Source organism: Ranitomeya imitator, chromosome 6 (assembly GCF_032444005.1).
Source record: "Ranitomeya imitator isolate aRanImi1 chromosome 6, aRanImi1.pri, whole genome shotgun sequence".
NCBI classification, from domain to species: domain Eukaryota; kingdom Metazoa; phylum Chordata; class Amphibia; order Anura; family Dendrobatidae; genus Ranitomeya; species Ranitomeya imitator.
The window spans coordinates 235,349,719-235,421,807 of NC_091287.1; positions in this window are offsets into that span (position 1 = coordinate 235,349,719).

Sequence of the window (72,089 nt, forward strand, 5' to 3'; positions counted from 1 at the left end):
CTATTCAATAAGATTGGTCAGTGTGCGGTATGTGTGCTATGTTATTCTAGCGTCTGAATCATATGTTCGTCTGATCGAGCCTTCATGGAAACATACCAAAATAATAGTACGTGAACAAAAGGTAAGGTAGGAAACTTTAATGTCATCATCATTTTATTTTATATTTATTTATCTTTATAAACCACTAGATGTATGACCAAGTTATAAACAACAAACTAAAATATAAGAAAAATCATCTTCTAGACAGACATATTTTATACAGTTGTGCACAACTCATTGTATTATTTAAAGACTTATCATAGAGTAGACCTACAATGGAAGCTCCTAGTGCTCCCCGATGTTGAGACATGAAGAATAATTTATTGATAATACAATGGACTGTAGACCATATTTTACAAAAGTTATAAATAAGCCTACAAAAGGCTAAAAAGCTGTTAATTTTAAGTGACTTTTTACACACAGAAAACTGTCACCCTTAACATTTTCCATATAAATTATTGACCACAATTTTGTGATAGAACTCATAGTCGATCGGCTAGCAAGTGAATCAGAGCCTCTGTAACTGCATTATACTATATTTGACCATCCTCATCCTTTAAATTTTCTAATCTTCAGTCTAGATACAGTATTTATGTGTAATGTAGCTGGCATCACAGGTATAATATAGGTTATACTTTATTCAAATGTCAAGAGTGAGTTGTTCTTCCTGTCTTCTCATTCCTAGGTGTCCACACACCTTAGAAAAGCTCCATCACACACATGAACACTTGGCGGAGAGTTAATGTGTTCTCTATAAGGAGAGCAGAGTAAGGGTGCGTGCACACTGAAACATTATTGTCAATGAGCTTTTTTTGCTACATTTTCATTGTAAAGAGGCTGTTGATAACCAATGAATGAGCAAAATGCTCATTAATTGGGTGAAATTTTTTTTTGTGCAGCATGAAAGATCATCATTCTCGGCAGCACATTGTCCTGTGTAAACAGGACTCGTAATGCCATGAATGACAGTTAACTGTCTATTACAGATTATTTAAAGTGGTCTATCTGTGTAAAGAGGGTATTAAATAACCACAAATCAGTATGTATTCACCGATCAGCAGTCGCTCTGTGCCTCCGGTTGGCCCATGTAAATTGACCATATTCAGTGGCTAATCCGTCTGCAGAACAAAAAGATCAAGCAATTAACAGACTGCCTGACCTTAAAGGGACACTGTCACCTGAATTTGGAGGGAACAATCTTTAGCCATGGAGGCGGGGTTTTTGTGTTTTTGATTCACCCTTTCCTTACCCGCTGGCTGCATGCTGGCTGCAATATTGGATTGAAGTTCATTCTCTGTCCTCCATAGTACACACCTGCGCAAGGCAAGATTGTCTTGTGCAGGCGTGTACTATGGAGGACACAGAATGAACTTCAATCCAATATTGCAGCCAGCATGCAGCCAGCGGGTAAGGAAAGGGTGAATCAAACACCCAAAAACCCCACCTCCATGGCTAAAGATTGTTCCCTCCAAATTCAGGTGACAGTGTCCCTTTAATCTGCCTCAACCTCATCACTGAAAGGAGAACCAGGAATTTCCCATGCATATTACCTAGTCAGAGGGTTTGTATGTCTCTATCTAATGTGCATGGGGGCCTCAAGTCTGTGAGCAAGTACTCTCTCTTCCTCTTTCACTTACTTTCATTGTTAAATTTTAGTTGTTGGTGGTGGTGATGGCGAACTCAGTCGAGGGGTTCAAGAGAGGCCTGGATGTCTTCCTGGAGCAGAACAATATTGTATCATACAATTATTAGGTTCTGTAGAAGGACGTAGATCTGGGGATTTATTATGATGGAATATAGGCTGAACTGGATGGACAAATGTCTTTTTTCGGCCTTACTAACTATGTTACTATGTTACTATGTAGTTCTCTGTTAAAACTGTGTTGGCAAAAATCTGATTAAAAATACAGTCTACTGCCAATAAACCCACTATATATGCCTTTTTCTATCTTTAACTGATATATTTACTATCATTTTATTTAAAAAACAATCTAATATATTAGTCTAATTTCAATCTTATTTGCAAATATACCATGCACTATGCATAACATCTATTTTGGTCTACAAAGTTTCAAAGGCATACAAATTTTAATATACACAATCAATTTTTAGGGCCATTGACCTAATTTCTCCAGGGACCTTCTGAAATTATTGATTTATTTATTGATTAAATAAGTGAGTGATGTAATATACAGATAACACCATTATGGTAAATGTGAGCACAAATGACATAATTTGCATCATTATGTAATTGACTTGACCTGAAGATGTTTTCTGTCTCATCAGATAGTTATTGTTTAATATTAGCAATGATATATTCCCATTATATTAGTAGAATACAAGTATTGCATATAGAGACTGTTATATTGTGGATAACTAGGACAATTTACTGGTCAGTGCTGCTAATTATCATAAAATAGTACCGCAATTGTTCCAATATGCTTTCCATGAAAGTCAACATGAAGAAAAAACGGGAAAACATTCATAATGGTAGGAATAACTTTGTAGACAAGGATAGCTGAAGTTAAGCGCATTGGATTTTCAAGTTGAGAATCAGCACTCTTTGAGTAACAGCTCCTGTTTTCTGTAATGAGCTAGGCAGACACTGAATGTGGATAGCAGGGATGAAATTTCAAGAATTTGAAAGGAACTTACATTAATCATTACATTAAGACACGTTAAAGAAAAAATGCTAGCTATTCAATAGGGATGAAACTTTTTTATTTTAGGACCAAAGAAGAAAGCCAGAAATTGACTACTCTCCATTTTTTACCATAAACTGAAGTGTATTATTATAAACAGCTATATTTTCTTGGTTAGTAGCCAAATAATGGACAATATATTTATATTTATCAGATTTTCACAGTGGAGGCAAAAAATCCTGCATGTTTTTCTCCTTCAAAAAAGGGAAAACATTCCAGAGTGGGTCACTTGGCTTTGTCAGCTGCGATATCTCCTACTGTTGTAGGTATGCCTCCAGTTATTCAACCTCCATGGTTGTACCGATCCTTTATGAAAGAGGAAAAAAGTAAAACACAGCAGAGCAGTGATCAAACCATGGTGCTGTATGTAAGGACTAGAGAGGAACAGATTAGGCATAAGTAGAATTCAACTATTTATGCAGATTTTCCAGCGAATTTCAAAGTTAATGTTCCTTATTATGCCATGATGTCTCATCACACACAAGAACATAATAAATGTAAGATGCAAAAAAATAAAAAAGCTGCATACTCACCTTAAAACTTATCTCTCTGGCCCGCCGTTTCTCACCATCACCTTTAGGTCCTCGTTGCATCTTCTGAATCATGCCACTGGTTTTGAAATCCTCAGGAATTCCAGCAATGATGAGGCTTAGTAGGGTTCTTCTCAAGCACGTGGAAGGTCACAATGGTATGTGCCATGACTGTGCATGCATGAGCAAAACCGGCAGGGATCAGAAAATGCCAAGAGAATCAGACAGGTGACCACAAGGGGCGGAGGAGCTGGAGAGGTGAGTGGTAAGATGAGTTAAAGGAATTATTTCATTTCAATAATGTTTTATTCTTTAGGGTTCCGGAAAATGGCAGCCAACAGAAGCGAATTCCAAAAAAATCCATATTTTGCCAAATGCAAATTTTTATAAAATTTGAGTAGAATTATTTTTTCTGAAAATGTTTCACTCATGTCTAGTAAGGATAGCACAATATGGAAACAAGTTGTCTAATGAGCTAAAATGGCACAAAAATCAGAGCTATCAAAAGCACTGTATTTTGCAAGTCTACTGTATTTATGAGAAGGTTCCTTCCACCTCTGATCACATCCCTCCAGTGATTAATAGGCTGCTGTGTATACAGGAACCAGCACTCAATTATTGTCCTAAGGAGCGGGATTTGTTAGGAGTGTTCTTCTCATGAATACAGTGGACTCATAAGTTGGGTCCAGTGTAATCGTTGATTGTTTTCATTTGCCACATGGCACATTATATTTGTCTGCTGTTTTGGCAAAAAGAATTGCGGACCTGGCTTCATATTATGCTACACTTTCTTATGGCAGTATAGTATAATGACAGATCTACTTTAAGCTGGCATACTTCTCTCCCCAGCATACCATACCTATAACACACACAACTATTTGATTAAGGAGTAAGTCTTCTTCAGAAACTTCTGATATGGTTGATGAAGAAACCTGTGAAAATCCAATATGCTTATACTTAATTTTCACCAGCATGCACTGTCAGATGACAGTTCCGAGTCCCATATATATATATCAGATCAAATAAAGGGAGCATGTCACTTGATTCATGCTGCCCAAACGACGGGCAGCATGAATCAGAGTCTGGTTGTGTGACTGGAGCCAGGTATGTTTTACTCTAAAACGCTCTGAAATTTCAGAGAAAACATAGTTAGAAGAGATTGTCAGAGTGAGAATATAAGTCTGATGTGGTTCCCACTGGATTCACCCCACCACGCACCAGGTGGTTGACAGATCTCTCCCTATGTACAATCATAGGAGAGATATGTCAGTCAACTGGAGTGAGCCGGCTCTTCAAACTACGTTTTTTTGTTGTGCAGCCAGGCTCCAATACATGCTGTCCATGGTATCCTGCCCATGAATCGAGTGACAGGTTCTCTTTAAACTCACAGACAACGTCAGGATCCACTGACAGTGATCAAAGGTTTATGGGCTGCTTGAATATAGTTTTAGCAGAAACACAGCAACACTTTTGTAGCCGTTAATTTATCACTTTTGTCACTAGACAGCATGCCAATTGACATTCTCAGATTGACTAACGGCATGTTTAACTTCAGTTCAGGAAATAACAAATTATCTCTACAGCATAGAAAAATTCGTAGTTTTATTGACCCTTGTGAAGATGAAATAATTAGCAGACTATGATAAATGTAGTGTGATAACTGATTGCAAGGCATCACAGCTTGTAAAGATCTAATTTTACTTTGCAAATTGATTTTAAAACCAAATGACCCATTTTTATTTAATGACAGTTGAAAAGTGGTATTTAAAAACACTCAATTAACAGCGGCTTTAGCATTGTTCAATATAATGCACAGTACAGGAAACACGCTGCTCATTTCAATGAGGTTGATTTTCAAGCTTCATCCCCTAGAGAAAATAAAGTGAGAAGCCGTCTATTCGAGGTTTCCTTCCAATTTTAGATCCACAGAACTTTGTGCTCATTACTATGTGATATAAAAGGAACAAAGGATGAACGTTCAACAATCAGCCACACAATCCGAACTTCTTCTAACTCTGTTTACAATGAATTGTGCTTGATTAAAAACAAATATTGAAATAATTAAAAAATAATTCCCCGCGCATTGCTTAAGTGACTGTAGCTTACCAGCCTTGACTCAAGACCCATTTTTACATGGTTTTTGCTGAAACCAAAGAAGCAATTTCACCCTCGTTCAGAACATTATGCAAATCTGGTCATTAGTATGTACTGTCAAGCATTGTGCTACTGGACTGATTTGCTTAAATTGTTTAGGCTCTATCCAAATTACAAAACTGATTTGAAAATCTTCATGTACAATGGCTGATTGTATACAACTCATGGAACAGAACAATAAATATTGAAAGATGTTTAATTAATTGACATAGCTGATTGAGTAATTGAAGCTGCATAATTCTTTCACTTTACAGACACCTAATAAAAATAAAAATATTTTTGTTACTAGAAGAAATAGTCTAACATCTTTTTTTGAAGGAACTGGATTCATATAGTCTTGCTTCCACTGATAACTAGTGAAGCTACTGTTTGACACAAGTACGACTTTGAGTTGGGTTTTCTACACAGCAGATGTAGAACTATATGTTAAACTTGCAAGACTACTACAATTTTTTTCAAAAATGTTCATATCCAAAAGAAATCCCTTGAAGTATGCATAGCATACAGTTTATTCTCAACACATTTTAAAGTTGAGCTGACTTCTTCATTAGTATCCATTGGTGTGGGTATCATATCCCTGGTATTACTCACACCCCAATGGCCATTTTTTAACAATTGCCTTGGTGCCAGTTTTTAGAATGTTTTATCTATTTAAATTGACATCACACTGTCGCTCCTTCTATTGTGTTGTCTCCTAAGGAATTAGTCAGCTTGACTTCAAAATGTGTTGAGAATAAACCGCATATTATCTATGCTTCATAGTATTTCATAAGTCTTTATTTACTCCAGCAGTAAAGCACTATTCTGACGCCATGTAAAACAGACGGATTGTTGCCTCTGTTAGTAACTACATGCCTTTTTTATTTTTTTTAAAGACTCAGATATTCCCTTTAAGAGTTTTTGTATAATGCCCTCTGTGCACTTTCTGTCCATCTTTTAGCTTCTCTTTGATCCCAAAGATAATAGATTCTCTTTACTAATAGACTTTACACAAATTTTTAAATGTGAAAATAAAAAAAAGTTTCTAAATAATAAGTAATAATACAATGCTGTAAACTAACGTGAGGTTCTACAATGCTGAAAATAGAAAGCTTTAACCACAGGAGATGTTGTAAATATCTAGTAGAGGCATTTATGATGTGCTGCCAATAACATGATATTCTATGGGCAGAGAAAGATCGTTTAAGTGATCATTCTGTGTGCATAGAACGTTTGTCGGCCTGTCTAATAATCATTTAGTGGTTTGTGTCAGCTCATCCAAAGGAATCATTAAGGTGGGGGGTTTCTTTTCATTTCCTCATTTCAAAATTAATGACTGTTTTATTTTTCATTCAACATAGCCGAGTGAGAATTTCTATGATAACCCATCAGTAGAACACAATCTCGTTGAAGGGGAATCGTGGACTGAAAGACGGAGCCTCATCTCTCAGTTAAACTCTTTAATACCACAGAGGCTAATGACTGTAGCAAGATTAAATAGGCAGGATCAGAGTTTGCTCTGATCCTGGCTTTTGCATAAGGGTGCTAGCTGTATTTTTCTGCTGTCACCTGCTGCTGATAGCATGGGCTACAATTACAGTGCTTTGTATTAACTATAATTCACCAGCCATGCAAGTCTCAGTGCAGTTCTTATAACAGTAGTTTTTGCTCTTTGTACTATTTAATTTCAGATAAATGTTCTGCACTTCCACGGTTCTCTATAGCCACCAGGCTGCTTTGTTTCCTCGACCTTGACATTCCCATTGCTTTAAACATGCATTGTGTCAATCACATGTTATTTTTGCAGCAACCAAAGAATGGTCCGATTCAATAAGGGGCAATGAATAAAACCAGGTCCTCACAGATCATGAATGATGCCATATAGATACAGTAACTTGGAAAGTATTCACCATTCTTGTCATTTTTCATGTTTTGCTACCTCACAACATGAAATGTCAGTTTTTTTAGGGTTAGTATCAGTTCATGTAAAAAAAAACATGCCCACAACTGTGAACATTTGGTTTTCTTTTTACTTTTAGTACTTTGTTGAGCCTCCTTTTGCTGCAATTACAGCTGTAAGTCACTTTGGATAAGTCTCTATGAGCTTTCCACATCTTGCCACTGGGATTTTTGCCCATTCCTTAAGGTAAAACTACTCTAGCTCCTTTAAATTAGATTGTTTCCTCTGGTGAACAGCAATCTTTAAGTCTGATCACAGATTCTCCATTGGATTAAGGTCTCAGCTTTGACTAGGCCACTCCAAAATATTTGCACATTTCCCCTTAATCCACTCAAGATTTGCTTTAGCAGTATGCTTTGGATCATTGTCTTGTTGGAAGGTAAACCTCCTTCCCAGTCTCAAGTCACTGACAGACTGAAACAGGTTTTGATCAAGAATATCCCTGTATTTTTGCACCATCCATTTTATCCTCCACTCAGATGATTTTCTGTGTCCCTGCTGCCAAAAAAATCCCAACACCATGTTGCACTGCTGATGGTGTTGTTGGGGTGATGAGCTGTGTAGGTTTGGCACAAGACATAGCGTTTACCTTGGTGGCCAAAAAAGTTCAATTTTGGCCCTTTCTGACCACAGCATCTTCCTCCATATATTTGGGGAGTCTCCCACATGTGTTTTGGCAAACTCACTTTTGGCCTTCCAATTTTTTGTGAGTAAGTAAAGCCTTTTTTTCTGCCCACGTTTCCATGATGTCCACCTCTATGGAGTGTATGGCTTATTGTGGTCATATGAATAGATATACTACAGTCTCTGCTTAGGAACTCTGCATCTGTTTCTAGGTTTCCTTTGTTTTCTGTGCTTCCTCCCAGATTAATGCCCTCCTGAGAGTTTTGGTGGGTGACCCTTTCCTGACAGGTTTGTTGTGGTACCGTGTTCTTTCCATTTGATGATGATGGATTTAATGGTGCTCTTTGTGATCATCAAGGATTAGGATTTTTTATAGCCCAACTCTGACTTGTATTTCTCAACAACTTTGTCCCTGACTTGTTTGGAGATCTCTTTGGTCTTCATGGTGTTGTTTGGTTAGTGGTGTCTCGTGCTTAATGGTGTTGCAGCCTCTGTGGTCTTTCAGAAAAGTTGTATGTATACTGAAAGACAATGTCACGCTTAGATTGCACACAAGTTGACTTCCTTTCACTTAGCATGTGAGTTATGAAGGTAATTGCTTGCACTAGAAATTTTTAGGGCCTTCATAACAAAAGTGGTGAATACATATGTCAATTTTTTGTTATTTGATACCGCAAATTTAATTTATGCCTTTTTCTTCATACTTTACTTCACTAACTTAGAATATTTAGTGCTGATGCATTGTATACAAATTAGATTACAAAAATATTTAAATACAGGTAATGTTACAAAGAAGTAAAAACCAAGGAAGGAGGTGAATACTTTCACAAGCCAAGGTATATTTAACTTGCCAAATATTTTGCAACTAACTATAACCTGAAGCAGTTACACTTGTCAGGTTAGGATCTGCTCACATAGCCAGTTGTCATATATTTGTAATGGTTCTATTACAATGGTTCTATTAGTTTCCATTTTGCATCATTTTGCTTTCCATTTGTAATGGATCCCTTTTTACTAGAGGTGTCTCTAAATACCTCTTAAGCTCTAGGCATGCACAGTGCATTAAAAATGGATATTTTCATGGTTGAAATAAAAGATAATAATAATATAAAAAATGACCCTGTTGCTACTGTTTTTTTGTACAGAAAAAAAATGTGCAGACTACATTTTTTTTATTTACCTAAAAACGGATTGCAACTGGATTGCAGTCAAATGGAAGATGTTTTTGGATTTTTCTGTCCTATTTAGAAGAATGGATCTAGTGGATCATTTTGCTTCAGTTTTTGGCATCACAAGATAGATTAAAAAGTGGAAATAACTTTTGGACATGTGAGCATAGCCTTGCAATTATATTTACTTGTACACAGCTTGAAAGCAGATGCTCGGGAGAAGTATTTCTGGGGACTGTCCCTTTTTCTCACTCCAAGGCTGCCCTTACTGGTTTAAAGGGTCCAGTAAGCAGAAGCAAGTAGGTGGGGCCCGGAAAGCCAATCAGGGGCCGGTAGCTGAAGTCAGCATGCACATAGCCAGTGTATGACATCACAAACGGATGATAAAGAGGGCAAAGCTGGACCACGGCCAGGTAAGGAGAATTTGTTTTTGTACTGAAAGCAGACATATAGGCCAAGGATGTGAAATCATATGGGTTCAGGATAGAGACACATGGGACCAGGATGGAAGAACATATGGGTGCACGATGAGAGATCAAATGGGGCCAGGATGGGAGATCATATGGGGCCAGGTTGGGAGAACATATGGGTGCAGGATGAAAGAACATATGGCAGTTGGATGAGACATTTGGGGGTACGATGATAGAACAAATGGGACGAGGATGGGAGATCATTTGGGTCCAGGATGGGAGATCATATGGGGTCAGGATGGAGAAATATGCGGGTAGGATGGAGACACATCAAGCCAGAATGGGAGAATATATGGGGACAGGATGTGAGAACATATGGGACCAGGTTGGGAGAAGCTATGGGGGCAGGATAGAGACACATGGGTCCAGGATGGGATAACATACAGTATGGGGCAGGATGAGACACATGGGGCCAGGATGGATGAAGATATTAGAGGAAGGGTATAGGATGAGGGACATTATTACTGTAGGAGCTAATCAAGGTATATTATTGCTGCTTTAATATATTTTATTTTTGAGGATACTGTTTTCAAAGGGGGTCCTGTAACTGAGCACGGTGACACTTTGTCACTTTTTTTCTTCATGTGGTGTATTGGTGAACAATTGGGGAATGTGCTCTGAAAGCGGTGCAATAGATAACTGTGTGTTATTTTCTGCAGAGACGAGTCCTGGTTGGAAGAAGTGATGGTTGTGTGCACTAGATGAAGAAGAAAAGTGAAGATAAATATCTTTAACTAGAGACATCCCTGGTGAGTCAGTGTGTTTTTTGTACACTTATACTATACACTGTATACTATGTACAGAGCTCCTGTGTAAAATGTCACTGTTGATCCCTATACTACTTGTGCACTGGCACTATATACAATGGGAAAAAAAGTCTTTGATACACTGCTGATTTTGCAAGATTTCACACCTACAAAGAATAGAGAAGTCTGTAATTTTTATCGCAGTTATACATCAACTGTAAGAGACAGAAACAAAAAATAAATAAAAAATCAGAAAATCACATTGTATGATTTTTAAATAATTAAATTGCATTTTATTGCATGAAATAAGTATTTGATCACCTACCAACCCACAAGAATTCTGGCTCTCACAGACTTGTTTCTTTTTCTTTAAGAAGCCCTCCTACTCTGAACTCATTACCTGTATCAGCTGCACCTGTTTGAACTTGTTATCTGTATAATAGACACCTGTCCACACACTCAATTAATCACACTCCAGTCTCTCCACCGTGGCCAAGAACAAAAAGCTATCTGAGGACACCAGGGACAAAATTGTGGACCTGCACAAGTCTGGGATGGGCTATAGGACAATTGGCAAGCAGCTTTGTGAGAAGGCAACAACTGTCTGCACAATGATTAGAAAATGGATGAAACACAAGATGACTGTCAACCTTCCTCAGTCTGGGGCTCCATGCAAGATCTTGCCTTGTGCAGAACTACATAGGAGGGCCTGGTCAATGACCTGAAGTTAGCTGAGGCTACAGTTTTAAACATTACCGTTAGTAACACACTACATTATCATGGTTTAAATTCCGGCAGGGCACACAAGGTTCCCCTGATCACTCCAGCACATGCCCAGGCCCGTTTCAAATTTGTCAGTGACCATCTGGATGATCCAGAGGAGGCATGAGAGAATGTCATCTGGTCAGATGAGAGCAAAATAGAACCTTTTAATATCAATACTACTTACCGTGTTTGGATGAAGAAGACGGATGAGTACAACCCGAAGAATATTGTCCCAACTGTTGAGCTATGGGGGAGAAGCAACATACTTTGAGGGTGCTTTTCTGCAAAGGCTACAGGACAACTGCACCGGTATTGATGGGAGGATGGATGGGGTCATATATTGCAAGATTATGACTGACAACCTCCTTCCCCTAGTAAGAGCACTGAAGATGGGTCATGGCTGGGTCTTTCAGCATGACAATAACTCAAAACACACAGCCAGGAAAACTAATGAGTGGCTCCATAAGAAGCATTTCAAGGTCGTGGAGACGTCTAGCTCTCAGACCTGAACCCAATAGAAAATCTTTGAAGGGAGCTGAAACTCAGTGTTGCCCAGCGACAGTCCCAAAACCTGAAAGATGTGGAGAAGATCTGTGTGGAGGAGTGGGTCAAAATCCCTGCTGCAGTGTATGCAAACATGGTCAAGAACTACAGGAAACATATGACCTCTGTAATTGCAAACAAAGGTTTATGTACCAAATATTAAGTTCTGTTTTTCTATTGTATCAAATATTTATTTTATTCTATAAAAAGCTAATAAATTATTTCAAAATCATACAATGTGTTTTTCTGGATTTTTTTCAAGATTCTGTCTCTGATAGTTAAAGTGTACCTATGATAAAAATGACAGAAAGCAGATGCAAAACTTGCAATATTGACAGTGTATCAAATACTTATTTTTCTCAATCCTGTGTTTAAAGGGACTCTGTCACCTGAATTTGGAGGGAACAATCTTCAGCCATAGGGGCGGGGTTTTCGGGTGTTTGATTTACCCTTTCCTTACCCGCCAGCTGCATGCTGGCTGCAATATTGGATTGAAGTTCATTCTCTGTCCTCCATAGTACACGCCTGCACAAAGCAAAATTGCCTTGTGCAGGCATGTACTACGGAGGACAGAGATTGAACTTCACTCCAATATTGCAGCCAGCATGCAGCCGGCGGGTAAGGAAAGGGTGAATCAAACACCTGAAAACCCCGCCCCTATGGCTGAAGATTGTTCCCTCCAAATTCAGGTGACAGAGTCCCTTTAATACCACTGGTGATAACTGTATTACTTGTACCCTATATACAGAGCTCCTGTGTATAAGGTCACCAGTGATGACTGTATTACCTGTGCACTTACACTATGTACAGAGCTCCTGGGTATATAGTCACTGATGAGTCATTGTATTACCTGTACACTTTACACTATACACTGTATAATATGACCAGAGCTCCTGTGTACAATGGCACCTATGATAATATTAGTGTTGTGTTTTCTTTTATTAATGATCAGTATTGTAGTATTCCGTCACTATGTGGTGGTAATATATGAACTGGTCATGGTGTGATAGTATTTGTTCCTTGTATGTGGTATTATTCAGTCACTATGTGGTGGTATTCTGTGGTCTGGTCATGGTGTGGTGATATTTATCCTTTGTGTTAGGGTTGGCAGAACGCACCAAGTATATATAAGTAATAATAGGTGCGTTCGCAACCCGAGGTCCACCGTGCAGAAGAGTAACCTGCTGCTAGAATTGGCAGCTCTATATGGTGGTATAAGTGAACTCTGTTACTTCACAGAATCGCATAGATAGGAAAATGCTGTGCCCTGTTAACCTCACGGAGGATCACAGCTACCTAACTCAGCAGAGAGCAACCAGTGATCACGCAGTCAGCAAAGCACACAAACACCTCCTCTCCGGTGGAGCCGGAATTCTAGTGGCAATATGCCAGCCCTGAATTCAAACACACAAAACTCCCCACCGGAGGTGCCGATATTCTAGGGGCTTATTTCAGCCAAGCCCTGACCTCATGCAGACTGTTGTGAATTCTGTTGTCAAGCTCCCTCCTGTGGTCATGAATGGTACTTCAGCTGGTTCTGTCCATGGGCTTCCTCTGTTGGTTGTGAGTGGGGCTGCGGCTTCTGAGTTTCCTTCCACAGGTGACGTTATTAATTCGTTAGCTGGCTGCTCTATTTAACTCCACTTAGATCATTGCTCCATGCCACCTGTCAATGTTCCAGTATTGGTCTAGTTCTCTCCTGGATCATTCTTGTGACCTGTCTTCCCAGCAGAAGCTAAGTTCCTGCTTGTTTTTCTTTGTTTGCTATTTTTCTGTCCAGCTTGCTATTTTGATTTTTGTCTTGCTTGCTGGAAGCTCTGGGACGCAGAGGGAGCGCCTCCGCACCGTGAGTCGGTGCGGAGGGTCTTTTGCGCCCTCTGCGTGGTCTTTTTGTAGTTTTTTGTGCTGACCGCAAAGTTACCTTTCCTATCCTCAGTCTGTTCAGTAAGTCGGGCCTCACTTTGCAAAATCTATTTAATCTCTGTGTTTGTATTTTCATCTTTACTCACAGTCATTATATGTAGGGGGCTGCCTTTTCCTTAGGGGAATTTCTCTGAGGCAAGGTAGGCTTTATTTTTTTATCTTCAGGGCTAGCTAGTTCCTTAGGCTGTGCCGAGTTGCATAGGGAGCGTTGGGAGCAATCCACGGCTATTTCTAGTGTGTGTGATAGGATTAGGGATTGCGGTCAGCAGAGTTCCCACGTCTCAGAGCTCGTCCTATATTATTTGTAACTATCAGGTCATTCCGTGTGCTCTTAACCACCAGGTCCATTATTGTCCTTACCACCAGGTCATAACAGTACAGGTGGCCCAAAGTATTAATGCATCTCAATAGAGGGATAAGAGAAGTTCTGAGACCATTTTTTTTTCTTTGCAGTGTGTTTTGTCTCTCTTTTCCCCTATACCTCTGGGTGGTTCAGGATACAGGTGTAGATATGGACATTCAAGGTCTGTCCTCTTGTATGAATAATCTCACTGCAAGGGTACAAAACATTCAAGATTTTGTGGTTCAGAATCCGATGTTAGAGCCTAGGATTCCAATTCCTGATTTGTTTTTTGGGGATAGATCTAAGTTTCTGAATTTCAAAAATAATTGTAAATTGTTTCTTGCTTTGAAACCTCGCTCCTCGGGTGACCCTGTTCAACAAGTGAAAATCATTTTATCTTTGTTACGTGGCGACCCTCAAGACTGGGAATTTTCCCTTGCACCAGGAGATCCGGCATTGCGTGATGTTGATGGGTTTTTTCTGGCGCTCGGATTGCTTTCTGATGAACCTAATTCAGTGGATCAGGCAGAGAAAATCTTGCTGGCTCTGTGTCAGGGTCAGGATGAGGTAGAGATATATTGTCAGAAGTTTAGAAAGTGGTCTGTGCTTACTCAGTGGAATGAATGTGCCCTGGCAGCAATTTTCAGAAAGGGTCTCTCTGAAGCCCTTAAGGATGTCATGGTGGGATTTCCCATGCCTGCTGGTCTGAATGAGTCTATGTCTTTGGCCATTCAGATCGATCGACGCTTGCGTGAGCATAAAGCTGTGCACCATTTGGCGGTATTATCTGAGCATAGACCTGAGCCTATGCAGTGTGATAGGACTTTGACCAGAGCTGAACGGCAAGAACACAGACGTCGGAATGGGCTGTGTTTTTACTGTGGTGATTCCACTCATGCTATCTCCGATTGTCCTAAGCGCACTAAGCGTTTCGCTAGGTCTGCAACCATTGGTACGGTACAGTCGAAATTTCTTTTGTCCGTTACTCTGATTTGCTCTTTGTCATCCTATTCTGTTATGGCATTTGTGGATTCAGGCGCTGCCCTGAATTTGATGGACTTGGAGTTTGCTAGGCGCTGTGGTTTTTTCTTGGAGCCCTTGCAGTATCCTATTCCATTGAGAGGAATTGATGCTATGCCTTTGGCCAAGAATAAACCTCAGTACTGGACCCAATTGACCATGTGCATGGCTCCTGCACATCAGGAGGATATTTGCTTTTTGGTGTTGCATAATCTGCATGATGTGGTCGTTTTGGGGTTGCCATGGCTACAGGTCCATAATCCAGTATTGGATTGGAAATCTATGTCTGTGTCCAGCTGGGGTTGTCAGGGGGTACATGGTGATGTTCCATTTTTGTCTATTTCGTCATCCACCCCTTCTGAAGTCCCGGAGTTTTTGTCGGATTACCGGGATGTATTTGATGAGCCCAAATCCAGTGCCCTACCTCCTCATAGGGATTGCGATTGTGCTATCAATTTGATTCCTGGTAGTAAATTTCCTAAGGGCCGACTGTTCAATTTATCTGTGCCAGAGCACGCCGCTATGCGGAGTTATGTAAAGGAATCCTTGGAGAAGGGTCATATTCGCCCGTCGTCGTCACCATTGGGAGCAGGGTTCTTTTTTGTGGCCAAGAGGGATGGTTCTTTGAGACCTTGTATTGATTACCGCCTTCTTAATAAGATCTCAGTCAAATTTCAGTATCCTTTGCCGCTGCTGTTTGATTTATTTGCTCGGATTAAGGGGGCTTGTTGGTTCACCAAGATAGATCTTCGTGGTGCGTATAATCTTGTGCGTATTAAACAGGGCGATGAATGGAATACACCATTTAATACGCCCGAGGGCCATTTTGAGTACCTGGTTATGCCATTCGGGCTTTCCAATGCTCCATCAGTATTTCAGTCCTTTATGCATGACATCTTCCGAGAGTACCTGGATAAATTCCTGATTGTATATTTGGATGATATTTTGGTCTTTTCGGATGATTAGGAGTATCACGTGAAGCAGGTCAGAATGGTGTTCCAGGTCCTTCGTGCGAATTCTTTGTTTGTGAAGGGGTCAAAGTGTCTCTTTGGAGTTCAGAAGGTTTCATTTTTGGGCTTCATTTTTTCCCCTTCTACTATCGAGATGGACCCTGTTAAAGTCCAGGCCATTTATGATTGGACTCAGCCGACATCTGTGAAGAGTCTGCAAAAGTTCCTGGGCTTTGCTAATTTTTATCATCGCTTCATCAGTAATTTTTCTAGCGTTGCTAAACCGTTGACTGATTTGACCAAGAAGGGTGCTGATGTGGTCAATTGGTCTTCTGCGGCTGTGGAAGCTTTTCAGGAGTTGAAGCGTCGTTTTTCTTCTGCCCCTGTGTTGTGCCAGCCAGATGTTTCGCTCCCGTTTCAGGTCGAGGTTGATGCTTCTGAGATTGGAGCAGGGGCTGTTTTGTCGCAAAGAAGTTCTGATGGCTCGGTGATGAAACCATGTGCCTTCTTTTCTAGAAAGTTTTCGCCTGCTGAGCGCAATTATGATGTTGGCAATCGAGAGTTGTTGGCCATGAAGTGGGCATTCGAGGAGTGGCGTCATTGGCTTGAAGGAGCCAAGCATCGCGTGGTGGTCTTGACGGATCACAAGAATTTGACTTATCTCGAGTCTGCCAAACGATTGAATCCTAGACAGGCTCGTTGGTCGCTATTTTTCTCCCGCTTTGATTTTGTGATTTCGTACCTTCCAGGCTCTAAGAATGTGAAGGCTGATGCCCTGTCAAGGAGTTTTGTGCCCGACTCTCCGGGTGTTCCTGAGCCGGCAGGTATTCTCAAAGAGGGGGTAATTTTGTCTGCCATCTTCCCTGATTTGCGGCGGGTGCTGCAAAAATTTCAGGCTAATAGACCTGACCGTTGCCCAGCGGAGAAACTGTTTGTTCCTGATAAATGGACTAGTAGAGTTATCTCTGAGGTTCATTGTTCGGTGTTGGCTGGTCATCCTGGAATCTTTGGTACCAGAGATTTGGTGGCTAGATCCTTTTGGTGGCCGTCTTTGTCGCGGGATGTGCGTTCTTTTGTGCAGTCCTGTGGGACTTGTGCTCGGGCTAAGCCCTGCTGTTCTCGTGCCAGTGGGTTGCTTTTGCCCTTGCCGGTCCCGAAGAGGCCCTGGACGCATATCTCTATGGATTTTATTTCGGATCTCCCTGTCTCTCAAAAGATGTCGGTCATTTGGGTGGTTTGTGATCGCTTCTCTAAGATGGTCCATTTGGTACCCTTGTCTAAATTGCCTTCCTCCTCTGATTTGGTGCCATTGTTTTTCCAGCATGTGGTTCGTTTACATGGCATTCCGGAGAACATCGTCTCTGACAGAGGTTCCCAGTTTGTTTCGAGGTTTTGGCGAGCCTTTTGTGCTAGGATGGGCATTGATTTGTCTTTTTCCTTGGCTTTCCATCCTCAGACAAATGGCCAAACCGAACGAACTAATCAGACTTTGGAAACATATCTGAGATGCTTTGTTTCTGCTGATCAGGATGATTGGGTGTCCTTTTTGCCTTTGGCTGAGTTCGCCCTTAATAATCGGGCCAGCTCGGCTACTTTGGTTTCGCCGTATTTCTGCAATTCTGGTTTCCATCCTCGTTTCTCTTCAGGGCAGGTTGAGTCTTCGGACTGTCCTGGTGTAGATACTGTGGTGGATAGGTTGCAGCAGATTTGGACTCATGTGGTGGACAATTTGACATTGTCCCAGGAGAAGGCTCAACGCTTTGCTAACCGCCGGCGCTGTGTGGGTCCCCGACTTCGTGTTGGGGATTTGGTTTGGTTGTCGTCTCGTTATGTTCCTATGAAGGTTTCCTCTCCTAAGATTAAGCCTCGTTTCATTGGTCCGTATAGGATTTCTGAGGTTCTCAATCCTGTGTCGTTTTGTTTGACCCTTCCGGCTTCTTTTGCCATCCATAATGTATTCCATAGGTCGTTGTTGCGGAGGTACGTGGCGCCTGTGGTTCCATCCGTTGATCCTCCTGCCCCGGTGTTGGTTGAGGGGGAGTTGGAGTATGTGGTGGAGAAGATTTTGGATTCTCGTATTTCGAGATGGAAACTCCAGTACCTGGTCAAGTGGAAGGGTTATGGTCAAAAAGATAATTCCTGGGTCTTTGCCTCTGATGTTCATGCTGCCGATCTGGTTCGTGCCTTTCATTTGGTTCGTCCTGGTTGGCCTGGGGGCTCTGGTGAGGGTTCGGTGACCCCTCCTCAAGGGGGGTACTGTTGTGAATTCTGTTGTCAAGCTCCCTCCTGTGGTCATGAATGGTACTTCGGCTGGTTCTGTCCATGGGCTTCCTCTGTTGGTTGTGAGTGGTACTGCGGCTTCTGAGTTTCCTTCCACAGGTGATGAGGTTAATTCGTTAGCTGGCTGCTCTATTTAACTCCACTTAGATCATTGCTCCATGCCACCTGTCAATGTTCCAGTATTGGTCTAGTTCTCTCCTGGATTGTTCTTGTGACCTGTCTTCCCAGCAGAAGCTAAGTTCCTGCTTGTTTTTCTTTGTTTGCTATTTTTCTGTCCAGCTTGCTATTTTGATTTTTGTCTTGCTTGCTGGAAGCTCTGGGACGCAGAGGGAGCGCCTCCGCACCGTGAGTCGGTGCAGAGGGTCTTTTGCGCCCTCTGCGTGGTCTTTTTGTAGTTTTTTGTGCTGACCGCAAAGTTACCTTTCCTATCCTCAGTCTGTTCAGTAAGTCGGGCCTCACTTTGCTAAATCTATTTAATCTCTGTGTTTGTATTTTCATCTTTACTCACAGTCATTATATGTGGGGGGCTGCCTTTTCCTTTGGGGAATTTCTCTGAGGCAAGGTAGGCTTTATTTTTCTATCTTCAGGGCTAGCTAGTTCCTTAGGCTGTGCCGAGTTGCATAGGGAGCGTTAGGAGCAATCCACGGCTATTTCTAGTGTGTGTGATAGGATTAGGGATTGCGGTCAGCAGAGTTCCCACGTCTCAGAGCTCGTCCTATATTATTTGTAACTATCAGGTCATTCCGTGTGCTCTTAACCACCAGGTCCATTATTGTCCTTACCACCAGGTCATAACAGCAGACATGACCACTAAAGCAGCAAAGCACGTGATATAAGTTTATACTAGCGCAAGGCCGTGCGGCCATGTAAACCTTTCATAGCTGCAGCAGACATGGACCTTCCTAGTGGTCCAATAGGAACTGCAACAGGACCTAAGCAAGTGATGCCCGACCTCCAATAATAAATAATAATAATAATAATTTTATTTATATAGCGCCAACATATTCCGCAGCGCTTTACAAATTATAGAGGGGACTTGTACAGACAATAAACATTACATCATAACAGAAATACAGTTCAAAACAGATACCAGGAGGAGTGAGGGCCCTGCTCGCAAGCTTACAAACTATGGAAGGTTGTAACGGGGGCATGCTCAGTATGGGAAAAGCAGAACTTAGTCCCAGAAAGACCTGCTTGCTGCTAAACATTGTTAGCTACAAAGGTAGAGCTTGGAAGGGAAGTAGTAACCAGTCATCCAGTATCAGCCTGAGCCAGACACTGGGACCGACGTCTCAGCTGAGTAGGCCTCACTGCGGCTGGAGGAGAATGGGAGAAAGCAGCAGACATGGTTCGAGATTCCCCCTGTGCAGCGGCGGGAACTCAACACCTAACACTTTGTATGTGATATTAATGAGTCACTTTGGGCTGGTAATATGTGATATGGTGTGGTGGTATTTTCTCCTTGTATGTGGTATCATTCCATCATTGTGTGAGTGTAATATGTGTTCTGGCCATGGCGTGATGGTATTTGTCACTCGTATGTGGTGCTATTGGTTATTTAAAAAAATGTATGTGGCACATTCCCTTAAGGAAAAATTAATAATAATGTACCTAAAAAGAGTTTTGGGTATTTTAAGGTTAGAGTAGAGTAAAGCCTTGTCATAGTGGCAGGCTGAAAAAATTTTTGGGGCCTAAACAAAAAACAAAAGTTGATGGCTATGAATGTGATATGGTGCTCAATGAGAACTGTTAATTTATGATTGGTGAGGACATGGTGCAGAAGTCGAGTTTTTCCATGAGTGGACATTGGGACTGTGGAAGATTCGAGAAGTGTAGGCAGAGCTGGTGTGAAGCATAAGCGGAATTTCAAGAGGGCCTGAAAATTTTGCCAGTATGGAGGGCTAAAATTAATTTTATCTATCCTGAGGTAGCTGTGACAGCTTCAAACAGGTCTGTGCAAAGATTTTCAACCAGCCCACAAGGATCCCTCGACTGGACTATAGCAAGCAATTAGCAATGATCACAAATGCCACCACCTACCAAACTACAATACATAATATGAACATACAGTCAAACATGGTACATGATAAAGCAAAGTTATTTATGTTTTTTTTAATGGCCTTGCACTCATTCTTGAGCCATGACAATTGGATTGATACAGGCTCTTTTACGTAGGTTTTGAATATTACTGATCATGCTTGCTTGCATATGTTGGAAATGTATTTCTCTTTCTATGAAATGTTTTGGTCACTTATATTATGTAGATGTATTTTTCTAAGAAAGCATAATTAGTGCTTATCCATGATTACAGCATATTTCCCAATAATGCTGATATAGCTCAACATTGCTGCATAAATGTGCAGTAGCTGAGTCTCACACAGACAGTATAGTAGTCAATGAATGATTGGGATGTGGTAGTCAATATTGCCGGTAGCATGTACAAATCTAGGCACATTGTAATAGCTACCAGCAGAGTTTGCTACCTTGCATTTATTACTAATTTGATAGATCAAAATAAAGTAGAAAAAAGGATAAAAAAGAGACTTATTTGTAATTAGCTTATTAACCCCTTCACCCCCAGCCTGTTTTCACCTTCCTGACCAGGTCAATTTTTTCACTTCTGATTAGTGTCACTTCATGTTGTAGTAACTCTGGAATTCTTAAACGTTTCCCAGTGACTCTGAAATTGTTTTTTCATGACATGTTATACTAAATAACAGTGGAAAATTTTGGTAAATATGATTTGCATTTATTTATGAAAGTATCAAAAATTTATCAAAACTAATTGAAAATGTATAATAACGTTACTTTATTTCTGTTAACAGATGACAAACCGAAGTGTGGACTTGCTTTGTTTTGGGTTGAGTTGAGTTGAAGCTTTTATTGGGAACATTTTACATAACATTTTGGATCACGTTTATCCGGTGCTCTACGCTGAATACCATATCAGGGTTTCCATTTAAATCTCTGAATGACATGATTCAAATGAAATCCCTAAGGGATTCATTCACTATAATGAGGCAACAGAGTTACTTTGCACTCTGGCATCTGTTCACTGTTGGCCTTCTTTTCAGAGGCTGGTATAATGCTGCACTGACAGAAGTCTAGCAGGCTTGCCATAACTGACTAACCTGGAGGTTGTTTTTTGACCTCAGGTTGCCATGGAAACCATTGGGCCCTTTCAATGACGCTGTGTAGACGTCGATCGGAAGGGAGACTGAGCTTCCTCCCTTTCCCATCCTTCTAAATGCTTTGATAGATATCGTTTGTGGCATTTAGTGGGTTAAATGGCCGGAGCGGTGCAGGCATCACTCTTGACAGTGACTGCTGGGTCTCAGCTATAACTTAAGCTGAGTTATGGTGGTGATCTCACAGGCACTTATCCATACGCCAAAGGTGAAGAACCCCTATCTGATCATGGCATATGGGTATGTTAAAGATTGTGAAGTGGTTTAACATTAGAAACAACACCATACACACCAGATGATAAACTGAACAAGCAGGAGTTTATTCCTTGAAGTCCAATGGATTCTTCTGGATCAGTCAGGATATTAATATCGATGGAGGAAGCTATTTGTGCTTTTTCTGTGACTGGCTAATTGCTTTAAATTCTTTTTAATAGCGGTCAGGGGGCAAAACTTCTTTGAGCTAAACAGTAAGTAACTGCAATGTAATAGCTATTTAAAAGGGTAAAAAACAAAAGGCTTCATGGTGTACTTTGCATATCTATAATATAACGCTGGGAGCGTCACTCTGTCCGAAGCCTCTATAGACTGCGCAAGCGCAAGCGCCGGCGCAGTCTGGGCCTCACAGAGCGACGCTCCCGGGAGATCGCAGTGTGCGTTCACACTGAACACACACCGCGATCTCCACCGCAGAAGCAGGGACCGCCAGGAGGGTGAGTATCGACCTATATTCACCTGTCCCCGTTCCATCGCTGAGCGGCGCCATCTTCCCGGTCTTCGGTCTGTGGCCTTCAGTTCAGAGGGCGCGATGACGCGCTTAATGCGCGCCGGCGCCGCTCTCTGACTGAACAGTCACAGCCAGGAGACCGGGAAGATGGCGGCGCTCAGCAATGGAACGCCGGACAGGTGAGTATAGTAAGTGCTGGGGGGCCTGAGCTGGCGGCGATACCGGCACCTGACCCCCACAGCGCGCCGGTGTCCCCGCCTGCTCAGGCCCCCCAGCACTCGGCGGCGAGCGGGTCAGAGGCAGTATGGGGACGCAGGATGGAGCAGGACATAAGGATGGGGACGCAGGATGGAGCAGGACATAAGGATGGGGACGCAGGATGGAGCAGCACATAAGGATGGGGACGCAGGATGGAGCAGCACATAAGGATGGGGACGCAGGATGGAGCAGCACATAAGGATGGGGACGCAGGATGGAGCAGCACATAACAGTATGGGGATGCAGGATGGAGCAGCACATAAGGATGGGGACGCAGGATGGAGCAGCACATAAGGATGGGGACGCAGGATGCAGCAGCACATAAGGATGGGGACGCAGGATGGAGCAGCACATAACAGTATGGGGACGCAGGATGGAGCAGGACATAAGGATGGGGACGCAGGATGGAGCAGCACATAAGGATGGGGACGCAGGATGGAGCAGCACATAAGGATGGGGACGCAGGATGGAGCAGCACATAACAGTATGGGGACGCAGGATGGAGCAGGACATAAGGATGGGACGCAGGATGGAGCAGCACATAAGGATGGGGACGCAGGATGGAGCAGCACATAAGGATGGGGACGCAGGATGGAGCAGCACATAACAGTATGGGGACGCAGGATGGAGCAGCACATAAGGATGGGGACGCAGGATGGAGCAGCACATAACAGTATGGGGACGCAGGATGGAGCAGCACATAAGGATGGGGACGCAGGATGGAGCAGCACATAAGGATGGGGACGCAGGATGGAGCAGCACATAAGGATGGGGACGCAGGATGCAGCAGCACATAAGGATGGGGACGCAGGATGCAGCAGCACATAAGGATGGGGACGCAGGATGCAGCAGCACATAAGGATGGGGACGCAGGATGCAGCAGCGCATGACAGGATGGGGACGCAGGATGCAGCAGCACATAAGGATGGGGACGCAGGATGCAGCAGCGCATGACAGGATGGGGACGCATGATGGAGCAGCGCATGACAGGATGGGGACGCAGGATGGAGCAGCACATGACAGGATGGGGATGCAGGATGGGAGCAGCGCATCACAGGATGGGAGCAGCGCATCACAGGATGGGGACGCAGGATGGGAGCAGCGCATGACAGGATGGGAGCAGCGCATCACAGGATGGGGACGCAGGATGGGAGCAGCGCATGACAGGAAAGGGAACGCAGGATGGAGCAGCGCATGACAGGATGGGGACGCAGGATGGAGCAGCACATGACAGGATGGGGACGCAGGATGGAGCAGCGCATGACAGGATGGGGACGCAGGATGGAGCAGCACATGACAGGATGGGGACGCAGGATGGAGCAGCGCATGACAGGATGGGGACGCAGGATGGAGCAGCACATGACAGGATGGGGACGCAGGATGGAGCAGCACATACTATGATGGAGACAATATACCAATATAAATGCTCGCCACCCGGGCGTAGAACGGGTTCAATAGCTAGTGCATTGTATAATGGCACTTTGTAAACTACTCTACCTTCCAACAAACATCAAGACGTAGACTGTATCATTGCGAACGGCAAGAATTTTGAGAAACCGATATGTTATTATCTGAAAGGGATGGTTAGAGGATGACTTAAAATTTGTATTTGACTGCACATTTTACCATTGTGAAGTGATCACTATTGGTCTAACAGGTCACTATACTCCTTTGCTGCCACATAAGTGGTATGTGACCTAAAGCCACCTTTGAGTCCTCCTTGTGGTTGTGTGAAAAAAATTTATTTTCTATTCATTTCCTGTAGCGGAAAATATTTTGTTGCAGTATTTATCAGTATTACAGCTATTAATAATAGGATTGATCTACAGAGGATCAAATTCAAGACAAATTTCCTGAAATTCACCATTCCATTTAAATTTGAACAATCTGCAATTCGATTGGTGAACATTGGGAAAAAAAATAAATATACTGGTGACATTTCACACATCCCTGCACATTTGATAAGCAGGCTAACAGCATGAGACGCAATAGTCTTGGCTTCTCCCATTATGCTCTGCAGCAATCTGATCACATGGTGTAGCACAGCCATTGAAGGGTGATATCAAAGGCAGTATAATAGTTAAGGGTTAGCCAAGGAATGCCATTTTATGCTTTTGCTGTGTATGGATAGAATCGCACACAGAGCAAACAGGATAGGGATAGATAAAGGTCAATATAATAGTTAGGGACCTATTAATGTGTGCACATTGTTTTAAATAATGTTTTGAGCCCTGTTTATTATTATTATTAGACATTTTTATGGCGCCATTTATTCCATGGTGCTTTACATGTGAATGGGGCAAATATTGACAAGTACAATAAACATGAGTTAAACAAGGCACACACAAGTACAGGAGGAGCTAGGACCCTGCCCGCGAGGGCTCACAGTCTACAGGGGATGGGTGAGGATACACTAGGAGAGGGTGGAGTTTGTCATGCGGCAGTTCAGCAGAGGATTGCTGCAGGTTGTAGGCTTGTTGAAAGAGGTGGGTCTTCAGGTTCCTTTTGAAGGTTTCTGTGGTAGGCAAGAGCCTGATGTGTTGGGGTAGAAAGTTCCAGAGTATATGGGAAGCACGGGAGAAGTCTTGGATGCGGTTGTGAGAGGAAGAGATGAGAGAGAAGTAGAGAAGGAGATCATGAGAGTATCGAAGGTAGCGTGTTGGTAGGTATTGGGAGACCATGTCAAAGATGTATGGAGGAGACAGGTTGGGAATGGCTTTGTATGTCATTGTTAGTGTTTTGAACTGTAGTCTTTGGGCAATAGGAAGCCAATGAAAAAAGGACAGGCTGGTGAATAATGGGGAGACAGGTGGATTAGTTGGGCAGCAGAGTTTAGGATGGATTAGAGTGGTGCCAGAGTGCTAGAGGGGAGGCCAGAGAGTAAGAGGTTGCAGTAGTCGAGGCGGGAGATGATAAGGGCATGCACTAGGGTTTTTGAGGTTTCATGGTCAAAGAATGCACGGATCCGGGAAATGTTTTTGAGTTGGAATTGGCAGGAGGAGGCAAGGGCTTGGATATGTGGCTTGAAAGAGAAGGCAGAGTCAAGTTATTGCTTTGTCTAATATTATGTGCGTACACATCTGTTGTGAATTCTGTTGTCGAACTCCCTCCTGTGGTCGTGAATGGTACTTCGGCGAATTCTGTCTATGGGCTCCCTCTGGTGGCTGTGAGTTAAGCTGCTGCTTCTGAGGTTCCTTACACAGGTGACGTGGTTTATCCTTTGGTTGACTGCTCTATTTAACTCCTCTCAGATAGTTACTCCATGCCAGCTGTCAATGTTTTTGCATTGGTTCAGTTCGCTCCTGGATCTCTCTGGTGACCTGCCTTCTCCTGCAGAAGCTAAGTTCCTGATAGTCATTATTTGTTCTCTGTTTTCTTGTCCAGCTGGTTTTCATGATTTTGTCTTGCTAGCTGGAAGCTCTGGGATGCAGAGTGGCTCCTCCGCACCGTGAGTCGGTGCGGAGGTCTTTTTTGCACACTCTGCGTGGTCTTTTGTAGGTTTTTGTGCTGATCGCAAAGTTACCTTTCCTATCCTCTGTCTATTTAGTAAGTCTGGCCTCCCTTTGCTGAAACCTGTTTCATTTCTGCGTTTGTGACTTTCATCTTTACTCACAGTTAATATATGTTGGGGGCTTCCTTTACCTTTGGGGAATTTCTCTGAGGCAATGTAGGCTTTATTTTCGATCTCTAGGGCTAGATAGTTCTTAGGCTGTGACGAGGCGCCTAGGTCTGGTCAGGAGCGCTCCACGGCTATTTCTAGTGTGTGTGATAGGATTAGGGCTTGCGGTCAGCAGAGCTCCCACATCCCAGAGCTCGTCCTGTATGAGGTTTAACTATCAGGTCATTCCGGGTGCTCCTAACCACCAGGTCATAACACACATCATACTTGAATACAGCGGCCAGTTGCAGGTATTTTGCTTGTGGAAAGTGATCCTACTTATATTTTCCAGTCCCATCCTATTTTGTAAGGGCATGAGGTCTTTTATTCAATTTTAATATAAAAGGTTTCTTTATATTTGGAAAACCTTTTATTTTTGTGTACTCTAGATACCGTCACCCTATAACTATACTGCTCTTGTTTCCATATGTGTGTTACCTGTCATGATCCTACGTAAAGCAACTTCTCAACCTAGTATTTTAGATTTCATAAAATTACTTTTCATTTTGTTTGAGTGTCAATATTTAAAAATAAATAAATGAATAAATACATTTAACCCCTTAGTGACGGAGCCAAATTTTTAAAATCTGACCAGTGTCACTTTGTGTGGTAATAACTCCGCAATGCTTCAAAAAATCCCAGTGATTTTGAGATTGTTTTTTCCTGAAACATTACACTTTATGATAATGGTAAATTTAGGTCAAAATGTTTTGTGTTTATTTATAAAAAATATCAAAAATTTGAGAAAAATATTTTAAAAATTGCAATTTTCTAAATTTGAATGATTATCCCTTTAAACCAGATGGTCATACCACAGCAACCCATTAACCCCTTCAAGTCGCGGCCCTTTTTCATTTTTGCGTTTTCGTTTTTCACTTCCCTCCTTCCCTGAGCCATAACTTTTTTATTTTTCTGTCAATATGGTCATGTGAGGGCTTATTTTTTGCGGGACAAGTTGTACTTTTGAACGACACCATTGGTTTTACCATGTCTTTTACTAGAAAACGGGAAAAAAATTCCAAGTGCGGTGAAATTGCAAAAAAAGTGCAATCCCACACTTGTTTTTTGTTTGGCTTTTTTGCTAGGTTCACTAAATGCTAAAGCTAACCTGCCATTATGATTCTCTAGGTCATTACGAGTTCATATTCACCTAACATGACTAGGTTATTTTTTATCTAAGTGGTGAAGAAAAATTCCAAACTTTCCTAAAAAAAAAAAAAAAAAAAAAAAAGTGCCATTTTCCGATACCCGTAGCGTCTCCATTTTTCGTGATCTGGGGTCGGGTGAACGCTTATTTTTTGCGTGCCAAGCTGATGTTTTTAATGATACCATTTTTGCGCAGATATGTTCTTTTGATCGCCCGTTATTACATTTTAATGCAATGTCGCGGCGACCAAAAAAACGTAATTCTGGCGTTTCAGATTTTTTTCTCGCTACACCGTTTAGCGATCAGGTTAATGCTTTTTTTTAGTTGATAGATCGGGCGATTCTGAACACGGTGATACCAAATATGTGTATGTTTGATTTTTTTTTTATTGTTTTATTTAGGATGGGGAGAAAGGGGGGTGATTTAAACTTTTATATTTTTTATATTTTTTTCATATTTTTAAAAACATTTTTTTTAACTTGTGCTATGCTTCAATAGCCTCCATGGGAGGCTAGAAGCTGGCATAGCCTGATCGGCTCTGCTACATAGCAGCGATCATCAGATCGCTGCTATGTAGCTGAAATGCAGGTGTGCTGTGAGCGCCGACCACAGGGGGGCGCTCACCGCAGGCCTGCATCAGTAACCATAGAGGTCTCAAGGACCTCTATGGTTACCTTCCTGATGCATCGCCGACCCCGGATCATGTGACGGGGGTCGGCGATGACGTCATATCCGGCCGCCGGGCCGGATGCGGTAGTTAAATGCCGCTGTCTGTGTTTGACAGCGGCATTTAACAGGTTAATAGCGGCGGGTGAATAGCGATTTCACCCGCCGCTATTGCGCGCACATGTCAGCTGTACAAAACAGCTGACATGTCGTGACTTTGATGTGGGCTCAGCGCCGGAGCCCACATCAAAGGGGGTGACATGGCATGCGCAGTACTAGTACGGCGCATGTCGTGAAGGGGTTAATAAATAATATTTCCCACATGTCGGCTTTACATCAGCACCATTTGTAAAATGTTATTTTATTTTGTTAGCAGTTTAGGAGGTTTAAAAATGTAGCAGCAATTTTTCATTTTTTTCAAGGAAATTTACAAAATGTATTTCTTTAAGGACTTATCCATGTTTGAAGTGACTTTAAGGGGTCTCATATATTGGAAAACCCCCAAAAGGTATACCATTTTAAAAACAGCACCCCCTGACATATTGAAAACTGCTGTCAGGTAGTTTATTAACCCTTCAGGTGCTTTACAGGAATTAATGCAAAGTGGCATGACAGAAATGAAAATGTGTATTTTTACCACCTAATAGTCTCTAACTTCTGAACAGATTACTAGAGCTGTCAGACTCTAAGGCCACTATTTGGTCATGAATTGCCATGGCAAATATCAGGACCACAAAATCATGATCTGAGGGCACCAATTTGAATAAAGAGGAAGCCCCACACTCTGTTAACCATATAATGATGTAGTCACTATTGACAGCAGCATCTAAGGGGTTAAACAGACAAGGATGGTGCAATCACTGATCGTGGCTGATGCAGCAAGTTGCCAGCTATAGTGTACAGCCCACAGCTGCTGGCTTGTCACCTGTATGGGGAGGCTATTCTCTTATATCTCAGGTCAGTTAAAAGACGTATTGGCGGTCATTGAGGGGTTAAAACAAAAAAAAAGAGGTTAAGGATTTACAACTGTTTGATGACTAGCTGTATTTAACAGTCGCTGGTGCCACATCATTACTGCTGGCTTTGTAGCAAATTTTTGTGTGTACTTATGTAGTAGCTCTAATGCCACCTGTAGTTTAACTGTCCTCACAGTAATAATACCAAATACAAGTTCCTTTTGGCCTCTTTTGCCAATTTTGACAAGTGCATTAGGAGAAAGGAATCAGATGGTGGAATGAAGGATATCTTCCATTCCTTAAGTCAATCACAAAAGAATTATGTAGCCTCTGACAGTGACACCATCATCAGGAGTCAGCATTCTATTCAGTCTACATATGCCTCCATAACAGTGGATGTTGTACATAGCGCAATTTCCAATCCATCAATGACATCTGTTTCTATTTGTCCCCAAAGTCCCCTAACCTACAGCACATTGTGGGTTTATGAAGATAGTAATTCAGGAAAACTTCTTCCATTTGATATTTTGCAATACATGATCAGTCACCCTTTGTTCTTAGATGTCATGGTGAAAATCTGTATTACAAACTTTGTGAGACAAGGTGGTTGGGACACTGTCGTGGTTGTAGCACTCTGAGACAGGGCAAACCTGCATTGCATCGTCAGTGCATCTGAGTTGGATTTTCCCAGTAACAGCCTCATCAGGATGGTAGGAAAAGGCAAAATTGGTGAAATCTTTTAAACCATAATTCTTTAAAAGTCATAACTGAAATTTTTTCAAATAAAATTATTTTATTGCTTAAGTTGTTCAGAAATGTTTACTGTTGGCAGAATTAGCATATTAGTAGGTAAATCTTTGTTTTCAAATCAGCAAAGCTTTTACCGTCCTTATTGAAGGCAGGAAAAAATTGCAAGAAAAGACAAAATTGTTTAAAATTATCAAACCAAAATTCTTTGACTTCCTTGACTGCAATCTTTTTTCATCAAAATTATCATTAATTTCCAAAAATGGTAATAAACTTTTGGGGTAGAGGAATTGGCATACTATCAGGAGAATATGTGTTCACTAACTGTTGAATCTTTTGCAAAGCGGATGGTTGTAGATCACATGTATGACCATGTAGTCAGTATCCATTCCCTGCAAAGTAATTCAGCATGAGCATCTTATGTACAGGGCAGGTAAAAAAAAGACTACATTTGGTTAAAATTTTCAAAACAAAATTCTTAACTTGCATGACTGCAATTTTCTACAATTTTCATATTACCAGAGAAATCTGTGTTCCCTAATCGGAGAAGCTTTCACAAAGAAGACAGTTGTCAATTGCACCAAGTAACTACCGTCTGCATCGGCAGAGTTAACACTTTCTTGTTTGTGCAGCCTATATGCAGGTCAGATCAGAAAGGGAAAAAGTGCCAGAAGGAGCTAAACTGTTTCAAATATCAAATCAAATTTCTCTTACTTCCATAAGTACAATTTTCTTTCACAAAATTAAAAAAAAAAAACAAGCAAGACAGCAGCAGCAAAGATAATAAATAAGTCACGTTTGATAGGATGGTTTATATGCCTTGGCAACGAACTGATGCATATCAACAAACCGAACAATTCATAGTTACATAGGTTGAAAAAAGACCTAGGTCCATCAAATTCAACCTTACACCAACAATTGTACATTTTGTCTCTAATTAAACTATAACCAACAATATTATGTGTATTGAGGAAATCATTCAGCCCTTTTTTTAAAGCTGTTATAGTGTCTGCCATTACTTCCTCTTGTGGTAGGGCATTCCACAGTCTGACTGCTCTAACTGTAAAGAACCCTTTCCCATTTAGCTGTCAGAATCATCTTTCTTCCACCCATAATGAGTGCCCCCTAGTCCTCAGTATAGTCTTTGGAAGGAATAAGTCATGTGCCAGTCCTTTGTGCTGACCACATATATCTATACATGTAAATGAGATCTCCTCTGAGGCGTATTTTTTCTAAGCTAAACAAGTCCAATTTTCCATCCTCTCATCATATGAGAGGCCTTCCATTTCTAGTAATAATCTAGTTTCCCGCCTTTGAACTGACTCTAATTTCTGAATATCTTTTTTTAAATGTGGAGCCCAAGACTGGATACCATATTCTTGATGTGGCTTCACAAGTGATTTATAAAGGGGTAATAATATGTTGGGATAGCGGGATTTTATATCTCTTTTTATACACCCTAAAATCTTGTTTGCTTTTGCGTCTGCTTCTTGACATTGAGCACTGCTGCTCAGCTTACTTGTAACCAGAAGCTCCATCTGAGAGGTAGTGTGGACAATAGTGGCTCTCATGTTTGGCACTATAGCACAGATTCCCATGATACCATGTATATAGGTCCCTTGATGACTCCTATGGAAGAAATGCAATGGAACACATGAGAGACATGGAAGGAGAGAGCAGTGATATTGGTATAGCATTTAGCTGTGGACTGCAATTGTTAGGGCGTGAGCAAAGGGGAGTTAAAGTCAGTGTAGTCCCTATAGGAGACTAAAGGGGCAGAATCAGATGCCATCCCTGGACAGCAACTGAATATTACCTAAGACCTCCCAGACGACAGACCACCAACAACTCATCAATGGGTGAAGAATCAGATATTCCATTTCCTTCCACTTTTTTTGTTTTTTTTCTATCTGAACCACCATTGAGGTGGTTGTTCATGATGTTCTAATTTGAAAATATCTTTTCCACCACTGGGGTGGTCCTTTGTCTGAATTGTGTGACCCACTGTACACTTTGAGAACCATGGTACTTAATGTGTGTATATGCCAAGGCACACTACGGTATTTTCATTATTAATAATTAAGAGAATTCAACCTCCATTTCTAAATATATCTGATCCAGTATTGGGGTGGTATTTATGTGTACCATATAAGGTTTTGAGACTGTTGTTAGTGCTTACCTATTAGCACCATTTTTACGATTATTTTAGGGGTATTTCACCTCTTTTCCCAAAAATATCTGATCCCTCATTAGAGTGTTTTTTGTTTATCATGATATATTGTGGTATTTTTGGATTAACAGTGCCTAATATTCATGCACAGGTTCACATTATTCAATACCCTTGACACGATCACCCCACAGGTGTCCATTTTTCACCTTCTTGTCCTCTCTAATACCAGCTTTTTGCTTCTATGTGGAAAAGAGCTAGGAAGGAACAAAGCACAATATGTTCTTATCTCAAAACATATGATTGTCAGGTAAAGGAGAGATACACTCACCTTGCTGAGTTGCTTGATGGCAACACATAAATAGCATACATCAGCTGCTGCACAGATACCAGTCGGGAGGACAACACTTGGTGAAAGGAAAAACGAGGAAGGTATCACTAAAGCACAGCTGAGACCGCACCTGGGTGAGTATAATATAACCTGTTTTTCTTACCTTTCAGGTTACATCGGGGGTTTATCTACAGCATTACAGAATGCTGTAGATAAGAGATAAGCCCCTGATGCCGGTGGCCTTAGCTCATATATATATATATATATATATATATACCCCCTGATTTTTGGGGTGACAGATTCCCTTTAAGACTTTAAGAGACGTTTCAGCTCATCCCGAGCCTTGTTCACTCAGTGGATAGAAGGAATCAGGTGTCATAAATACACCAGTGTTAATGGCAAAATGAAGAAACTTATTGCTTAAGACGTAATGCAGCTGTGTTTGGACAGATTGAATTTTCAATAGATAAAAAACCCTCTTTGATTTATTTGAAAGTGCCATCTATTTAAATATTTTTGTTTTAGGAGTGATGACTGTGGGGTTTATAAACTCGCTGAGTATGGCAAACCCTTTAAGTTCTGTAGCACATTTGCAGAGCACTTCTCTTCACACTTTCTGAGCAAACACCCATAATCCGAACTTTCTAGCAAGGATTGGGGAATTTTTAAATATCTCAGAGGGATGACGATGTCACGGTCAGCTGCGGCCGCCAATGCGGCCCAGCCCATACGCGCCCCCATACTGACCAACCTCAGAAGGCGTGGGGTGTGTGTCCCCCGGGGATGAAATACGGACCCTTTAAACTGCAGAGGGGGACCCGGCCTACCCGAACTAGGGGAGGGCAGCGGCCGGGGTTCTGTGGCAGCTGAATATGTGGACAAGGAAAGAGACATGTAGGACTTGATCAACCAATACTTCAGGTATAGAGAAAGTAAAGTTTACTAAAGTAAAGTCTCACAGTACATAAGCAAAACATGACGATGTCAGGCTCCCGATTCCATACCTCAGAAGGGTACCACTCAGTGGACCCCAAGGCACCAATGGATCACCGAGGCACAGATAGGCGGGACATCAGGACCCAGGCAGGACATCAGGGTACATGAGGACATCAGGGTACAGGCAAAACATCAGGATACAAACAGAACATCAGGACATCTGGACTCAGGAAAGACCTCGGGACATCAGGACACAGGCAGGGCATCAGGACACAAGAACCCCGAATATTCATCTGGGACACTGGTCATCAGCTGGGACACTGGCATGGCAGCCCAGGAAATCAGGTTACAAGCTCCAGACAGCAGTCATCAGGTTCCAGACTGCGGTCGTCAGGCTCCGGGCATCGGACCTAGGAAGGAACTCAAGCGTAATGGTGCAAACACCGCCGTACTGGACATGAGCCAGACAGGGGTTAACACCGCATGGTAGAGCACAGAGTAGTAGATGCTCAGCAGAAACACCGGTTTCAAGAGACCCAAAATCACTGGGAGTGAGGCTCCAGATGCAAAGGGATTCCAGGAACATAATCCCAGCAGACACAGTTCAGACAGGTTCTGGTACAAGACGGGTGCAGGATCAAGGATTCGGGCCTGGAATCAAGGCAAGAACTTTGGTACCAAAACATAGACAGGAGAGGTCCAGGAACACAAACCCACATAGCAAAGTTCAAGAGCTTTGTGAGTGTAGCTCAGGCCCCGCCCATAGGGCAGGGGAGCTTTATATATAAGAGGCCCCTCAGCAATTGGCTGGGGACAGCATTTGAAGTACACACCCTAACCCTGATAAAAGCAAGGGACGTGTGGCCACGCATGCCCTAAGCACACACAGAAACCATTACAGCACACACAGTGCAGGATCTGAGGCTCAGGGCACCTGGCTGAGACTGCATGCACTGAGCCACGTGGAAAGTCATGCACCAGCCACAAATGACCTCACAACCCGCGGACAGCTTCACAGCAGCAACCAGGGACCACACATGAGGAAGGTATGCAGTGGGGCAAATACCTAAATGCCCATGTACGATTGCGCAGCAGAGCATGGAACTGAGAAGGCTCCATTAAGGTAACAGCCAACAGTATCCCAGCTCAAATTAGGGGGAAAAGAGTAAAGGGTTAAAGCAAACATATGTATTGTCATGCCGAAAACCAGAAACAGACAGAACGGCATGACAGTCGAGTCTGTTTTTTAACACCTAGCATTATTTATTTTAATTGTTGTTCCTTTTGTGTCACTTTTTGCATGTGTGTCCTGTGTCAAGGACTTCTCGGGATATGGTTCCCTTATGGATTCCCAATTGCAGTCTAGGGGTGGAGTGTGTGGCCTTCAGGTTCCACTCCCCCAAGCAAAACCCGGTTTCTCCTCCTTCAGGACAGGAGAAACTCTAGATTGGCTCTTGGTTTCATTTGGGCAGCAGCCCGGGTGGATGCCCAGAGCATGATTTGGTCTTTCCTGATTTCCAGCCAAGGAGAACCACTAGTCATGCTTTCTCCCTGTGGCCTTCTGGCTTGGAGGGATTGGGAATGATTTGTTGAGGGCCTTGCTCCTTTTTGAGTTGGCTGCAATAGACCCTACTCTGTTTTTTATGTGTAAAGTCCAATTTTTCAGAGCACTCCGGTGAAGAGAACACAATCTCAAGCTATAAAAATATTGTATTATAGTCATGACAATGCATCACAATAAATGGTGTTATTCTTCCCTTAAATGTGCTAACAAGAGGCTTTTTATTCAAAGAATAGTAGCATATCGTAAATATAGTTAAGAGTGAAAGCAGTGTTTTAATTAAACAGATTTTTTTTTACTTTATCACAAATCTAAATTTTCCTCTGACTGGTAAAAATGTTCTTCTCTGATTGGATGCTATAGCCTATAATGGAGCTGAATTGTTAAATTGTTCAGTTTGTGGCATAGTACCGCATAGTACAGTTTCAGCAAAAGTTTAAGATTGATGAAAGTCATTAAAGGTACCGTCACATTAAGCGACACTACAGCGATATAGACAACGATGCCGATCACTGCAGCGTCGCTGTTTAGTCGTTGTGTGGTCGCTGGAGAGCTGTCACACAGACAGCTCTCCAGCGACCAACGATGCCGAAGTCCCCGGATAACCAGGGTAAACATCGGGTTACTAAGCGCAGGGCCGTGCTTAGTAACCCGATGTTTACCCTGGTTACCATTGTAAATGTAAAAAAAAAAAACACTACATACTTACATTCCGGTGTCTGTCGCGTCCCCCGGCATCAGCTTCCCTGCACTGTGTAAGCGCCGGCCGTAAAGCAGAGCGGTGATGTCACCGCTGTGCTTTGCTTTATGGCCGGCTGGCGCTGACACAGTGCAGGGAAGCTGACGCCGGGGGACGCGACAGACACCGGAATGTAAGTATGTAGTGTTTTTTTTTTACATGTACAATGGTAACCAGGGTAAATATCGGGTTACTAAGCGCGGCCCTGCCACAAAAAAGAAAGTTGCATTGAGATCTGTGAATCTTGGACCACTTGTGACCTTGTGTCAAAACAATTTCGGAACAAATAGTTCTGTAGCAAAAAGTGAATGTGACTAGATTAGAAGACTGAGCATGAAGGGCGTATAACACTATGTCTTAGACACATGAGGTGAGAAGTGAAGTACGAGTCTTTTGATTGCTCTGATTTTTTGTGTAATGCTCTGAAAAATGTCTATCTGTTGCAGTCTCTCAAGGATTTTAGATAAAAAGTAAGGTTTTATCTTTGCATGTCTATAAACAGTGAAAAACTCAAGAGACCGAAACCTACAGGCAATTCAAATAAACTAAATCCGATCAAGGCAATATCAATGGTAGAATTAGAAGAAAACCTAGGGAGAATATCAATAACAACATTAAAACAGCAGGTTTCTACTGCAATCAATAGGCAGTATAAACAGCAAAAATTAAGTCACAAAGTGATAGTAGATAAAAGCTTCGTACTCATTAAAATTCTGTTTGTCTTTGTGTCTTTTTATCAATGTACCTATATATCTATGGAAGTGTATCAAAGTTTCTAATTTAAAAGAATGATGAAATAATCTAATTAATTTCCGGTGTCATTTCACATATTTCTTTCAAGCTAATTCTGCAATATTAATAACATTTTGCAGTTTAATAAAAGATCCCCATGTCCTATTAACTTTGTTAAAAAAATACACTTTATATCAAATATCTTCTCTTCAAAAAGATTGCAACTTTGATCTAAAATGAAAAATGAAGTTTGTTCCATTTGTACTGAATAACCTGACTATATTTTATAAAGAGACAGTTGTCTGTAATTTCTGTCGCTTTACAAATATTAATTCCAAGACATGCAAAGTGAAAGGTGAAATTCTATTAAATGTTTTCAAGCACATTGAAGTAATTCTGAAAATAAAGCTGGTTGTAGTTCAGTATGAGGCAGCTAAATATCAAAGCGAAAAGATAAACAGCACATCATCTGCATACCAAGCAGACAGTAAAGAGCCATACATGGTACTATATCATTAAACAATGTTTTACTGAGATAAAAAGAGCTAGGCTTTACTTTGAAATAATATGCATTAAAATAAGTATTCATTATAATTGCATATAGGTTACTATAAGATATATTAGTAGAATACATGTAATACTTGAGCTATATCCATTTATTACGGCAAAATATGCATGTTCACATAAGATCCCTGGTTGATCCTACCAGATGCATGTACATGTCATAGAGATTACATGAACCATGCACATGTAAATACACAAAGTACATGGTAATTATATAGTGAAACTTCAAATTGCTCACTAAATCAGTTGTGTGTATACATATTTGCATATATATATATATATATATGTATATATATATATATATATATATACAGTCATGGCCAAAAGCGTTGGCACCCATGAAATTGTTCCAGAAAATGAAGTACTTCTCTCAGAAAATTATTGCAATTAAACATGTTTTGTTATATACTTGTTTATTTCCATTGTGAGTATTGGAACAACACAAAAAATCTGACAAACAAGGCAAATTGGACATAATTTCACACAAAACCCCAGAAATGGCCAGAGAAAATTGTTGGCACCTTTCCAAAAGTGTGGGTAAACAACTTTGTTACAAGCATGTGATGTGGCAAGTAACAGTTGTGGCAATATTAAAATTACATCTGGAACCTGATAAAAAGGAGAGAAGTTGACTCAATCTTTCCATTGTGTGTGTTAGATGTTGAGTTCCCGCTTCTGCACAGGGAGAATCTCAATCCTTGTCCTCTGCGATGTCCCATTCTTCCCCAGCCGCAGAGAAGCCTGCTCAGCAGAAACGTTGGTCCCAGCATCTTGCTCAAGCCGATGCTGTGTATCTAGTTACTACTGCTGTCCCAGGTTCAGCTATTGTAACCAGCATTAATCAGCGGCAAGCAGACACTCCAGGGACTAAGTCCGGCTTTTTGTCAACTGAGCATGCCCATGGGATGACTTCTCATTGGAGGCCGGCGTTCACATGCTCAGGTCCTGAAGCGGGTCTGATTGGGCCACTGGGAAGGTCCCGGAAGGCTGCAATTATAAAAGGTTTGCACAACCACTCGGTCATTTGCTAATATAAACTAAAATCGTGTGTGTGTGGATGTGTGTTTGATACCTGGTGAAAGCTCCAAATTATCCCCTTCAATAGCGTTTTTGCATGTGGTCAGATATTTGAGCTGACTAGCGTCAGATTGTGCCATCCAGCACTTGGCATGAGAATACTGCGTCAAATAGCATCATCCGTCAGTTTGGCGCCGTGCGCAATAAGTGCGCTTTCCAGGCCCAAGCTTAGGGTAGTTAGTGGCGTCCATCAGAGAGACATTGTATGCACCTAATGCGCTGCATCTATTAGTTTAGTTTTCTCCCTGGCACCGCTGTTGTGGCGCCGGGCTCTAGTGGGTCTAGAGTGACTTTAACCCTGTGCCCTTGGGGCAGAGTCCTGTGACCTAACACTGGCGTTCACTCAGCGGTATTGCAGCCCTGTGATGCAACAGGGTTTGTCTCCTTACATACCGGGTGAAGATAACACGTGTGTGTTCATATTATACCGCTATATGGTCAGCCATTACCGAGCAGCAGGTTTCATCTCTGCATGGAAGACCCCGGGCTGTGAACGCACCATATATTCTCCTTTATTTTATTTGGTGCATTCTGCCAGCCCTAACAGTGTGTATGTGTGTTCCACACTAAGTATGGATAATAAAAAGAGAAGAGTATTGTCTAAGAACTTGAGAACCAAGATTGTTACAAAATATCTACAAGCTCAAGGCTAAAAGTCCTTTTCCAGAGATCTTGATGTTCCTGTATCCACGGTGCGCAACATAATCAAGAAGGTTACAACCCATGGCACTGTAGCTAATCTCCATGGACGTGGATGTCAAAGGAAAAATTGATGAAAGGTTGCAACTAAAGAAAGTCTGGATGGTGGATAAACAGCCCTAATTACTAGAGTTGAGCGACCTTGACCTTTTTAGAGTCGAGCCGGGTTTCGCGAAACCCGACTATCTCAAAAGTCGGTCGAGTGAAATCGGCCGATTATGACGTAAAGTCGGGATCGACCGAAACACGAAACCCAATGCAAGTCAATGGGGCAGCATAGTCGGCAGTGAGTGGGGGCAAGGAAAACACCTAGAGTGCCCATTTTAATGTCAAAACCATCCATTCTTCTTAATGAAGCTTGTGAAGCGTAATTTACCTTATAATAATTGGAAGGCATTTGAAATTGGGGGTCATTTGGCTAAAGTTGTGGTGGGTAGGGCTGGTTCAAGTAATTAGTGGGCCCAGGAAATCTGGACCACGTCACAGCAGTGGAGCAGGGAGAGGTAAGTATTTCAACTTTGCAAGTGCTGTGAACCTGAGCAAGCAGGGGGGGCCCACTCGTTGGCATTGGCACTGGCACAGGGCCCCTCAAAGTACAGCGGTGTGTTTGCACGGCGGGGGCGCCTCCCACCGGCAGCAACACTTTTGCGTACCATGAGAGGCCCTGTGCCAGTGACGTCGCCAACTAGTATTCCTCCCCCCACCTGATGAAGGAACCTGCACTTTCATCTGCACCTTCCTGTTTGTCCCCGTGTAAGGTGGTATGGTATGCGGGAAGGGGGACCTGACTTTCAGCAGGGTCACAATCTTGCAGTGTAGCGTGCATGGGAAATGTTGCGTTATGGGTCAATGTACCAGCAGACTCATCTATCACTGGCTGGGCAATGGGCAGGATGAGGAGGAAACACAGATATAGGCCCAAAGAATAAAGTGGGCTAAATGCAGTTCAAAATTGGTAACACAGGACTAATCAGGGGCATTGCAGTGGAGGACAACTGGAATGAGAGGCTGACACAGAGAGTAGGCCCAAATCATTAAGTAGTCGAAATGCAGTTCAAAATTGGCAACAGTAGTAAACAGGCGGCACAGCTTTGTTCAGTGGAGGAGAACAGCAAGGAGTGGCAGACACCGATAGTAGGCCCCAACCCAACTAGTAGGCCAAATGCAGTCTAACATTAACAACTACTTAACGAGCGCCTGAAAACGGAATTTCATGACAGGAAACCAGGAGAACAGCAAGGAGCGGCAGACACCGATAGTAGGCCCCAAACCAACTAGTACGCCAAATGCAGTTGTTCCGTTTAACCACAATTTAATGAGAGCCTGAAGATAGAAGTTCAGGAAAGGCAACCTGGAGAACACCTTGGAGTGGAACACACCATCTCTCTACACCCCATACCCAATTTGTAGGTCTAATGCAGCGTAGTTTCCAACAACTACTAAACGAGAGCATGATGATCGAAGCATTGGCGAGGAAACCTGGGGAACACCTTGGAGTGGAACACACCATCTCTCTACACTCCATACCCAATTTGTAGGCCTAATGCAGCGTAGTTTCCAACAACTACTAAACAAGAGCATGATGATAGAAGCGTTGGCGAGGAAACCTGGGGAACACCTTGGAGTGGAACACACCATCTCTCTACAGTGGAACACACCATCTCTCTACACCCCATACCCAATTTGTAGGCCTAATGCAGCGTAGTTTCCAACAACTACTAAACGAGAGCCGGAAGATCGAAGCAATGGAGAGGAAACCTGGGGAACACCTTGGAGTGTAACACACCATCTCTCTACACCCCATACCCAATTTGTAGGCCTAATGCATCGTAGTTTCCAACAACTACTAAACGAGAGCCGGAAGATCGAAGCAATGGAGAGGAAACCTGGGGAACACCTTGGAGTGTAACACACCATCTCTCTACACCCCATACCCAATTTGTAGGCCTAATGCAGCGTAGTTTCCAACAACTACTAAACGAGAGCCGGAAGATCGAAGCAATGGAGAGGAAACCTGGGGAACACCTTGGAGTGTAACACACCATCTCTCTACACCCCATACCCAATTTGTAGGCCTAATGCAGCGTAGTTTCCAACAACTACTAAACGAGAGCCGGAAGATCGAAGCAATGGAGAGGAAACCTGGGGAACACCTTGGAGTGTAACACACCATCTCTCTACACCCCATACCCAATTTGTAGGCCTAATGCAGCGTAGTTTCCAACAACTACTAAACGAGAGCCGGAAGATCGATGCAATGGAGAGGAAACCTGGGGAACACCTTGGAGTGTAACACACCATCTCTCTACACCCCATACCCAATTTGTAGGCCTAATGCAGCGTAGTTTCCAACAACTACTAAACGAGAGCATGAAGATCGAAGCAATGGAGAGGAAACCTGGGGAACACCTTGGAGTGTAACACACCATCTCTCTACACCCCATACCCAATTTGTAGGCCTAATGCAGCGTAGTTTCCAACAACTACTAAACGAGAGCATGAAGATCGAAGCAATGGAGAGGAAACCTGGGGAACACCTTGGAGTGGAACACACCATCTCTCTACACCCCATACCCAATTTGTAGGCCTAATGCAGCGTAGTTTCCAACAACTACTAAACGAGAGCATGAAGATCGAAGCAATGGAGAGGAAACCTGGGGAACACCTTGGAGTGTAACACACCATCTCTCTACACCCCATACCCAATTTGTAGGCCTAATGCAGCGTAGTTTCCAACAACTACTAAACGAGAGCATGAAGATCGAAGCAATGGAGAGGAAACCTGGGGAACACCTTGGAGTGGAACACACCATCTCTCTACACCCCATACCCAATTTGTAGGCCTAATGCAGCGTAGTTTCCAACAACTACTAAACGAGAGCCGGAAGATCGAAGCAATGGAGAGGAAACCTGGGGAACACCTTGGAGTGTAACACACCATCTCTCTACACCCCATACCCAATTTGTAGGCCTAATGCAGCGTAGTTTCCAACAACTACTAAACGAGAGCCGGAAGATCGAAGCAATGGAGAGGAAACCTGGGGAACACCTTGGAGTGTAACACACCATCTCTCTACACCCCATACCCAATTTGTAGGCCTAATGCAGCGTAGTTTCCAACAACTACTAAACGAGAGCCGGAAGATCGAAGCATTGGTGAGGAAACCTGGGGAACATCTTGGAGTGGAACACACCATCTCTCTACAGTGGAACACACCATCTCTCTACACCCCATACCCAATTTGTAGGCCTAATGCAGCGTAGTGTCCAACAACTACTAAACGAGAGCCGGAAGATCGAAGCAATGGGGAGGAAACCTGGGGAACACCTTGGAGTGGAACACACCATCTCTCTACACCCCATACCCAATTTGTAGGCCTAATGCAGCGTAGTTTCCAACAACTACTAAACGAGAGCCGGAAGATCGAAGCAATGGAGAGGAAACCTGGGGAACACCTTGGAGTGTAACACACCATCTCTCTACACCCCATACCCAATTTGTAGGCCTAATGCAGCGTAGTTTCCAACAACTACTAAACGAGAGCCGGAAGATCGAAGCAATGGAGAGGAAACCTGGGGAACACCTTGGAGTGTAACACACCATCTCTCTACACCCCATACCCAATTTGTAGGCCTAATGCAGCGTAGTTTCCAACAACTACTAAACGAGAGCCGGAAGATCGAAGCAATGGAGAGGAAACCTGGGGAACACCTTGGAGTGTAACACACCATCTCTCTACACCCCATACCCAATTTGTAGGCCTAATGCAGCGTAGTTTCCAACAACTACTAAACGAGAGCATGAAGATCGAAGCAATGGAGAGGAAACCTGGGGAACACCTTGGAGTGTAACACACCATCTCTCTACACCCCATACCCAATTTGTAGGCCTAATGCAGCATAGTTTCCAACAACTACTAAACGAGAGCATGAAGATCGAAGCAATGGAGAGGAAACCTGGGGAACACCTTGGAGTGGAACACACCATCTCTCTACACCCCATACCCAATTTGTAGGCCTAATGCAGCGTAGTTTCCAACAACTACTAAACGAGAGCATGATGATCGAAGCATTGGCGAGGAAACCTGGGGAACACCTTGGAGTGGAACACACCATCTCTCTACAGTGGAACACACCATCTCTCTACACCCCATACCCAATTTGTAGGCCTAATGCAGCGTATTTTCCAACAACTACTAAACGAGAGCCGGAAAATCGAAGCTCAGGAAAGGCAACCTGGGGAACACCTTGGAGTGGAACACACCATCTCTCTACACCCCATACCCAATTTGTAGGTCTAATGCAGCGTAGTTTCCAACAACTACTAAACGAGAGCATGATGATCGAAGCATTGGCGAGGAAACCTGGGGAACACCTTGGAGTGGAACACACCATCTCTCTACACCCCATACCCAATTTGTAGGCCTAATGCAGCATAGTTTCCAACAACTACTAAACGAGAGCATGATGATCGAAGCATTGGCGAGGAAACCTGGGGAACACCTTGGAGTGGAACACACCATCTCTCTACAGTGGAACACACCATCTCTCTACACCCCATACCCAATTTGTAGGCCTAATGCAGCGTAGTTTCCAACAACTACTAAACGAGAGCCGGAAGATCGAAGCAATGGAGAGGAAACCTGGGGAACACCTTGGAGTGTAACACACCATCTCTCTACACCCCATACCCAATTTGTAGGCCTAATGCAGCGTAGTTTCCAACAACTACTAAACGAGAGCCGGAAGATCGAAGCATTGGCGAGGAAACCTGGGGAACACCTTGGAGTGGAACACACCATCTCTCTACAGTGGAACACACCATCTCTCTACACCCCATACCCAATTTGTAGGCCTAATGCAGCGTAGTTTCCAACAACTACTAAATGAGAGCCGGAAGATCGAAGCAATGGAGAGGAAACCTGGGGAACACCTTGGAGTGTAACACACCATCTCTCTACACCCCATACCCAATTTGTAGGCCTAATGCAGCGTAGTTTCCAACAACTACTAAACGAGAGCCGGAAGATCGAAGCAATGGAGAGGAAACCTGGGGAACACCTTGGAGTGTAACACACCATCTCTCTACACCCCATACCCAATTTGTAGGCCTAATGCAGCGTTGTTTCCAACAACTACTAAACGAGAGCCGGAAGATCGAAGCAATGGAGAGGAAACCTGGGGAACACCTTGGAGTGTAACAAACCATCTCTCTACACCCCATACCCAATTTGTAGGCCTAATGCAGCGTAGTTTCCAACAACTACTAAACGAGAGCCGGAAGATCGAAGCAATGGAGAGGAAACCTGGGGAACACCTTGGAGTGTAACACACCATCTCTCTACACCCCATACCCAATTTGTAGGCCTAATGCAGCGTAGTTTCCAACAACTACTAAACGAGAGCCGGAAGATCGAAGCAATGGAGAGGAAACCTGGGGAACACCTTGGAGTGTAACACACCATCTCTCTACACCCCATACCCAATTTGTAGGCCTAATGCAGCGTAGTTTCCAACAACTACTAAACGAGAGCATGAAGATCGAAGCAATGGAGAGGAAACCTGGGGAACACCTTGGAGTGTAACACACCATCTCTCTACACCCCATACCCAATTTGTAGGCCTAATGCAGCGTAGTTTCCAACAACTACTAAACGAGAGCATGAAGATCGAAGCAATGGAGAGGAAACCTGGGGAACACCTTGGAGTGGAACACACCATCTCTCTACACCCCATACCCAATTTGTAGGCCTAATGCAGCGTAGTTTCCAACAACTACTAAACGAGAGCATGATGAACGAAGCATTGGCGAGGAAACCTGGGGAACACCTTGGAGTGGAACACACCATCTCTCTACAGTGGAACACACCATCTCTCTACACCCCATACCCAATTTGTAGGCCTAATGCAGCGTAGTTTCCAACAACTACTAAACGAGAGCCGGAAGATCGAAGCTCAGGAAAGGCAACCCGGGGAACACCTTGGAGTGGAACACACCATCTCTCTACACCCCATACCCAATTTGTAGGTCTAATGCAGCGTAGTTTCCAACAACTACTAAACGAGAGCATGATGATCGAAGCATTGGCGAGGAAACCTGGGGAACACCTTGGAGTGGAACACACCATCTCTCTACACCCCATACCCAATTTGTAGGCCTAATGCAGCGTAGTTTCCAACAACTACTAAACGAGAGCATGATGATCGAAGCATTGGCGAGGAAACCTGGGGAACACCTTGGAGTGGAACACACCATCTCTCTACAGTGGAACACACCATCTCTCTACACCCCATACCCAATTTGTAGGCCTAATGCAGCGTAGTTTCCAACAACTACTAAACGAGAGCCGGAAGATCGAAGCTCAGGAAAGGCAACCCGGGGAACACCTTGGAGTGGAACACACCATCTCTCTACACCCCATACCCAATTTGTAGGTCTAATGCAGCGTAGTTTCCAACAACTACTAAACGAGAGCATGATGATCGAAGCATTGGCGAGGAAACCTGGGGAACACCTTGGAGTGGAACACACCATCTCTCTACACCCCATACCCAATTTGTAGGCCTAATGCAGCGTAGTTTCCAACAACTACTAAACGAGAGCATGATGATCGAAGCATTGGCGAGGAAACCTGGGGAACACCTTGGAGTGGAACACACCATCTCTCTACAGTGGAACACACCATCTCTCTACACCCCATACCCAATTTGTAGGCCTAATGCAGCGTAGTTTCCAACAACTACTAAACGAGAGCCGGAAGATCGAAGCTCAGGAAAGGCAACCCGGGGAACACCTTGGAGTGGAACACACCATCTCTCTACACCCCATACCCAATTTGTAGGTCTAATGCAGCGTAGTTTCCAACAACTACTAAACGAGAGCATGATGATCGAAGCATTGGCGAGGAAACCTGGGGAACACCTTGGAGTGGAACACACCATCTCTCTACACCCCATACCCAATTTGTAGGCCTAATGCAGCGTAGTTTCCAACAACTACTAAACGAGAGCATGATGATTGAAGCATTGGCGAGGAAACCTGGGGAACACCTTGGAGTGGAACACACCATCTCTCTACAGTGGAACACACCATCTCTCTACACCCCATACCCAATTTGTAGGCCTAATGCAGCGTAGTTTCCAACAACTACTAAACGAGAGCCGGAAGATCGAAGCAATGGAGAGGAAACCTGGGGAACACCTTGGAGTGTAACACACCATCTCTCTACACCCCATACCCAATTTGTAGGCCTAATGCAGCGTAGTTTCCAACAACTACTAAACGAGAGCCGGAAGATCGAAGCAATGGAGAGGAAACCTGGGGAACACCTTGGAGTGTAACACACCATCTCTCTACACCCCATACCCAATTTGTAGGCCTAATGCAGCGTAGTTTCCAACAACTACTAAACGAGAGCCGGAAGATCGAAGCATTGGCGAGGAAACCTGGGGAACACCTTGGAGTGGAACACACCATCTCTCTACAGTGGAACACACCATCTCTCTACACCCCATACCCAATTTGTAGGCCTAATGCAGCGTAGTTTCCAACAACTACTAAATGAGAGCCGGAAGATCGAAGCAATGGAGAGGAAACCTGGGGAACACCTTGGAGTGTAACACACCATCTCTCTACACCCCATACCCAATTTGTAGGCCTAATGCAGCGTAGTTTCCAACAACTACTAAACGAGAGCCGGAAGATCGAAGCAATGGAGAGGAAACCTGGGGAACACCTTGGAGTGTAACACACCATCTCTCTACACCCCATACCCAATTTGTAGGCCTAATGCAGCGTAGTTTCCAACAACTACTAAACGAGAGCCGGAAGATCGAAGGAATGGAGAGGAAACCTGGGGAACACCTTGGAGTGTAACACACCATCTCTCTACACCCCATACCCAATTTGTAGGCCTAATGCAGCGTAGTTTCCAACAACTACTAAACGAGAGCCGGAAGATCGAAGCAATGGAGAGGAAACCTGGGGAACACCTTGGAGTGTAACACACCATCTCTCTACACCCCATACCCAATTTGTAGGCCTAATGCAGCGTAGTTTCCAACAACTACTAAACGAGAGCATGAAGATCGAAGCAATGGAGAGGAAACCTGGGGAACACCTTGGAGTGGAACACACCATCTCTCTACACCCCATACCCAATTTGTAGGCCTAATGCAGCGTAGTTTCCAACAACTACTAAACGAGAGCATGATGATCGAAGCATTGGCGAGGAAACCTGGGGAACACCTTGGAGTGGAACACACCATCTCTCTACAGTGGAACACACCATCTCTCTACACCCCATACCCAATTTGTAGGCCTAATGCAGCGTATTTTCCAACAACTACTAAACGAGAGCCGGAAGATCGAAGCTCAGGAAAGGCAACCTGGGGAACACCTTGGAGTGGAACACACCATCTCTCTACACCCCATACCCAATTTGTAGGTCTAATGCAGCGTAGTTTCCAACAACTACTAAACGAGAGCATGATGATCGAAGCATTGGCGAGGAAACCTGGGGAACACCTTGGAGTGGAACACACCATCTCTCTACACCCCATACCCAATTTGTAGGCCTAATGCAGCGTAGTTTCCAACAACTACTAAACGAGAGCATGATGATCGAAGCATTGGCGAGGAAACCTGGGGAACACCTTGGAGTGGAACACACCATCTCTCTACAGTGGAACACACCATCTCTCTACACCCCATACCCAATTTGTAGGCCTAATGCAGCGTAGTTTCCAACAACTACTAAACGAGAGCCGGAAGATCGAAGCAATGGAGAGGAAACCTGGGGAACACCTTGGAGTGTAACACACCATCTCTCTACACCCCATACCCAATTTGTAGGCCTAATGCAGCGTAGTTTCCAACAACTACTAAACGAGAGCCGGAAGATCGAAGCAATTTAGAGGAAACCTGGGGAACACCTTGGAGTGTAACAAACCATCTCTCTACACCCCATACCCAATTTGTAGGCCTAATGCAGCGTAGTTTCCAACAACTACTAAACGAGAGCCGGAAGATCGAAGCAATGGAGAGGAAACCTGGGGAACACCTTGGAGTGTAACACACCATCTCTCTACACCCCATACCCAATTTGTAGGCCTAATGCAGCGTAGTTTCCAACAACTACTAAACGAGAGCCGGAAGATCGAAGCAATGGAGAGGAAACCTGGGGAACACCTTGGAGTGTAACACACCATCTCTCTACACCCCATACCCAATTTGTAGGCCTAATGCAGCGTAGTTTCCAACAACTACTAAACGAGAGCATGAAGATCGAAGCAATGGAGAGGAAACCTGGGGAACACCTTGGAGTGTAACACACCATCTCTCTACACCCCATACCCAATTTGTAGGCCTAATGCAGCGTAGTTTCCAACAACTACTAAACGAGAGCATGAAGATCGAAGCAATGGAGAGGAAACCTGGGGAACACCTTGGAGTGGAACACACCATCTCTCTACACCCCATACCCAATTTGTAGGCCTAATGCAGCGTAGTTTCCAACAACTACTAAACGAGAGCATGATGAACGAAGCATTGGCGAGGAAACCTGGGGAACACCTTGGAGTGGAACACACCATCTCTCTACAGTGGAACACACCATCTCTCTACACCCCATACCCAATTTGTAGGCCTAATGCAGCGTAGTTTCCAACAACTACTAAACGAGAGCCGGAAGATCGAAGCTCAGGAAAGGCAACCCGGGGAACACCTTGGAGTGGAACACACCATCTCTCTACACCCCATACCCAATTTGTAGGTCTAATGCAGCGTAGTTTCCAACAACTACTAAACGAGAGCATGATGATCGAAGCATTGGCGAGGAAACCTGGGGAACACCTTGGAGTGGAACACACCATCTCTCTACACCCCATACCCAATTTGTAGGCCTAATGCAGCGTAGTTTCCAACAACTACTAAACGAGAGCATGATGATCGAAGCATTGGCGAGGAAACCTGGGGAACACCTTGGAGTGGAACACACCATCTCTCTACAGTGGAACACACCATCTCTCTACACCCCATACCCAATTTGTAGGCCTAATGCAGCGTAGTTTCCAACAACTACTAAACGAGAGCCGGAAGATCGAAGCTCAGGAAAGGCAACCCGGGGAACACCTTGGAGTGGAACACACCATCTCTCTACACCCCATACCCAATTTGTAGGTCTAATGCAGCGTAGTTTCCAACAACTACTAAACGAGAGCATGATGATCGAAGCATTGGCGAGGAAACCTGGGGAACACCTTGGAGTGGAACACACCATCTCTCTACACCCCATACCCAATTTGTAGGCCTAATGCAGCGTAGTTTCCAACAACTACTAAACGAGAGCATGATGATCGAAGCATTGGCGAGGAAACCTGGGGAACACCTTGGAGTGGAACACACCATCTCTCTACAGTGGAACACACCATCTCTCTACACCCCATACCCAATTTGTAGGCCTAATGCAGCGTAGTTTCCAACAACTACTAAACGAGAGCCGGAAGATCGAAGCTCAGGAAAGGCAACCCGGGGAACACCTTGGAGTGGAACACACCATCTCTCTACACCCCATACCCAATTTGTAGGCCTAATGCAGCGTAGTTTCCAACAACTACTAAACGAGAGCATGATGATCGAAGCATTGGCGAGGAAACCTGGGGAACACCTTGGAGTGGAACACACCATCTCTCTACAGTGGAACACACCATCTCTCTACACCCCATACCCAATTTGTAGGCCTAATGCAGCGTAGTTTCCAACAACTACTAAACGAGAGCCGGAAGATCGAAGCTCAGGAAAGGCAACCCGGGGAACACCTTGGAGTGGAACACACCATCTCTCTACACCCCATACCCAATTTGTAGGTCTAATGCAGCGTAGTTTCCAACAACTACTAATCGAGAGCATGATGATCGAAGCATTGGCGAGGAAACCTGGGGAACACCTTGGAGTGGAACACACCATCTCTCTACACCCCATACCCAATTTGTAGGCCTAATGCAGCGTAGTTTCCAACAACTACTAAACGAGAGCATGATGATCGAAGCATTGGCGAGGAAACCTGGGGAACACCTTGGAGTGGAACACACCATCTCTCTACAGTGGAACACACCATCTCTCTACACCCCATACCCAATTTGTAGGCCTAATGCAGCGTAGTTTCCAACAACTACTAAACGAGAGCCGGAAGATCGAAGCTCAGGAAAGGCAACCCGGGGAACACCTTGGAGTGGAACACACCATCTCTCTACACCCCATACCCAATTTGTAGGTCTAATGCAGCGTAGTTTCCAACAACTACTAAACGAGAGCATGATGATCGAAGCATTGGCGAGGAAACCTGGGGAACACCTTGGAGTGGAACACACCATCTCTCTACACCCCATACCCAATTTGTAGGCCTAATGCAGCGTAGTTTCCAACAACTACTAAACGAGAGCATGATGATTGAAGCATTGGCGAGGAAACCTGGGGAACACCTTGGAGTGGAACACACCATCTCTCTACAGTGGAACACACCATCTCTCTACACCCCATACCCAATTTGTAGGCCTAATGCAGCGTAGTTTCCAACAACTACTAAACGAGAGCCGGAAGATCGAAGCAATGGAGAGGAAACCTGGGGAACACCTTGGAGTGTAACACACCATCTCTCTACACCCCATACCCAATTTGTAGGCCTAATGCAGCGTAGTTTCCAACAACTACTAAACGAGAGCCGGAAGATCGAAGCAATGGAGAGGAAACCTGGGGAACACCTTGGAGTGTAACACACCATCTCTCTACACCCCATACCCAATTTGTAGGCCTAATGCAGCGTAGTTTCCAACAACTACTAAACGAGAGCCGGAAGATCGAAGCATTGGCGAGGAAACCTGGGGAACACCTTGGAGTGGAACACACCATCTCTCTACAGTGGAACACACCATCTCTCTACACCCCATACCCAATTTGTAGGCCTAATGCAGCGTAGTTTCCAACAACTACTAAATGAGAGCCGGAAGATCGAAGCAATGGAGAGGAAACCTGGGGAACACCTTGGAGTGTAACACACCATCTCTCTACACCCCATACCCAATTTGTAGGCCTAATGCAGCGTAGTTTCCAACAACTACTAAACGAGAGCCGGAAGATCGAAGCAATGGAGAGGAAACCTGGGGAACACCTTGGAGTGTAACACACCATCTCTCTACACCCCATACCCAATTTGTAGGCCTAATGCAGCGTAGTTTCCAACAACTACTAAACGAGAGCCGGAAGATCGAAGGAATGGAGAGGAAACCTGGGGAACACCTTGGAGTGTAACACACCATCTCTCTACACCCCATACCCAATTTGTAGGCCTAATGCAGCGTAGTTTCCAACAACTACTAAACGAGAGCCGGAAGATCGAAGCAATGGAGAGGAAACCTGGGGAACACCTTGGAGTGTAACACACCATCTCTCTACACCCCATACCCAATTTGTAGGCCTAATGCAGCGTAGTTTCCAACAACTACTAAACGAGAGCATGAAGATCGAAGCAATGGAGAGGAAACCTGGGGAACACCTTGGAGTGGAACACACCATCTCTCTACACCCCATACCCAATTTGTAGGCCTAATGCAGCGTAGTTTCCAACAACTACTAAACGAGAGCATGATGATCGAAGCATTGGCGAGGAAACCTGGGGAACACCTTGGAGTGGAACACACCATCTCTCTACAGTGGAACACACCATCTCTCTACACCCCATACCCAATTTGTAGGCCTAATGCAGCGTATTTTCCAACAACTACTAAACGAGAGCCGGAAGATCGAAGCTCAGGAAAGGCAACCTGGGGAACACCTTGGAGTGGAACACACCATCTCTCTACACCCCATACCCAATTTGTAGGTCTAATGCAGCGTAGTTTCCAACAACTACTAAACGAGAGCATGATGATCGAAGCATTGGCGAGGAAACCTGGGGAACACCTTGGAGTGGAACACACCATCTCTCTACACCCCATACCCAATTTGTAGGCCTAATGCAGCGTAGTTTCCAACAACTACTAAACGAGAGCATGATGATCGAAGCATTGGCGAGGAAACCTGGGGAACACCTTGGAGTGGAACACACCATCTCTCTACAGTGGAACACACCATCTCTCTACACCCCATACCCAATTTGTAGGCCTAATGCAGCGTAGTTTCCAACAACTACTAAACGAGAGCCGGAAGATCGAAGCAATGGAGAGGAAACCTGGGGAACACCTTGGAGTGTAACACACCATCTCTCTACACCCCATACCCAATTTGTAGGCCTAATGCAGCGTAGTTTCCAACAACTACTAAACGAGAGCCGGAAGATCGAAGCAATTTAGAGGAAACCTGGGGAACACCTTGGAGTGTAACACACCATCTCTCTACACCCCATACCCAATTTGTAGGCCTAATGCAGCGTAGTTTCCAACAACTACTAAACGAGAGCCGGAAGATCGAAGCATTGGCGAGGAAACCTGGGGAACACCTTGGAGTGGAACACACCATCTCTCTACAGTGGAACACACCATCTCTCTACACCCCATACCCAATTTGTAGGCCTAATGCAGCGTAGTTTCCAACAACTACTAAACGAGAGCCGGAAGATCGAAGCAATGGAGAGGAAACCTGGGGAACACCTTGGAGTGTAACACACCATCTCTCTACACCCCATACCCAATTTGTAGGCCTAATGCAGTGTAGTTTCCAACAACTACTAAACGAGAGCCGGAAGATCGAAGCAATGGAGAGGAAACCTGGGGAACACCTTGGAGTGTAACAAACCATCTCTCTACACCCCATACCCAATTTGTAGGCCTAATGCAGCGTAGTTTCCAACAACTACTAAACGAGAGCCGGAAGATCGAAGCAATGGAGAGGAAACCTGGGGAACACCTTGGAGTGTAACACACCATCTCTCTACACCCCATACCCAATTTGTAGGCCTAATGCAGCGTAGTTTCCAACAACTACTAAACGAGAGCCGGAAGATCGAAGCAATGGAGAGGAAACCTGGGGAACACCTTGGAGTGTAACACACCATCTCTCTACACCCCATACCCAATTTGTAGGCCTAATGCAGCGTAGTTTCCAACAACTACTAAACGAGAGCATGAAGATCGAAGCAATGGAGAGGAAACCTGGGGAACACCTTGGAGTGTAACACACCATCTCTCTACACCCCATACCCAATTTGTAGGCCTAATGCAGCGTAGTTTCCAACAACTACTAAACGAGAGCATGAAGATCGAAGCAATGGAGTGGAAACCTGGGGAACACCTTGGAGTGGAACACACCATCTCTCTACACCCCATACCCAATTTGTAGGCCTAATGCAGCGTAGTTTCCAACAACTACTAAACGAGAGCATGATGATCGAAGCATTGGCGAGGAAACCTGGGGAACACCTTGGAGTGGAACACACCATCTCTCTACAGTGGAACACACCATCTCTCTACACCCCATACCCAATTTGTAGGCCTAATGCAGCGTAGTTTCCAACAACTACTAAACGAGAGCCGGAAGATCGAAGCTCAGGAAAGGCAACCCGGGGAACACCTTGGAGTGGAACACACCATCTCTCTACACCCCATACCCAATTTGTAGGTCTAATGCAGCGTAGTTTCCAACAACTACTAAACGAGAGCATGATGATCGAAGCATTGGCGAGGAAACCTGGGGAACACCTTGGAGTGGAACACACCATCTCTCTACACCCCTTACCCAATTTGTAGGCCTAATGCAGCGTAGTTTCCAACAACTACTAAACGAGAGCATGATGATCGAAGCATTGGCGAGGAAACCTGGGGAACACCTTGGAGTGGAACACACCATCTCTCTACAGTGGAACACACCATCTCTCTACACCCCATACCCAATTTGTAGGCCTAATGCAGCGTAGTTTCCAACAACTACTAAACGAGAGCCGGAAGATCGAAGCAATGGAGAGGAAACCTGGGGAACACCTTGGAGTGTAACACACCATCTCTCTACACCCCATACCCAATTTGTAGGCCTAATGCAGCGTAGTTTCCAACAACTACTAAACGAGAGCCGGAAGATCGAAGCATTGGCGAGGAAACCTGGGGAACACCTTGGAGTGGAACACACCATCTTTTTACAGTGGAACACACCATCTCTCTACACCCCATACCCAATTTGTAGGCCTAATGCTGCGTAGTTTCCAACAACTACTAAATGAGAGCCGGAAGATCGAAGCAATGGAGAGGAAACCTGGGGAACACCTTGGAGTGTAACACACCATCTCTCTACACCCCATACCCAATTTGTAGGCCTAATGCAGCGTAGTTTCCAACAACTACTAAACGAGAGCCGGAAGATCGAAGCAATGGAGAGGAAACCTGGGGAACACCTTGGAGTGTAACACACCATCTCTCTACACCCCATACCCAATTTGTAGGCCTAATGCAGCGTAGTTTCCAACAACTACTAAACGAGAGCCGGAAGATCGAAGCATTGGCGAGGAAACCTGGGGAACACCTTGGAGTGGAACACACCATCTCTCTACAGTGGAACACACCATCTCTCTACACCCCATACCCAATTTGTAGGCCTAATGCTGCGTAGTTTCCAACAACTACTAAACGAGAGCCGGAAGATCGAAGCAATGGAGAGGAAACCTGGGGAACACCTTGGAGTGTAACACACCATCTCTCTACACCCCATACCCAATTTGTAGGCCTAATGCAGCGTAGTTTCCAACAACTACTAAACGAGAGCCGGAAGATCGAAGCAATGGAGAGGAAACCTGGGGAACACCTTGGAGTGTAACACACCATCTCTCTACACCCCATACCCAATTTGTAGGCCTAATGCAGCGTAGTTTCCAACAACTACTAAACGAGAGCATGAAGATCGAAGCAATGGAGAGGAAACCTGGGGAACACCTTGGAGTGTAACACACCATCTCTCTACACCCCATACCCAATTTGTAGGCCTAATGCAGCGTAGTTTCCAACAACTACTAAACGAGAGCATGAAGATCGAAGCAATGGAGAGGAAACCTGGGGAACACCTTGGAGTGGAACACACCATCTCTCTACACCCCATACCCAATTTGTAGGCCTAATGCAGCGTAGTTTCCAACAACTACTAAACGAGAGCATGATGATCGAAGCATTGGCGAGGAAACCTGGGGAACACCTTGGAGTGGAACACACCATCTCTCTACAGTGGAACACACCATCTCTCTACACCCCATACCCAATTTGTAGGCCTAATGCAGCGTAGTTTCCAACAACTACTAAACGAGAGCCGGAAGATCGAAGCTCAGGAAAGGCAACCCGGGGAACACCTTGGAGTGGAACACACCATCTCTCTACACCCCATACCCAATTTGTAGGTCTAATGCAGCGTAGTTTCCAACAACTACTAAACGAGAGCATGATGATCGAAGCATTGGCGAGGAAACCTGGGGAACACCTTGGAGTGGAACACACCATCTCTCTACACCCCATACCCAATTTGTAGGCCTAATGCAGCGTAATTTCCAACAACTACTAAACGAGAGCATGATGATCGAAGCATTGGCGAGGAAACCTGGGGAACACCTTGGAGTGGAACACACCATCTCTCTACAGTGGAACACACCATCTCTCTACACCCCATACCCAATTTGTAGGCCTAATGCAGCGTAGTTTCCAACAACTACTAAACGAGAGCCGGAAGATCGAAGCAATGGAGAGGAAACCTGGGGAACACCTTGGAGTGTAACACACCATCTCTCTACACCCCATACCCAATTTGTAGGCCTAATGCAGCGTAGTTTCCAACAACTACTAAACGAGAGCCGGAAGATCGAAGCAATGGAGAGGAAACCTGGGGAACACCTTGGAGTGTAACACACCATCTCTCTACACCCCATACCCAATTTGTAGGCCTAATGCAGCGTAGTTTCCAACAACTACTAAACGAGAGCCGGAAGATCGAAGCATTGGCGAGGAAACCTGGGGAACACCTTGGAGTGGAACACACCATCTCTCTACAGTGGAACACACCATCTCTCTACACCCCATACCCAATTTGTAGGCCTAATGCAGCGTAGTTTCCAACAACTACTAAATGAGAGCCGGAAGATCGAAGCAATGGAGAGGAAACCTGGGGAACACCTTGGAGTGTAACACACCATCTCTCTACACCCCATACCCAATTTGTAGGCCTAATGCAGCGTAGTTTCCAACAACTACTAAACGAGAGCCGGAAGATCGAAGCAATGGAGAGGAAACCTGGGGAACACCTTGGAGTGTAACACACCATCTCTCTACACCCCATACCCAATTTGTAGGCCTAATGCAGCGTAGTTTCCAACAACTACTAAACGAGAGCCGGAAGATCGAAGGAATGGAGAGGAAACCTGGGGAACACCTTGGAGTGTAACACACCATCTCTCTACACCCCATACCCAATTTGTAGGCCTAATGCAGCGTAGTTTCCAACAACTACTAAACGAGAGCCGGAAGATCGAAGCAATGGAGAGGAAACCTGGGGAACACCTTGGAGTGTAACACACCATCTCTCTACACCCCATACCCAATTTGTAGGCCTAATGCAGCGTAGTTTCCAACAACTACTAAACGAGAGCCGGAAGATCGAAGCAATGGAGAGGAAACCTGGGGAACACCTTGGAGTGTAACACACCATCTCTCTACACCCCATACCCAATTTGTAGGCCTAATGCAGCGTAGTTTCCAACAACTACTAAACGAGAGCATGAAGATCGAAGCAATGGAGAGGAAACCTGGGGAACACCTTGGAGTGTAACACAACATCTCTCTACACCCCATACCCAATTTGTAGGCCTAATGCAGCGTAGTTTCCAACAACTACTAAACGAGAGCATGAAGATCGAAGCAATGGAGAGGAAACCTGGGGAACACCTTGGAGTGGAACACACCATCTCTCTACACCCCATACCCAATTTGTAGGCCTAATGCAGCGTAGTTTCCAACAACTACTAAACGAGAGCATGATGATCGAAGCATTGGCGAGGAAACCTGGGGAACACCTTGGAGTGGAACACACCATCTCTCTACAGTGGAACACACCATCTCTCTACACCCCATACCCAATTTGTAGGCCTAATGCAGCGTAGTTTCCAACAACTACTAAACGAGAGCCGGAAGATCGAAGCTCAGGAAAGGCAACCTGGGGAACACCTTGGAGTGGAACACACCATCTCTCTACACCCCATACCCAATTTGTAGGCCCAATGCAGCGTAGTTTCCAACAACTACTAAACGAGAGCCGGAAGATCGAAGCTCAGGAAAGGCAACCTGGGGAACACCTTGGAGTGTAACAAACCCTCTCTCTACACCACGGAAGGGCTGATTCTTAGGAAGGAAGGCTGTCGGAAAGAAGCAGGGCGCGTCCGAGGGTGATTATATTCTTATTAGGTATATACTCACCCTCGGACGCGCCCTGCTTCTTTATTTGTAATGAATGTTTATTTGCAATGTGGTTTTGACTTACTCTATTTTTTTGGTAAATAATGATTTTATTATTTTCATTGTTTTGCATCTTCTTGGCAATAATATAAAGAAGACGCGACAGGACAACACTCGGTGGATGCCATATCTGTGTTTAAAATTGAAAAAACCTTTCAGTTAACTACTTGCAGGAGAAAGTTATTGTAGCTGGTGGCCATTTTTAGTACTGTACCAGATTTTTGTTGTATGTGTTTGTTTTTAATGTTAAAATGTCTGCATTTGATATCTCTCCAGTATTTTCTTTTTTATAAGCAACATACTTATTTTTATATTTTCTGATGTTGGTTCCAGGGGTACACGGGCAGCAGTGGTGTGGTCAGTGGAGGCCTAGTGGAAGGAGTGACCGCAGACAGGCATCGAAGGCCTAAAATAATAACACATGGCTGTAGGCAATTTTAAATTGGTTCCAGGGGTACACGGGCAGCAGTGGTGTGGTCAGTGGAGGCCTAGTGGAAGGAGTGACCGCAGACAGGCATCGAAGGCCTAAAATAATAACACATGGCTGTAGGCAATTTTAAATTGGTTCCAGGGGTACACGGGCAGCAGTGGTGTGGTCAGTGGAGGCCTAGTGGAAGGAGTGACCGCAGACAGGCATCGAAGGCCTAAAATAATAACACATGGCTGTAGGCAATTTTAAATTGGTTCCAGGGGTACACGGGCAGCAGTGGTGTGGTCAGTGGAGGCCTAGTGGAAGGAGTGACCGCAGACAGGCATCGAAGGCCTAAAATAATAACACATGGCTGTAGGCAATTTTAAATTGGTTCCAGGGGTACACGGGCAGCAGTGGTGTGGTCAGTGGAGGCCTACTGGAAGGAGTGACCGCAGACAGGCATCGAAGGCCTAAAATAATAACACATGACTGTAGGCAATTTTAAATTGGTTCCAGGGGTACACGGGCAGCAGTGGTGTGGTCAGTGGAGGCCTAGTGGAAGGAGTGACCGCAGACAGGCATCGAAGGCCTAAAATAATAACACATGGCTGTAGGCAATTTTAAATTGGTTCCAGGGGTACACGGGCAGCAGTGGTGTGGTCAGTGGAGGCCTAGTGGAAGGAGTGACCGCAGACAGGCATCGAAGGCCTAAAATAATAACACATGGCTGTAGGCAATTTTAAATTGGTTCCAGGGGTACACGGGCAGCAGTGGTGTGGTCAGTGGAGGCCTAGTGGAAGGAGTCACCGCAGACAGGCATCGAAGGCCTAAAATAATAACACATGGCTGTAGGCAATTTTAAATTGGTTCCAGGGGTACACGGGCAGCAGTGGTGTGGTCAGTGGAGGCCTAGTGGAAGGAGTGACCGCAGACAGGCATCGAAGGCCAAAAATAAAAACACATGGCTGTAGGCAATTTTAAATTGGTTCCAGGGGTACACGGGCAGCAGTGGTGTGGTCAGTGGAGGCCTAGTGGAAGGAGTGACCGCAGACAGGCATCGAAGGCCTAAAATAATAACACATGGCTGTAGGCAATTTTAAATTGGTTCCAGGGGTACACGGGCAGCAGTGGTGTGGTCAGTGGAGGCCTAGTGGAAGGAGTGACCGCAGACAGGCATCGAAGGCCTAAAATAATAACACATGGCTGTAGGCAATTTTAAATTGGTTACAGGGGTACACGGGCAGCAGTGGTGTGGTCAGTGGAGGCCTTGTGGAAGGAGTGACCGCAGACAGGCATCGAAGGCCTAAAATAATAACACATGGCTGTAGGCAATTTTAAATTGGTTCCAGGGGTACACGGGCAGCAGTGGTGTGGTCAGTGGAGGCCTAGTGGAAGGAGTGACCACAGACAGGCATCGAAGGCCTAACATAACAAAAATGTCAATACAATGGTATTGTCAGTGGCAGGCATTGAAGGATGTCAGCGCATAGACTAAACATTGGTGGAGCTGTGAGATAATTTTGCAAGTGGTAGAGCACTGTTTGAGCTGGGGTGGGGGGAAACTGTCTTGTGGCCGGCGGTACAGGCCCAGGGCCCCTCATATTACAACGGTGTGTCTGACGTTGGGTGCGCACCACCACCGCCAGAGACACTTTATTGTACTAGGAGGGACCCAGTGGCAGTGCCGTCGACCAAAAGCGGGCTCACCCACCTCTTCAGACAAACTGCACTCTCACGGGTGCTGTTGCCAAGTGTCGATACCACGGCCCCGTGTGGGGAGTTTGGCCATTTAGTGAGGTGTAAACATGTCGTATGCTGGACAATCAGGTGCAGAAAATTACGAGATTGGAAAAGGCATTCAGAATAGTCCACAGGCAAGACCTTTTCATAGGAAAGCTAGGTGTCAGCCGGGCAAGGTGGGGCAAAAGATTTCGAAATCCAGTTGTGGTTCATTTTAATGAAGGTTAGATCATCTACATTTTGGGTAGCCAGACGAGTCCTTTTTTCTGTTAGTATTGAACCTGCAGCACTGAATACTCTTTCTGATAGGACACTAGCTGCCGGGCAAGCAAGCTCCTGCAATGCATATTCTGCCAATTCTGGCCAGGTGTCTAATTTTGATGCCCAGTAATCAAATGGGAATGACGGTTGAGGGAGAACATCGATAAGGGATGAAAAATAGTTTGTAACCATACTGGACAAATGTTGTCTCCTGTCACTTTGAATTGATGCTGCAGTACCTGTCCTGTCTGCGGTCATAGCAAAATCACTCCACAACCTGGTCAGAAAACCCCTCTGGCCAACGCCACTTCTGATTTCTGCCCCTCTAACTCCTCTGGTCTGCTGGCCCCTGCAGCTCGTGTGAGAACGATCACAGGAGCTGTGTGCAGGGAATGCCAGAAGCAAACGGTCAACAAGAGTTGATTGTTTGGTTGCTAATATTAGTTCCAAGTTCTCATGTGGCATTATATTTTGCAATTTGCCTTTATAGCGAGGATCAAGGAGGCAGGCCAACCAGTAATCGTCATCATTCATCATTTTAGTTATGCGTGTGTCCCTTTTGAGGATACGTAAGGCATAATCCGCCATGTGGGCCAAAGTTCCAGTTCTCAAATCTGCGGTTGTGCTTGGTTGAGGGGCAGTTTCAGGCAAATCCACGTCACTTGTGTCCCTCAAAAAACCAGAACCCGGCCTTGCCGCGCCACCAATTTCCAGTGGCCCCGGAAAAGCTTCCTCATTAAAAATATAATCATCCCCATCATCCTCCTCGTCCTCCTCCTCCTCTTCGCCCGCTACCTCGTCCTGTACACTGCCCTGGCCAGACAATGGCTGACTGTCATCAAGGCTTTCCTCTTCCTCAGCTGCAGACGCCTGATCCTTTATGTGCGTCAAACTTTGCATCAGCAGACGCATTAGGGGGATGCTCATGCTTATTATGGCGTTGTCTGCACTAACCAGCCGTGTGCATTCCTCAAAACACTGAAGGACTTGACACATGTCTTGAATCTTCGACCACTGCACACCTGACAACTCCATGTCTGCCATCCTACTGCCTGCCCGTGTATGTGTATCCTCCCACAAAAACATAACAGCCCGCCTCTGTTCACACAGTCTCTGAAGCATGTGCAGTGTTGAGTTCCACCTTGTTGCAACGTCTATGATTAGGCGATGCTGGGGAAGGTTCAAAGAACGCTGATAGGTCTGCATACAGCTGGAGTGTACGGGCGAACGGCGGATATGTGAGCAAAGTCCACGCACTTTGAGGAGCAGGTCGGATAACCCCGGATAACTTTTCAGGAAGCACTGCACCACCAGGTTTAAGGTGTGAGCCAGGCAAGGAATGTGTTTCAGTTGGGAAAGGGAGATGGCAGCCATGAAATTCCTTCCGTTATCACTCACTACCTTGCCTGCCTCAAGATCTACAGTGCCCAGCCACGACTGCGTTTCTTTCTGCAAGAACTCGGACAGAACTTCCGCGGTGTGTCTGTTGTCGCCCAAACACTTCATAGCCAATACAGCCTGCTGACGTTTGCCAGTAGCTGCCCCATAATGGGAGACCTGGTGTGCAACAGTGGCAGCTGCGGATGGAGTGGTTGTGCGACTGCGGTCTGTGGACGAGCTCTCGCTTCTGCAGGAGGACGAAGAGGAGGAGGAGGGGGTGCGAACGGCTACAGCCAATTGTTTCCTAGACCGTGGGCTAGGCAGAACTGTCCCAAACTTGCTGTCCCCTGTGGACCCTGCATCCACCACATTTACCCAGTGTGCCGTGATGGACACGTAACGTCCCTGGCCATGCCTACTGGTCCATGCATCTGTTGTCAGGTGCACCTTTGTGCTCACAGATTGCCTGAGTGCATGGACGATGCGCTCTTTAACATGCTGGTGGAGGGCTGGGATGGCTTTTCTGGAAAAAAAGTGTTGACTGGGTAGCTCGTAGCGTGGTACAGCGTAGTCCATCAGGGCTTTGAAAGCTTCGCTTTCAACTAACCGGTAGGGCATCATCTCTAACGAGATTAGTCTAGCTATGTGTGCGTTCAAACCCTGTGTACGCGGATGCGAGGCTAAGTACTTCCTTTTTCTAACCATAGTCTCATGTAGGGTGAGCTGGACTGGAGAGCTGGAGATCGTGGAACTAGCGGGGGTGCCGGTGGACATGGCAGACTGAGAGACGGTGGGAGATGGTATTGTTGCCACCGGTGCCCTAGATGCAGTGTTTCCTACTACGAAACTGGTGATTCCCTGACCCTGACTGCTTTGGCCTGGCAAAGAAACCTGCACAGATACTGCAGGTGGTGCGGAAAATGGTGGCCCTACACTGCCGGAAGGGATGTTGCGTTGCTGACTAGCTTCATTGGCCGAGGGTGCTACAACCTTAAGGGACGTTTGGTAGTTAGTCCAGGCTTGCAAATGCATGGTGGTTAAATGTCTATGCATGCAACTTGTATTGAGACTTTTCAGATTCTGTCCTCTGCTTAAGGTAGTTGAACATTTTTGACAGATGACTTTGCGCTGATCAATTGGATGTTGTTTAAAAAAATGCCAGACTGCACTCTTTCTAGCATCGGATACCTTTTCAGGCATTGCAGACTGAGCTTTAACCGGATGGCCACGCTGTCCTCCAACAGGTTTTGGCTTTGCCACGCGTTTTGGGCAAGATACGGGCCCGGCAGATGGAACCTGTTGCGATGTTGATGCCTGCTGCGGCCCCTCCTCCTCCGCTTCAGAACTGCTGCCGCCTGCACCCTGTTCCCCCAATGGCTGCCAATCGGGGTCAAGAACTGGGTCATCTATTACCTCTTCTTGTAGCTCGTGTGCAACTTCGTCTGTGTCACCGTGTCGGTCGGTGGTATAGCGTTCGTGATGGGGCAACATAGTCTCATCAGGGTCTGATTCTTGATCAGCACCCTGCGAGGGCAATGTTGTGGTCTGAGTCAAAGGACCAGCATAGTAGTCTGGCTGTGGCTGTGCATCAGTGCACTCCATGTCAGATTCAACTTGTAATGGGCATGGACTGTTAACTGCTTCACTTTCTAAGCCAGGGACGGTATGTGTAAAGAGCTCCATGGAGTAACCCGTTGTGTCGCCTGCTGCATTCTCCTCTGTTGTTGTTTTTGCTGAAGAGGACAAGGAAGCGACTTGACCCTGACCGTGAACATCCACTAACGACGCGCTGCTTTGACATTTACCAGTTTCACGAGAGGAGGCAAAAGAGCTAGAGGCTGAGTCAGCAAGATAAGCCAAAACTTGCTCTTGCTGCTCCGGCTTTAAAAGCGGTTTTCCTACTCCCAGAAAAGGGAGCGTTCGAGGCCTTGTGTAGCCAGACGACGAACCTGGCTCCACAGCTCCAGACTTAGGTGCAATATTTTTTTTCCCACGACCAGCTGATGCTCCACCACTACCACTACCCTCATTACCAGCTGACAATGAACGCCCCCGGCCACGACCTCTTCCACCATACTTCCTCATTGTTTTAAAAACGTAAACAAACTAACGGTATTTGTTGCTGTCACACAAATTACACGGTGAGCTATAACTTCAGTATGATTTAGCTACCCCTTTACAGGTGAGTGAGACCACAACGAAAATCAGGCACAATGTTACACACTCTGTTGTTGGTGGCAACAAATGAGAGAGATGCCACACACGCAGGACTGTCACTGAAGCACAAATGTAAATATTAATCTCTCACTGATTTGATTTTTTTTTTTTTTAAGGGAGACTTTAGGAAAAAAAATAATAGAATAAAATGATTTTTTCAGGAAGAATTTAGAAACCAAATAAAATAAAATGATTTTTTCAGGGAGAATTTAGAAAACAAATAAAACAAAAAAAGGCTTTCTATGGCCCACTGAGTGAGAGATGACGCACACAGGAGTCAGGAGTGGCACACAAGCCCAGAGGCCAATATTTATCTCCCACTGATTGATGTAGTGATTTTTTCAGGTAGATTTTGGAACCCAAATCAAGCTAAAAAAAATAATAGGCTTTCTATGGCCCACAATTGGAGAGAGAGAGAGAGATGGCACACCCAGGAGTCAAGACTGGCACACAAGCAGAAAGGGCAATATTAATCTCCCACTGATTTGTTTTTTTTTTGTTTTTTTTCAGGGAGACTTTAGGAAAAAAAAAAATAGAATAAAATGATTTTTTCAGGAAGAATTTAGAAACCAAATAAAATAAAATGATTTTTTCAGGGAGAATTTAGAAAACAAATAAAACAAAAAAAGGCTTTCTATGGCCCACTGAGTGAGAGATGACGCACACAGGAGTCAGGAGTGGCACACAAGCCCAGAGGCCAATATTTATCTCCCACTGATTGATGTAGTGATTTTTTCAGGTAGATTTTGGAACCCAAATCAAGCTAAAAAAAATAATAGGCTTTCTATGGCCCACAATTGGAGAGAGAGAGAGAGATGGCACACCCAGGAGTCAAGACTGGCACACAAGCAGAAAGGGTAATATTAATCTCCCACTGATTTGTTTTTTGTTTTGTTTTTTCAGGGAGACTTTAGGAAAAAAAAAATAGAATAAAATGATTTTTTCAGGAAGAATTTAGAAACAAAATAAAATAAAATGATTTTTTCAGGGAGAATTTAGAAAACAAATAAAACAAAAAAAGGCTTTCTATGGCCCACTGAGTGAGAGATGACGCACACAGGAGTCAGGAGTGGCACACAAGCCCAGAGGCCAATATTTATCTCCCACTGATTGATGTAGTGATTTTTTCAGGTAGATTTTGGAACCCATATCAAGCTAAAAAAAATAATAGGCTTTCTATGGCCCACAATTGGAGAGAGAGAGAGAGATGGCACACCCAGGAGTCAAGACTGGCACACAAGCAGAAAGGGCAATATTAATCTCCCACTGATTTGTTTTTTTTTGTTTTTTTTTTCAGGGAGACTTTAGGAAAAAAAAAATAGAATAAAATGATTTTTTCAGGAAGAATTTAGAAACCAAAGAAAATAAAATGATTTTTTCAGGGAGAATTTAGAAAACAAATAAAACAAAAAAAGGCTTTCTATGGCCCACTGAGTGAGAGATGACGCACACAGGAGTCAGGAGTGGCACACAAGCCCAGAGGCCAATATTTATCTCCCACTGATTGATGTAGTGATTTTTTCAGGTAGATTTTGGAACCCAAATCAAGCTAAAAAAAATAATAGGCTTTCTATGGCCCACAATTGGAGAGAGAGAGAGAGATGGCACACCCAGGAGTCAAGACTGGCACACAAGCAGAAAGGGCAATATTAATCTCCCACTGATTTTTTTTTTTTTTTTCAGGGAGATTTTAGGAAAAAAAAAATAGAATAAAATAATTTTTTCAGGAAGAATTTAGAAACCAAATAAAATAAAATGATTTTTTCAGGGAGAATTTAGAAAACAAATAAAGCAAAAAAAGGCTTTCTATGGCCCACTGAGTGAGAGATGACGCACACAGGAGTCAGGAGTGGCACACAAGCCCAGAGGCCAATATTTATCTCCCACTGATTGATGTAGTGATTTTTTCAGGTAGATTTTGGAACCCAAATCAAGCTAAAAAAATAATAGGCTTTCTATGGCCCACAATTGGAGAGAGAGAGAGAGATGGCACACCCAGGAGTCAAGACTGGCACACAAGCAGAAAGGGCAATATTAATCTCCCACTGATTTGTTTTTTTTTTGTTTTGTTTTTCAGGGAGACTTTAGGAAAAAAAAAAATAGAATAAAATGATTTTTTCAGGAAGAGTTTAGAAACCAAAGAAAATAAAATGATTTTTTCAGGGAGAATTTAGAAAACAAATAAAACAAAAAAAGGCTTTCTATGGCCCACTGAGTGAGAGATGACGCACACAGGAGTCAGGAGTGGCACACAAGCCTAGAGGCCAATATTTATCTCCCACTTTTTTTTTTTGTTCCAGGGAAAATTTATAAACCCAATAAAAAAAAATAATAAATAGGCTTTCTATGGCCCACTATCTGAGAGACAGAGAGAGATGGCACGCTTAGGACTGGCACACAAGCCCAAAGGCCAATATTAATCTCCCTTTTTTTTTTAAGGGAGAATTTATAAAACCAAAAAAAAAAAAATAAATAGGCTTTCTATGGCCCACTATTTGTGAGAGAGATGGCACGCTCAGGACTGGCACACAAGCCCAGAGGCCAATATTAATCTCCCACTTTTTTTTTTTTTCCAGGGAAAATTTATAAACCCAATAAAAAAAAAAAAAAATAAATAGGCTTTCTATGGCCCACTATCTGAGAGAGAGAGATGGCACGCTTAGGACTGGCACACAAGCCCAAAGGCCAATATTAATCTCCCACTGATTGATTTATTGATTTTTTCAGGTAGAATTTAGAACCCAAATAAAGCAAAAAAAAAAAAAAAAGGGCTTTCTATGGCCCACTGAGTGAGTGATGATGCACACAGGAGTCAGGAGTGGCACACAAGCCCTGAGGCCAATATTTTTCTCCCACTGATTGATGTAGTGATTTTTTCAGGTAGATTTTAGAACCAAAATCAAGCAAAAAAATAAATAGGCTTTCTATGGCCCACTGAGTGAGTGATGATGCACACAGGAGTCAAGAGTGGCACACAAGCCCTGAGGCCAATATTTTTCTCCCACTGATTGATGTAGTGATTTTTTCAGGTAGATTTTATAACCCAAATCAAGCAAAAAAATAAATAGGCTTTCTATGGCCCACTGAGTGCGAGATGACACAGACAGGGATGGCACTCTAGCAGAAATGTCAATCTTAATCTCCCACAAAAAAAAAAAAAAAAAACAGGGAGTGTCCTTCAATTACTATCTCCCTGCAGTAATCTCAGCCAGGTATGGCAGGCAGCAATAAGGAGTGGACTGATGCACAAATTAAATAAAAAGTGTGTACAAACCAAAAAGATAGCTGTGCAGAAAGGAAGGAACAAGAGGATTTGTGCTTTGAAAAAAGCAGTTGGTTTGCACAGCGGCGTACACACAGCAATGCAGCTATCAGGGAGCCTTCTAGGGCAGCCCAATGAGCTACAGCGCTGAGGGGAAAAAAAAAAATGTAGCTTCCACTGTCCCTGCACACCGAAGGTGGTGTTGGGCAGTGGAAATCGCTACAGCACAAGCGGTTTGGTGGTTAATGGACCCTGCCTAACGCTATCCCTGCTTCTGACAAAGCGGCAGCAACCTCTCCCTAAGCTCAGATCAGCAGCAGTAACATGGTGGTCGGCGGGAATGCCCCTTTATAGCCCCTGTGACGCCGCAGACAGCAAGCCAATCACTGCAATGCCCTTCTCTAAGATGGTGGGGACCAGGACCTATGTCATCACGCTGCCCACACTCTGCGTTTACCTTCATTGGCTGAGAAATGGCGCTTTTCGCGTAATTGAAACGTGACTTTGGCGCGAAAGTCGCGTACCGCATGGCCGACCCCGCACAGGGGTCGGATTGGGTTTCATGAAACCCGACTTTGCCAAAAGTCGGCGACTTTTGAAAATGAACGACCCGTTTCGCTCAACCCTACTAATTACAGTTAGGTCCATATATATTTGGACAGAGACAACATTTTTCTAATTTTGGTTATAGACATTACCACAATGAATTTTAACCCCTTCCCGACCTGTGACACAGCGTATGCGTCATGAAAGTCGGTGCCAATCCGACCTGTGACGCATATGCTGTGTCACAGAAAGATCGCGTCCCTGCAGATCGGGTGAAAGGGTTAACTCCCATTTCACCCGATCTGCAGGGACAGGGGGAGTGGTAGTTTAGCCCAGGGGGGGTGGCTTCACCCCCTCGTGGCTACGATCGCTCTGATTGGCTGTTGAAAGTGAAACTGCCAATCAGAGCGATTTGTAATATTTCACCTAAAAAAATGGTGAAATATTACAATCCAGCCATGGCCGATGCTGCAATATCATCGGCCATGGCTGGAAATACTAATGTGCCCCCACCCCACCCCTCCGATCGCCCCCCCAGCCCCCCGATCTGTGGCCCGCTCCCCTCCGTCCTGTGCTCCGCTCCCCCGTCCTCCTGTCCGCTCCCCCCGTGCTCCAATCACACCCCCCGTGCTCCAATCAAACCCCCCCGCACTCCGATCCCCCCCGTGCTCCGATCCACCCCCCCTGCACACCGATCCACCCCCCCTGCACACCGATCCACCCGCCCGCACACCGATCACTCTCCCCCATGCTCCGATCCCTCCCCCCCCGTGCTCCGACGCCCCCCCGTGCCCTGATCTCCCCCCCTTATACTTACTGATCCTGGCGGGGTCCGTCCGTCTTCTTCCCCGGGCGCCGCCATGTTCCAAAATGGCGGGCGCATGCGCAGTGCGCCCGCCGAATCTGCCGGCCGGCAGATTCGTTCCAATGTGAATTTTGATCACTGTGATATAATCTATCACAGTGGTCAAAATAAAAAAACAGTAAATGACCCCCCCCATTTGTCCCCCATAGATAGGGACAATAATAAAATAAAGATTTTTTTTTTTTTTCACTAAGGTTGGAGTTAGAACTAGGGTTAGGGTTAGGGTTAGGGTTAGGGGTAGGGTTAGGGTTAGGGGTAGGGTTAGGGGTAGGGGTAGGGTTAGGGGTAGGGTTAGGGGTAGGGTTAGGGGTAGGGGTAGGGTTAGGGGTAGGGTTAGGGGTAGGGGTAGGGTTAGGGTTAGGGTTTCGGTATGTGCACACGTATTCTGGTCCTCTGCGGATTTTTCCGCAGCGGATTTGATAAATCCGCAGTGCTAAACCGCTGCGGATTTATGGCAGATTTACCGCGGTTTTTCTGCGCATTTCACTGCGGTTTTACAACTGCGATTTTCTATTGGAGCAGTTGTAAAACCGCTGTGGAATCCGCAGAAAGAAGTGACATGCTGCGGAATGTAAACCGCTGTGTTTCCGTGCAGTTTTTCCGCAGCATGTGTACAGCGATTTTTGTTTCCCATAGGTTTACATTGAAATGTAAACTCATGGGAAACTGCTGCGGATCCGCAGCGTTTTCCGAAGCGTGTGCACATACCTTTAGAATTAGGCTATGTGCACACGGTGCGGATTTGGCTGCGGATCCGCAGCGGATTGGCCGCTGCGGATCCGCAGCAGTGTTCCATCAGGTTTACAGTACCATGTAAACCTATGGAAAACCAAATCCGCTGTGCCCATGGTGCGGAAAATACCGCACGGAAACGCTGCGTTGTATTTTCCGCAGCATGTCAATTCTTTGTGCGGATTCCGCAGCGTTTTACACCTATTCCTCAATAGGAATCCGCAGGTGAAATCCGCAGTAAATCCGCAGGTAAAACGCAGTGCCTTTTACCCGCGGATTTTTCAAAAATGGTGCGGAAAAATCTCACACGAATCCGCAACGTGGGTACATAGCCTTAGGGTTAGGGTTGGGTTGGAATTAGGGTTGTGGTTAGGGTTAGGGGTGTGTTGGGGTTAGGGTTGTGGTTAGGGGTGTGTTGCGGTTAGGGTTGTGGTTAGGGTTACGGCTACAGTTGGGATAAGGGTTAGGGGTGTGTTGGCGTTAGAATTGAGGGGTTTCCACTGTTTAGGCACATCAGGGGGTCTCCAAACGCAACATGGCGCCACCATTGATTCCAGCCAATCTTTTATTCAAAAAGTCAAATGGTGCTCCTTCCCTTCCGAGCCCCGACGTGTGCCCAAACAGTGGTTTACCCCCACATATGGGGTATCAGTGTACTCAGGACAAACTGGGCAACAATTACTGGGGTCCAATTTCTCCTGTTACCCTTGAGAAAATAAAAAAATTGCTTGCTAAAACATCATTTTTGAGGAAAGAAAAATGATTTTTTATTTTCACGGCTCTGCGTTGTAAACGTCTGTGAAGCACTTGGGGGTTCAAAGTGCTCACCACATATCTAGATAAGTTCCTTGGGGGGTCTAGTTTCCAAAATGGGGTCACTTGTGGGGGGTTTCTACTGTTTAGGCACACCAGGGGCTCTGCAAACGCAACGTGACGCCCGCAGACCATTCCATCAAAGTCTGCATTTCAAAACGTCACTACTTGACTTCCGAGCCCCGACATGTGCCCAAACAGTGGTTTACCCCCACATATGGGGTATCAGCGTACTCAGGACAAACTGGGCAACAATTACTGGGGTCCAATTTCTCCTGTTACCCTTGAGAAAATAATAAATTGCTTGCTAAAACATCATTTTTGAGGAAAGAAAAATGATTTTTTATTTTCACGGCTCTGCGTTGTAAACGTCTGTGAAGCACTTGGGGGTTCAAAGTGCTCACCACATATCTAGATAAGTTCCTTGGGGGGTCTAGTTTCCAAAATGGGGTCACTTGTGGGGGGTTTCTACTGTTTAGGCACACCAGGGGCTCTGCAAACGCAACGTGACGCCCGCAGACCATTCCATCAAAGTCTGCATTTCAAAACGTCACTACTTGACTTCCGAGCCCCGACATGTGCCCAAACTGTGGTTTACCCCCACATATGGGGTATCAGCGTACTCAGGAGAAACTGTACAACAACTTTTGGGGTCAAATTTCTCCTGTTACCCTTGGGAAAATAATAAATTGCAGGCTAAAAAATCATTTTAGAGAAAATAAAATTTTTATTTTATTTTCATGGCTCTGCGTTATAAACTTCTGTGAAGCACTTGGAAGTTCAAAGTCCTCACCACACATCTAGATTAGTTCCTTTGGGGGTCTAGTTTCCAAAATGGGGTCATATGTGGGGGATCTCCAATGTTTAGGCACACAGGGGCTCTCCAAACGTGACATGGTGTCCGCTAATGATTGGAGCTAATTTTCCATTTAAAAAGCCAATTGGCGTGCCTTCCCTTCCGAGCCCTGCCGTGCGCCCAAACAGTGGTTTACCCCCACATATGGGGTATCAGCGTACTCAGGACAAACTGTACAACAACATTTGCGGTCCAATTTCTCCTATTACCCTTGGCAAAATAGGAAATTCCAGGCTAAAAATCATTTTTGAGGAAAGAAAAATTATTTTTTATTTTCATGGCTCTGCATTATAAACTTCTGTGAAGCACCTGGGGGTTTAAAGTGCTCAATATGCATCTAGATAAGTTCCTTGGGGGGTCTAGTTTCCAAAATGGGGTCACTTGTGGGGGAGCTCCAATGCATAGGCACACAGGGGCTCTCTAAACGCGACATGGTGTCCGCCAACAATTGGAGCTAATTTTCCATTCAAAAAGTCAAATGGCGCGCCTTCCCTTCCGAGCCCTGCCGTGTGCCCAAACAGTGGTTTACCCCCACATATGAGGTATCGGCGTACTCGGGAGAAATTGCCCAACAAATTTTAGGATTCATTTTATCCTATTGCCCATGTGAAAATGAAAAACTGAGGCGAAAAGAATTTTTTTGTGAAAAAAAAAGTACTTTTTCATTTTTACAGATCAATTTGTGAAGCACCTGAGGGTTTAAAGTGCTCAATATGCATCTAGATAAGTTCCTTGGGGGGTCTAGTTTCCAAAATGGGGTCATTTGTGGGGGAGCTCCAATGTTTAGGCACACGGGGGCTCTCCAAACACGACATGGTGTCCGCTAACGATGGAGATAATTTTTCATTCAAAAAGTCAAATGGCGCTCCTTCCCTTCCGAACCTTACCATGTGCCCAAACAGTGGTTTACCCCCACATGTGAGGTATCGGTGTACTCATGAGAAATTGCCCAACAAATTTTAGGATCCATTTTATCCTGTTGCCCATGTGAAAATGAAAAAAATTGAGGCTAAAAGAATTTTTTTGTGAAAAAAAAGTACTTTTTCATTTTTACAGATCAATTTGTGAAGCCCCCGGGGGTTCAAAGTTCTCACTATGCATCTAGATAAGTTCCTTGGGGCGTCTAGTTTCCAAAATGGGGTCACGTGTGGGGGAGCTCCAATTTTTAGGCACACGGGGGCTCTCCAAACGTGACATGGTGTCCGCTAAAGAGTGGAGCCAATTTTTCATTCAAAAAGTCAAATGGCGCTCCTTCCCTTCCAAGCCCTGCCGTGCGCCCAAACAGTGGTTTACCCCCACATATGAGGTATCAGCGTACTCAGGACAAATTGGACAACAACTTTCGTGGTTCAGTTTCTCCTTGTACCATTGGGAAAATAAAAAAAATGTTGCTAAAAGATAATTTTTGTGACTAAAAAGTTAAATGTTCATTTTTTCCTTCCATGTTGCTTCTGCTGCTGTGAAGCACCTGAAGGGTTAAAAAACTTCTTGAATGTGGTTTTGAGCACCTTGAGGGGTGCATTTTTTAGAATGGTGTCACTTTTGGGTATTTTCAGCCATATAGACCCCTCAAACTGACTTCAAATGTGAGGTGGTCCCTAAAAAAAATGGTTTTGTAAATTTCGTTGTAAAAATGAGAAATCGCTGGTCAAATTTTAACTCTTATAACTTCCTAGCAAAAAAAAATTTTGTTTCCAAAATTGTACTGGTGTAAAGTAGACATGTGGGAAAAGTTATTTATTAACTATTTTGTGTCACATAACTCTCTGGTTTAACAGAATAAAAATTCAAAATGTGAAAATTGCGAAATTTTCAAAATTTTCGCCAAATTTCCGTTTTTATCACAAATAAACGCAGAATTTATTGACCTAAATTTACCACTAACATGAAGCCCAATATGTCACGAAAAAACAATCTCAGAACCGCTAGGATCCGTTGAAGCGTTCCTGAGTTATTACCTCATAAAGGGACACTGGTCAGAATTGCAAAAAACGGCCAGGTCATTAAGGTCAAAATAGGCTGGGTCATGAAGGGGTTAAACAAAACAATTCAGATGCAGTTGAAGTTTAGACTTTCAACTTTCATTTGAGAATATCCACATTAAAATTGGATGAAGGGTTTAGGAGTTTCAGCTCCTTAACATGTGCCACCCTGTTTTTAAAAGGACCAAAAGTAATTGGACAATTGACT